Raw genomic sequence first — 60,948 nt, forward strand, 5'->3', positions numbered from 1 at the left:
AGTATAAAGCTTATTTAGGAAGTATCACTAAGCATATCGAACCTACCTCCTTTTATGAAGCTAACACCAACCCCTATTGGTGTAAGGCTATGGAGGAAGAACTTCAGGCCCTAGAACGAAATGACACCTGGGATCTTACTGTCTTGCCACCCAATAAAAAACCCGTAGGATGTAAGTGGTCGTATAAAATAAAATATAAGCATGATGGAACCATAGAGAGATTTAAGGCTAGGTTAGTAGCAAAAGGATTCACCCAAACCTATGGGGTCGACTACCAGGAAACCTTTGCTCCTGTAGCAAAAATGAGTACAGTCCGTATTTTGTTATCTGTTGCCACTAATTCAGGATGGAGCCTATTTCAAATGGACGTAAAAAATGCCTTCCTTCAAGGCTCTCTAGAAGAAGAAGTCTACATGACTCCTCCTCCCGGTTACAAGACTACTGTCGATCACTCTCTGGTATGTAAGCTAAAAAAGGCAATCTACAGATTGAAACAATCTCCAAGAGCATGGTACACCAAGCTAAGCCATTTTCTTCTAAAAATTAATTTTCATAAATGCTTTTCTGATTCCTCTATGTTTGTAAAGCACACCCACACGAGCACCATTATTATTCTAGTATATATTGATGACATCATCATAACAGGCAACAACAACCAAGAGATTGAAGAAGTAAAACTGAAGTTAAAAAGGGAATTTGACATTAAAGATCTCGGTCAACTGACTTACTTCCTTGGAATAGAAATAGCCAAATCACATAAAGGCATATTTATGTCCCAAAGAAAGTACGTCCTTGACTTACTAAGGGAAACTGGAAAAATAGGAGCCAAACCTATAAATACCCCCATGGAAACAAAAACTAAGCTCAATCTAGAAGATGGTAACCCGCTAAGCAACATAGGTCACTATCAACGCCTAGTAGGAAAATTGATTTACTTAACTGTCATAAGGCCAGATATCACTTATGTTGTAAGTACAGTCAGCCAGTTTATGCATGCTCCTCGTACCTCTCACTTAGATGCTATTGATAGAATCCTCAGATACCTTAAAGGCACTCCTGGCCAAGGAATTTGGATAAAAAATAATAATAATACTAATACTATTGTTGGTTTCTCTGATGCAGATTGGGCAAGAAGTTGTGATAGAAAATCAACTTCAGGATTCTGCACCTTTGTAGGAGGAAACCTAGTAACTTGGAAAAGTAAAAAACAGTCTGTGACCGCAAGATCCAGCGCAAAAGCAGAATATCGAGCCATGGCTTCAACCGCTAGTGAGCTCATTTGGATCAAACAAGTTCTAACCGACATGAAAATAGAATGCACAGGACCTATGAAGATGTCTTTGTGATAATCGAGCGGCCTAGACACATCGCATCAAATCTAGTCTTCCATGAACGAACTAAACACATAGAGGTTGACTGTCACTTCATAAGAGAAAAGGTTCAATCCGGAGAAATTGAAACCCCATTCGTCAGAAGCAACGAACAACTAGCAGACATACTTACAAAAGCGCTTGACAAAGTACAGCATCAAAATCTTCTTAACAAGATGGGTTCTATCAATCTTTTTGAACCCAACTTGAGGGGGAGTGTTAAAGACCAACAAAAGAAAGAGTTACCCAGTCAAATAAACAAGAACCAAAGGGTAAAGGGACTAGCAGCATAGCCTCAGGTCTGTACAGCTCTCATCTGTACAGACAACTCATCACAGGCCTGACAAAAAGGAAAAAGGGAGCAACCTTTCTTCCCTAAGGAAGAAAGGTCGCTTCAACCTATCCAAGATCAAAAAAATGAACGTTAACATAGACATAGGAGCTAAACTGGTAGCTTAAGGACCGTTACAAAGCTCAACCATGTATATAATAAAGCATACTCATTTGTAATACTTAGAATTCATTTGTAATAAAGCATACTCATTTGTAATACTTAGAATTCATACTGTAAAGAAATCATCATTGTACAAATATATTTCACAAATAGTGAGAGTATGTTGTCCGTCATTAAAGATTGATTATGGTTATGAAATTTACCTCTTACTATATGATAATTTCACATGATTAATATTATTTATCAATGAAATATCCCCTTTATATATGAGCATTTTTCCCTCAATAAATATCACTTTATCATCTCATCATTATTTAAATATCTTTCTTTTACTGATGAAATTTAATTATATATATATATATATATATATATATATATATATATATATATATATGTATTATACCAACAATATACTCATATTTCCATTCGTAACAAAACTAAAATTATATGTGATTATAATATACTTAGTTTAATTAAGATTTTAAAAATATATAAGAATGACAAAATTTTATCACTATAATTTTCTAATTTTATATATATATATAACTTTTTGGTCACTGGATCTCTACTAAATATCTTTATTAATCCCATAATTCCATGTTTTTTCAATCCTTCTAAATTTTACAATCATCTCTTTCAATACTAGAATTTTTTTGGTGATATAAATAAAAAGAACTATACAATAATATTTTAATTTTTGCTAATTTTTTGATAAATTAATATATGATGGTGATTGAGATTAAAATTATACTTTATATATATATAAATATTAATTATAATTTAATAAGTAGTTAAATACATTTATATATTTATTACACAAATTGTAACAAGATGTAGAAGAACTATTAACGTTTCTAGAATTAAGGAACAATGAAGGAGAATCATTATAATGATAATAGGAGATTAAAGACACTAAAATAGTTTTGAATGACAAAGATGAAGAATTTTATTAAATAGTAAATTGTGTAATTAAAATTAAAGGTATTATTTAAGATCATGTTTTACAAGAAGGTATGTTAAAATTTTTTAAGAAGTTTATAGCGTTAACGTATATATTATCCAATTCTAACTTGTTAGAGTACACCCTAAAGATAAGGAGTTGTTTGAATAGAAACAAGAAGTTGTTTAGATATCTATGTTAATAATTTATTTTAACTAAAGGCAACATTCAACTCTAATAGTTGATGCTACTAGTATTATCAAGTACTATTGGAGATGAATTCCATAGTATGTGAATATAAAATAAGAGAAGTTATAAAATGAGTTTATAATGGTGAAATTTTTATTATTATCATTCATAAATTTAATAGTCAATGTTTGATCAATAGTAAGATAATGATCGTTGAATTTTGATCAAATGCTCGAGATTACCATAATATTGTTATCATTTTACTTATGAAATAAACAATCTGCCTCATGAAATTAAAGTATTGGAATACTAAGATAAACATAGAAATACAATTTATAATGACAAATTTTTACCGAGAGTACAAAATATCTTTCCACTAAAGTACAATTTTAGTACTCATAATGAAGGTTTAAAAATTCCATCACTAAAGACATAGTTATTAATGATGAAATTTTAATTTGGTAAAAATTGGTATATATGTCCCTCGTTATTAGACCCAAAAAAATTTGGCATCAAATTTTTCTTCCAAAATATAACTTTTCCACTAAAACATATATATAAAGAAATTATAATAAAATTTTTTCTAAGTAAAGTTTGATATGAGAGTGGTTGAACCCTAACTCCTTCCTTTTCTTTTTTCTGGCTTCTCCTCCCTTTCTTTTTTAATTATGGAACCCTAACTCCTCATTCTTTTCCTAATATTAACTATGTTTTCTTTCTCTTTTCGTCCATATTTTCTTCCTTTCTCTTATTGAAGCTTAGCAAACTTTGTCCCTATCTCTGCAACTGGTAATTCTTTCAATCAATCATCAAATTTTGATAATTGCTGTTATCCCTTGGAACCAGGAAGAGGGGGTTAAATTGGTGATCTCAAATTGTGGAACTAAATAGTTTTAGATAATAGACAAGGATTTAAGAAAGATTAAGGGAGATTTAAAGAGAGTTAGGGTGTTGGCACAAAGATTTATAGTGGTTTAGGAACAATCCTCGTTACATCTACTCCTCAAGATCAAACTTGAGTATTCTACTATAATCTTTAAGATTACAACCTGGATTTTACAAGTTCACCCAACAACTTGGTGTTTTCTAAGACTAACACTAAACCTCTTTCCTTAGTAAATCAATCTCTCACTAAGTCCCTTAACCCTTGAGTATTAATGGTTACTTAATAAGCAATTTCTTGTGTTTTTAATATCTAGACTTCACACAACAACCCTTTATACTTTTAAATGATCAACGAGTTTCAACTCAATAAACTATACAATGAAAGAAATTAGATATAGAGAGTTGAAAAATAAATTTGCAAGAGTTTTGGTACAGCTAAATCACACACTTGCTTATTAAGTCTTTACGAGGGGTATTTATACTCATACCAATCTCTTAGAGACATTACAATGGGTCCAAAAGTCATTAAATGCAAGATTGATGACTTGGCAAAAAATTGCCTGAAGTCCTAAAAAGCGCCTCGCGCTCATGCTTTTCAAAAAGAGAGGTTGGGGTTCCAACGGCTCTAGACATATGGCTTTGATTTGGTGATTGATATCTCAACGGTTACTGACATCATATTAATTGTAAAAACTGCCCTCGCACCACAATAACGCCCTCGCGCATGACTTGTCCGCGCTTAGAAGTGCCCTCGCACTTCCCATCGTGATATGGTCTGCCATTATTAGGACTTTAGTTTCCAATTGAAGTGCCCTCGGCTTTTTGAGTGATTTTTCCATTGACTACCAAGTGTCTCTTCTTTACTTGGGACTTCGTCAATGACATTCCTAATGGTTATCTTATTGTTGCCAATCCGAAAAGCGCCATCGCACTTTTCAGGAGTTTTTATAGTCCTTTCTTGAAAACTTAAGGATGCTTTTACTTTAATAGGTTCCTTTAATGCTCTGTATATAGACACTCAGACACAAGGTTAGCAATATTCAATTTAGGTGTTAAGATCAAAATATAGATCAATTGCACCTTAGGTTAATTATCTCTCCATTTTTGGTTTTGACAACCAAATTGATTAGAAATCCAAAATTGATAATGTATAAGTGCAATTGAATAGTTAATAGCTAACATTCAAGAATCAAAGGAACAATTCACTTGATAAATTTACTCCCCCTTAATATTTGCATTTTCTCCTCCTTAGTTTTTGCAGCTAAACTAAGTCAATGTTGAAATTGTGTATTCTCTCTTTTTATTCTTAATAATAAATTTATGCATACTTCTCCCCCTTTTGTCAAAATTAAAAAGCAAGAGAAAGTAAAATAAAATGATAAAAAAATAGAACACAAAAAAGAAGTACTTGCATTAATGGAAACACTTTACATGTGTGATCAATAAAAATGAATGCATGCATGAGAGAAAGAATGAAAATGAAAAGATTTAAAGAAATTAAGAAATTAATCTTCTTCTTCATCATCATCTTCTTCATCTTCTTCTTCTTCCTTCTGTTCTTGAACCATAGGCTCCTTGCCTTTCCCTAAGCCACTTGTGCTTGCTTGAGGATGGGGTCTTCTTCTTCTTCTTTCCAATCCTCCACATGGTAATGAGAAATTTTATGGACTTTTTTAATTTCTACCAAATCTGCATGCAAGTGATGGAGGTAGTTTCAAGTCCTCTCCATTTGCTTTAGGACCTTTTCTTCATAAAAGAAAGAGGGTTGCCTTTGAAAAGTGGAGGGAGTAGGCTCACTTGGCAACCCATAGTCCTTTTTTCTCCTATTTCTATCATCCATGTATTCTCTTATTAGAAGGAAGAATTCTCCATCAATTTTCTATTTAGGTCCAAGTCTTATGACTTTGGTCTGCTAAAGAAAGGCTAAACCTAACAAGAGAGGTGAAATAGGAGGAGTAAGAAAGGTTTTGTTGAGAGGAGAAAGGACCTAAAGATGTTTGGCAATCTTAGTGATGTGGGAAGAGACAAGAATGTCACCTTTTTGTGTGTTGTCAAGATGAAAAAGATGGTTGAGGAAGAATTTAAAAGTGAGAATATGCTTACCATTAATCATTGGATAGATGAAGAGAAGGTCTTTTTGAGGTACTTTTTCCACCCCATTATCCCTTGCATGGATGTTAGTTGCAATCATCCTATGCACTATCCAATGAGCCAAGGATTTGAGGTCTTTTGAGAGAAAGTCTTTGGAATGGGTTTCTTTGGTGGAGATTTCCCTCTAAAATTGAGAAAATGAAAAAGGCATTTCAACAAAGTTTTCAATAATGGAAAGGTGGTTTCTTTCTTAAAAACCAAAGATTGATGAAAATTGGGTTCTTGAAAGGTTCTTTTTCTCCCCAAAGAGTCTAAACTTTGTTTCGTAGTAGTCATCCTATCTCCCTTTTTATTGATCACTAAGGTGGAAAAGAACTCCTTAGTGAGATTCTTAGATCTTAAGTCTATGGATTCGGGTAGAAAGAAATCTCCAAGGCTAACATTGTCTAGAAGAGTATTTACCTCTTGAGAAATGCTAAGTTTGATGAGGGCCTCTTTATCGAAAAATCTACTTGGTTGGGTCTCTTTCCTCTTTATTGCCATAAAATTGATTCGAGCTTCATCATTGACACCTTTCATTCTTTCCATGATAGATTCAAAGGAAGAAGAGCCTCTCCTAATAGTTTTTCTTTGCCCCATACTAATTCTTGAAGAATTTGAAGAAAGTTTAGGAAGAATTGAAGTAGAGAAGAAGAGTATTTTAAAGCTTGAATGAGAAAGTATATAAAAAGTGATGCATTTCTATGAAATGAGGCTTTTATAGCCTTAGGTGCTTGGGGGGCGGGGATGAAAAAAAGCTAAAAAAATACTAGTTTTTCATTAAATCATATTTTGAATAAAACTGTAACGACTAATTTCTACAGATATCGAGGAGAAGCGCGATCACGCTTTTGAAAAATTAGTCACAACAGCTATAATATTAAGAAACCGCGATCGCGCTAGGGAGTCGCAAGTGTGGTTTTAAGGTCATTTTCAAGCTTTCACATAGACCTATAAAGCGCGAGCGTGCTTTTTGCAATATTTGAGTAAAAATGGAAAAGTTTTTTGATGAACATGTAATATTTAATTTGATCACATGATTTAGTGTGTGAGTATTGGAATGCACACAGATTGAAAGTGATCTTGTGCTAAGGTGATTTCAATACTCAATTACACTTAAAATAAGGATGCGCATGTATAAACATCACAATGAAAGGCATATAGGTTTAGCATAACATAAAATTTTTATCTATGCTAAGGTACTTCCATCTATCATTCTAGTTCTCTTTTTATGAAATTTAATCTATCATCATTTAGGGGCTTGGTGAAAATATTAGTTGTTGCTTATTTGTGTTAATATACTCTAGCACTGCACTACCATTTTGAACATGATCTCTTAATTGGTGTCTAATATCTATGTGCTTACTCCTAGAATGTTAAATAGAATTTTTAGAAAGATTTATAGCACTAGTCTTGTCACACTTAATAGGAATGTAATCAACCTCTCTCCCATAATCTTTTAATTGTTGCTTCATCTATAGGATTTAAGCACAACAACATCCTGCCGCCACATATTCATCTTTCACGGTGGAGAGAGCAACTAAAACTTATTTCTTACTAAACTAAGACACTAAGCATTCTCCTAAAAGATGACAAGTTCCGAAAGTGCTCTATCTATCTAATAGACTACCAGGATAATCGGTATCTGAATAACCTATTATATTTAGGATACCAAAGCCCTGAGTGCAAAGTCCTACACAAATATTTCAAGATTCTTTTTATGGTAGTCAAATGAGATTCTTTGGGACAACATTGAAATCTAGCACAAAGACAAACACTATACATAATATCGGGTCTAAAGGCGGTTAAATATAAAAGTGAACTAATCATACCGTTATAGAGCTTTTCATTCACGCTCTTACCTTTCTCATCCTTGTCCAATTTTTTTATGACAGTCATGAGGGTCTTAGCTACTTTGCAACCATCTATCTCAAATTTCTTTAGAAGTCCTTTTGTGTACTTGGATTGGTTGACGAATATGTCATCCTTGCTTTGCTTGATTTGAAGACCAAGGGAAAATTTGAGCTCTCCCATTATGTTCATTTCAAATTTTCTAGTGATACACTTAGCAAAATTCTCATAAAGTAACTCATTAGTAGTTCCAAACACAATGTCATCAACATAAATTTAAGCAATTAGAGTATCATGCTTGTGTTTCTTCACAAACAGTATAGTGTCAACCTTGCCTTTTTGAAATCCGTTTTCAATTAAAAAGGAACTAAGCCTCTCATACCAAGCTATAAGAGCTTGTTTCAATCTATACAAGGCTTTAGATAATTTGAAGACATGGATAGAAAATTTATGATTTTTAAAATCGCGAGGTTGCTCATCATAGACTTCATCCTCAATAAAAACCATTTAAAAATGCACTTTTCACATCCATTTGAAACAATTTGAAATTCATGTGACATGCATAAGCTAAAAGTATCCTAATAGCTTCTAATTTAACAACCGGAGCAAAGGTCTCATCATAATAGATGCCTTCGTCTTGGTTGTAACCTTTTGCAACTAATTTAGCTTTATTCTTAGTGATAGAGCCTTACTCATCTAACTTATTCCTAAACACCCATTTACATCCTATAATTTAGTGATCCTTGGTTCTAGGAACAAGTTCCTACACTTTATTTCTCTCGAATTGGTTGAGTTCATCTTGCATAGTCATAACCCAACTCTCATTATTTAAAGCTTCATCAATGGTCCTTGGCTCAATTTGAGAGATAAAGGCTAGATTATTTAAAGCTACTAGTTTAGAATGAGTATTTACACCTTTTGATAAGTCTCCAATGACTTGAGTAGGAGGATGATCCTTTTTAAAGTTCCACTCCTTGGGAAGATTTTGTGAGGTCTCCAACTCTTGAAATTCTTGAGTTGCATCTTGATTTTGTTGGTCATCTTGAATTCCTCTATAGATTTGTCCGCTCCTTTTGAGGGATCATCAACATTTACTTTAGGTTCCTCAAATGCACCTACAAGATCATTTACACAAACACCTTTCCCAAGATCAAGTTTGTTTGATTCATTAAAAACTACATTCATAGACTCTTCAACTATTAAAGTGCGTTTGTTAAAACTCTATAGGCTTTGCTTGATATGGAATAGCCTAGGAAGATTCCTATGTCGATTTTAGCATTGAATTTTTCAAAGTTGTCCTTGGTGTTTAAAACATAAAATTTGCATCCAAAAACTCTACAATATGAGACCTTAGATTTTCTTTTCCTTTTCATAGCTCATAAGAAGTTTTGTTTAGTAAAGATCTTCTAAAAACTCCATTTGCAACATAACAACTAGTGTTAACGGCCTCGGTCCAAAAGTAAGAAGAAAGTTTATACTCATTTAGCATTGTCCTAGCTTTTTTCACTAGTGTTCTATTTTTTCTTTCCACAACTCCATTTTGTCGTGGTGTTCTAGGAGATGAAAAATTGTGAGAAATTCTAAATTCTTTACAAAGATTTTCAAAAATATCATTTTCAAATTCTTTTCCATGATCACTCCTTATAGAGGAAATCAAGCGCCTTTTTCATTTTGAACACATTTTGTCAAAAGATTTGAAAATATTAAATGCTTCATTCTTAGGAGCAAGGAAACTAACCCAAGTAAATTTAAAGTAATCATCAATAATCACAAATGCATATGACTTTCCACCCAAACTAGCTACTCTAGTAGGTCTAAATAAATCTATATATAATAGTTGAAATGGTCTAGAAGTACTTACAATAGTTTTAGATTTAAGGGATAATATATGTTGTTTTTCCATTTGACATGGTTCACAAGGCTTGTCTTTGATGAACTTCAGCTTGGAAAGTCCATTTACTAGCTCTTCTTTGGCTAGTTTGCGTAAAAGCTTCATACTTTCATGTCTAAGTCTTCTATGCCATAGCTAAGATTCATCACTAATAGACACAAGGCACTTGAAAGATTGATTAGCAACTTTGTGTAGGTCAATTGTGTAGGTCTTGCCATTTCTTTCTCCTTTGAATTTAACTTTGTCATCCATTAAGGTGTTGACAAGACATTCATTGGAGTCAAAAGTGACTTTGTTCCCTTTGTCGCATAATTAATTTACACTTAACAAATTATGTTTCAATCCGTCAACTAGGAAAACATCATCAATGAAAGACTTACCATCCTTACCAATGGAGTCGATGCCAATTACCTTACCCTTGGCATCGTTTCCAAAGGTTACTTTGCCTTCATTATAGTTCTTGACATCCACAAAGAGGCTCTTGTCACCCGTCATGTGCCTTGAACATCCACCATCTACATGCTAAAGATTGGTGCTTGTGGATTTAAGACACACTTACAAAAATAAGTTAATTCGCTTGATAGGTACCCAAACAAGGTTGGATCCTTTGGAGTTAGCATTGGAGAATCCATCAATGAGAAGATGCATCTTTCTTATTTGGCATTTGATATTAATATGTCCAACTCTCATGCAATGGTGGAAAGTAACCTTGGAATTTTAATGAAATTTGAGTTGGTCTTCTTAGCCATTTTTGCTTGAGGTTTGGACCTCATATGATTGTTTTAACACATGCATGATCAAGATTTATTGATTTTTTAGTTTTTATACATGAATGCATACTTTGTTCCTTTTTCTTAGTGTTTGGAATATGTGCACCTTTTCATTTCTTTTGAATGGAAGGTTTAGTATGTGTTTTGTTCTTTAAAATTCCATTTGATTTTCTTTCAATTGTTTATGGTTGAGTGGCCTTGATCAAGATTGTGTTGTAAGATGTTGATGATGAAGCTCCATTGAACCCAAGTCCATGTCTCACGAGGGGAGGTCTTTGAGATACAACTAGTGTGTCAAGAGACTCTTTTCATTTATGAAATCTTGAAATTGAGTTTCTAAGCTCCTCAACTTTATTTTTTAAAAGAATTGTTATCTTTAAAGAGTTTTTAATTTGAAATTTCATCTAATGATTTCTTTAGATTCTCATTGGAAGTTTTTAAAGAAGTAATTTTCTTCTTTTGAAACCTAAAGTTCTTCCTTCAAACTAGAACATTTGTTTTTGTAAAAACTTAGTTTTGAAAGCATATTTCATAAAATCTCATTCTCATCATCCAACATATCATCACCAAAAGAATGAGAAGATAAACAAGAAAAAGAATTGCATGAATGAGAAGTAACGCATACCTCGTGGGAGTCTTCCATGTCAGCCATGAAATAAAGATTGACCTCTTCTTCTCTTTCACTTTCATTATGGGAGGATGAGGATATATCACTCCAAAGTAGCTTTCAGACCCTTTTTCTTCTCTTTATCTTCCTTCTTCCTCTTCAAGTATTTGGGACAATCCGGCTTGATATGTTCTTGCTTTCCACATTCGTAGTAAGTGACTTCTTCTTTCTTGTCCTTACTTATTCTTAATTTGGAGAAGGATTTCTTGCTAGTGAAAGGCTTGTTCATCCTCCTGTTGGCTTCAAGTATTCTTTTTACATGTTTAGTGATTAGAGCCACATCATCACTCTCACTTAGTGCTTTCCTTTGATCTTCAGTATCACTTGGGACATCATTTGCTTCTTGAGCTCTTGTGCTAGCCTTGAGTGTTAGGGCTTTCTTCTTACCATTATCTCTATCAAATTCATCCTTCATAAAAGATATCTCATGAGTTAAAAGCTTATTTATAAGAACATCCGTAGGAATCTTCCCTAAGTCTTCATTTGCTTCTTCAATACTAGCCATTCTAGTACCATATTTATCCAAAGGAAGACTTCTAAGGATTTTATTGTTGATATCTACTAGCTCATAATACTTCCCAAGCTTCCTCATAATGTTGGTGATGATGAGAAGTCTATTTATCATATCAATGACGGACTCATTTGGCTTCACCTGAAACATTTCATACTCGATGACGTACATTTAGATCTTTCTTGTTTTAACTTGCTTTGTGCCTTCATGATAGTTCTCCAAGGTATTCCAAACTTGATGAGCCATAATGCAATGTTGCACTCTTCGACATTCTTCCCTAAAAAGGCAACTTACAAGTATAGCCATTGCTTGCTTATTCTTGTGGTTGTGCTTATTGTGGGCATCCACCCACTCTTCTCTAGGAAAAATCCTTTCTTCACCATTTTTGACTTTGGTGGGAGCTTTCCATTCCTTTAGCATATAATCCCACACTTCAATATTATAGGAATCCAAGTAGATTTCCATGCAAGATTTCCAAAAGGCATAGTCAAATCTGTCAAAGAATGGCTTGAGGTGTTGGGCTCCTTCATTGATTGCCATGAGCTATACACTCGCAATAAAGCTTGATAAGAGTAAGCAAGCTTTGATAGCACTTGTTTTCCCTTTGAACCAAGAAAAGGGGTTGAATTGGTAACCTCAAGTAGTTTTAGGTAACACACAAGAATTTAAGAAAGATTAAGGGATATTTGAAGAGAGTTACAGTTAAAGAAGTTGGCACAAAGGTTTATAGTGGTTCAGGAACAATCTTTCCTATATCCACTCCTCAAGATCACACTTGAGTATTCTATTATAATCTTTAAGATTACAACCTTTAGGTTTTACAAGTTCATCCAACAACTTTGTATTTTTCCAGGCTAACACTAAACCTTTTTCCTTAGTAAACAATCTCTCACTAAGTCCCTTAACCCTTGAGTATTTATGGTTACTCAACAACCAATTCCTTATATTTTTAATACCTAGGCTCACGTAATAACCCTTTACATTTTTAAATGATCAATGAGTTTCAATTCAATACACTATTTAATGAAAGAAATTAGATATAGAGAGTTGAGAAATAAATTTTCAAGAGTTTTGATACACCTAAATCACACACTTGCTTATTGAGTCTTTATGTAGAGTATTTATACTCATACCAACCTTTTAGAGATGTTACAATGGGTCCAAAACTCATTAAATGAAAGATTGATGACTTGGCAAAAAATTACCTGAAGTCCTGAAAAGCGCTCCCTACTTTCTGAAAAGAGAGGTTTGGGTTCCAATGGCTCTAGACACGTGGCTCTGACTTAGTGGCTTATATCTCAAAGGTTACTAACATCGCATTAATTGTGAAAACCGCACTCGCACCACAATAGCACCCTCGTGGCTGCCTTGTTTGTGCACATAAGCGCCCTTGCGCTTCCCATCGCGATATCGTCTACTATTATTGGGACTTTAGTTTCCAAGTGAAGTGCCCTCGTGCTTTTTGAGCGATTTGTCTATTGACTGCCAAGTGTCTCTTTTTTATTTGGGACTTCGTCAACTACATTCCTAATGCCTATCTTACTTTTGCCAATATGAAAGGCATCGTCGTGCTTTTCAGGAGTTTTTATAGTCATTCCTTGAAAACTTGAGGATGCTTTTACTTTAATAGGTTCCTTTGATACTTTGTCATATAGACACTCAAACACAAGGTTAGCAATATTTACTTTAGGTGTTAAGATCAAAATAGAAATCAATTGCACCTTAGGGCAACGACTGCTAACTCTTGAAGATGGTAGCTCTTGCATGGTTATTCATTATGATTTACTGGTAATGGTGATAGGTCCAAGTTATATGTTTTCTATATATAATACGGTGAAAATATGTGTTTATACCTCACTAAAATTTAATTGTCTAATTTCAGGTGCTATTAGTTAAAGAGCAAAATATAAAGCAAAATACTTAAAAAGGAACTTAATTGGACATGTTTGTGTTAAGACCCAAAACTGAGACATGTGGACCTGCTATTTGTTATGCTAGCTCAATGCTACTATTTATCTAAGGGATGATTTAGTCATTTTATTTTATTATTAGGATTTATATTAAGATTTATTATGGTATAATATTTGGTGGAGATAAGTATATCTATAGTCTTATTTATTAGACTTATATTTGGTATACTTATCTTTAGGAGGCTTGTCTTGGTGGAGGACTCTTCTCTCTATATATATCTCTATAAATTTAGTTCTATAGGAGGAGGAGATGTCTCTCCTATCTGCTTCCTACTACATATTCCATTTGCATCTGTCCTCCATTCTTGTCTCTGTAATTCTCAATAGTTCTTCATAAATACTTTAGTCTTTTTTTTTAGTTATTCCTTTAAGACCAAAAAAAGCTTTTTAGGATTGAAGAGTGAGGACCAATCATCTTCTTGCCTTGAAGAAATCTGAATCTTAGGGGAGTCTTTACTTCCTTGTTAATTTCTATGTTTAACTATTTAAGCACCATGTTCGTGGGATTAAATATGTTAGGCTAGTTTTCTTTAAGTATTTAGTTTAGCCTATTTGCTTTATTTGAATCTTGTAATCTTTTTATTTAATGAATGATTTCTTTATCAATATATCTCTAATTTACGAATGTCAAGTTTTTAGCGCCATTTCTAAAGAACTATGTCCAAATGTTATTATATTGATTGATTGTCAAAATTGTTTTATATTTATTTGTTTGTTTTGTGATTTTATTTTAATTATATATTTATATTTTATTCTTAAATATTATTTTTAAGTTTTTAGATATGATTTTTTGTTTTGTTTTGTATACCTAGTAGAAAAATAAAATCTTTTCATCAATTCAAAATCCATACATGGTTCTTGATAACTGACTAAAATATAGGCCGAACATGAAGAGTAGACCGAGCGTGAAGAATATGCTGACCATGAAAGAATAGGTCGAGCATGAAGAGTAGACAGACCATGAAATAATAGGTCGAGCATGAAAAAGTAGGCCAAGCAGACAAGAATAGGTGGAGTATAAAAGAATAGGCCGAGCAAATAAGAGTAGGCTGAGCAAAAAAGAATAGGACGAGCATCTAATGATAACCGTGCATTGCATACCGAGTTGTCACAACTAAAAATACGAAATTGACTAAGTCTAAATCAAGTACAACAAGAAGTCTTGAAGACCAAGTCATAATCGAACTTTAATTAAGGAATCCAACCTGACCTAGGGTTCTGTCATATGACTAAGAAGACTAGTCCTAATAAGATTAGGAGACTTTACATTCACAAAGTTTTACTCCTTGTAAGACTATGAGACCTTCGGTCTCTATATAAAGGACTGTGACACAACATGTTAGGTACATTCATTATTCTATAATTACTACATACTTTATAATTTAAAACCATTACTGACTTAGCCATCGGAGTGTGTGGTCGGACAACCTCGTCCAATATTTTCTAATCATTATTTCAGGTACTCCAGAGCTCGGGTCAGACTTGAAAATCTTGTTGATAGCTTACCTTTTTTGACCAAGTTATCAGTTTTGATATGTTTTATTTGCATTAATAGTGAATTTGGTCAAACATAAGTATCAAGATGGATTAGTAAATAGTTAATTATTTAACTGATTGACTTGTTAATTAATGTGACAACATTGTTCTTTAGTTCGATGAACATCTCTTGTTTCTTTTGAATGCACCAACATGATTGTCCAAACATTCTTCTGATTGCTAGGTAATTACCATCTTTTATTATAACAATTACATATTCTCTGAGGCACTTCAATTCTTCCAGCCTCTCTTGTATTTTTTCTGAACTTTGAAACCTCAACCAGATCAAGTTCTTCAATGCTTTAGTTGTTAAGATTAGGCTTAACAAAGTTAAGCTTTCATGTTAATTAGTATTGATTAGTTTTGGAGAAAGATAGATGAGGAATACTAGTTATTCAATATTAGAAGAATCATAATCATAGTCCTTTTAGTTGTCATTAACGTAATCATATTAATTAGTTTTAATATATTTTATATTAAATATATAAAATTAGTTACTATACTGAAATATCATTTTTTAGGAACTAAAGTATTTTACTTTCTATAAATTTTTGCTATATAAAACTAAAAAATGAAAGCTACAAATAGATAAATAGATATAAATGATAATTTAAGTTAGGAAATTTGTCATGATTATAAATTTTTTATATGATGAACTTAGCAGATTTTATTTTCTTTTTCAACAACTTGGCATTTTGCGAACTCCTTTTCTTTTCCTTGTTTGAATTTGATAAATAAGATTTTGAATGGTCAACATGTAATAAGATTGATAGTTATGACTTTGGTCTCTGTAGTTTACATGTTGTTGCTCTTAGGACATTCTTAAAATGAGCAATACTTGCAGCTAGATTGACTTTTTCTATGGTATTATTTTAGTCTATTTGATCTGACCTTAGAAGAACTTACTTCTGATATCTGCGTGTCTTTTTTCTATAAGTAATATCTCAAAATTTTCTCGAGTGAATGTTTGGGATCGTTATAAGCGTCTTGGTATCAATCCCGTTTGACATGCCTTAAATGTTCCTCCACATCATGCATAACAATCCTGAATTTTTCACTACTTCTTGGATAATGAATATGATATTTCTGCTGATTGGCTAGACAAGGGATTGTTTGGATTCTCAAATTTGGAGTAAATTTTACCAATGTCACTCACTTTAGCATTTCATTTCACCATATGACTAACTTTAATTCATCACAAAATATAATGAATTGAATTGATGATGCACATGTTTTGTTGACCTGGGATTTTATGTGTACTTTTAATGATGCAAAACATTATTATTGCTAATAATAGTGTTTAGTATTGTTATTCTTAGTAGATAATTCTTAATAATATTGATGCATATAAATGAAAATAAAGGTATAAGTGTGAAAATGGATTCAAGAGTCAAGGACTTGAATATTGATTCAATATGAACATCAAGATAAAATCATGAAGTAATAAAGATGGGAAGAGTGATAGAGCATATAACGACAAAAGCATGTGGAGTTAAGAAACTTATATGAACAAGCATTAATCTCAATGGAATAAAATCAATTTACTGAAGTTCAAAGAATAAATTGTACTGCTTGGAAGAGCCTATGAAGGCAAACCATATATGGATGGATAGATACATTAGTCTAGTTTCAGGAACAAAAATTAGTATAATTTTTGGAGCTTGAAAAATGGAGTTTCAGATTTTTAAGTGAATTGTGCTCAATTTGTCAGATTGGATTACAACAGATAAGGTCATTTAGAATTAGTGGCATTATTGCTATAAGAGGATTTTTAATATGCCTTTCTTAGATTTATAGCTCTTAGCCAAACCATTATAAATCTTGTGTTTTAATTTCTCTTTTCTCCACTCTTATATTTTTTTTTATATTCATGCTTGCTATATGTTGTGATTTATTCTTGCATTTTATATTGAGAATTGTTCAATTGCTTTGATTAATTGCTTCCACTAATATTAGTTTTAATAATTTTTTTCAAAGCAAAAGTCTTTAGGATTGATTTTTTGTAAACAACCAATTTACCCCCTCTCTTGGTTGCCATAAGGTATTTCATGTCCAGATGGTAATGTTGTGTTCAAATTGTTATTATCTTCACCTACTCTTGCTATTCTCATTTAAATTTTGATATCTGTGCGTGCTGCTTCTTTATTCATTGCGATAAACTACATTGTTGATTTGCATGTGGTAGTGTCTTTAACAGCTTGTATACATTTTCTCAATGAGAAGACAAAGAGCTTAGGCAGAGCTTTCAATCATTGGGTAAGTCCATGGAAGAAGATAATGGAAGTTGCACTTATCTAAACACAACTCAGGTGTTTCTTCCCCAACTTTTAGGTTTCTTTTTGCTTTTTTTACTATGTATATGTCTCTTATCTACATTACAGTTTCGAAAACTGGAAATACAATCTGTATTCAGAAACTTTCTAGAGTCTAGTTTAGTGGAAATTGGATATGTGTTTGTTTCCTTGTTATGCAGTTGGATATTTAGCAAGAAAATGAGATAGAAGAGTCTTTGTGTTTAAATTTCAAGCTAGGCGTCGAAGTAAAGAAATCAAATTGGAGGATGATAACACGAGGTTGTCATGGCAGTGGACAGTCCAAATAGGGATTTCGTGGGCAATTAATTGAAGTTTAGACATGAAATTCTACAAAAGTACTATCAGCTAAATAAGAACGCTTTTTTATTCATTTCCAAATGCCAAAGAAAGGTAGAACTCAAATGTCCATAATAAAGGTGACAACAAAATATTTTGCTTTAGCTATTAATACCTCCCTGCTCACATTCATATAATTCACAGTATTAAAACTATTATAAGAGGACTGGGATGATAGTATAATGAGTAGTAATATATGAAGAATGAGGATTTTGAGCATACTGGAAGTTACAAACAGGCTCGAGAGGGCACTAGCATATGCTTTTGCACAACAGGTTTCCAGAATAACTCTATTGGATCGAGAGTAGAAATTGTCTTCTCATCTTTTGCTTAACGAAAAAAATACTTTATTATTGTTTATAGCTAAGAATATGTTCAAAGATGGCTTGAAAGGTGGATGGAAATTAAGTGTTAATTCCTTATTTTAGTCATTTTTAGTATTCAAAATCTTGTATATTTATACAAGATTGCTATATTTATTCTGATTTATAATGATGTTGCCTCTAATTATACATTTTCTTTATACTTTGAGCTTAGAGTTAATATAGATTTTGTTTTATGTTTTATAGGTTGCTTGTGACAAGAAGCTCACACAAAGATTACTCATGCAATTAACAATTTTTTTTTATAAATATCAGATAATTGATGCATGTTATTCGCAGCCGGCAAAGTGCATCGATCATATCAAGTAATAAAGTGATAAGTAAGAGTATCGTTCTACTAGTGACTAATTATGAATACTATTTTCAATCATATAGTAATGTCTAGTAAACAAAATATTGTTTGGATATAGTGAAATCCGAAAGTAAACTAATATTAAAAATAAGAATTAAAACAATTGGAATATTTATCGAAGAGCATGTAGGCTTCCCATGTGAACCTTATAGATCTTTGACCAATGTTGGCTAGGTGACACAGGAAGGCACACAGGCGTGCCATCTTCTCGTATGAGCTTCTTCATAATCTGCGAGTTTTATCAACCTACATGGGTGTATGCTCCCTATGTCAAGATGAGAACTAACTGCCACTTTGATCTTTTTGCTCCAACATGTGACGGGCAAGTGTCTTCCTGTATTATGCCTGTGTGGAACTTCAAACCTGGATAAAGATGTATTTTCTTTGCCCGATTCTCCTGCTTTTCAATTCCAAGCACCTCCTTGACATGTAATATCTTCAACATGTCTAAAAAATTGAAAACCATGCTCTAAACAAACAAATTAAACTCAATTAAAGGTAAAATTAATATAGAATAGAGCTCAATAATAAGTGCTTTTAGCATTTTTCAAATTCCCCCACTTGAGCAATTGCTTACCCTTAAGTAAATTGAATAGCATCAAGAAATTGAAATGATAAACTTATTAATGGCAATAATCTGTGACACTAAGTTAGGAATTACTTGCAAGATTTGTGGCTCCAATTAAGTTATTCTTCTTACCATGTATTTGTATATATTACTTATAATAGTTAGCTAATAGTCAATGACATTAGCTGTATATATTTGTTGCCTAATTTAGGTTGTACATTATTTTCTTATTTAAGGGGAAAGATCTCCAGAGAAAAGTATTCAACCATTTTGCTCAAAGATTGTTATGGTGTCAAAGTTTGCAATTTTTTGTGATTTTTCGGTTTATGATGTCTACCGAAACTCTTTCCGAAAAATCCTCAGAGACATTTGCGATTAGACTTAAAGGCAAGAATTATGTTGCCTGGGAGTTTCAGTTCAGAATGTTCTTGAAAGGGAAGACACTCTAGAATCACATTGACGACAATTCTTCGGCACCTACAGATGCTAAGGAACTTACTCAATGGGAAACCAAAGATGGTTGCATCATTTCTTGGATCTTAGCATCTATTGAACCACGTATGGTTAACGGTCTGCATTCTTTTAGTATAGCGAAACAAATGTAGGATTACTTGAGACACATATACCACCAAGAAAATACTGCGTGACGGTTTCAACTTGAACTTGAGATCAGTCAATTCAATCAAGGTAATCTTTCCATTGAGCAATACTATTCTGAATTTATTAACCTATGGAGCGAATATTCTGATATTATTTATTCTAAGGTCTCTCAAGAGACTTTAGAAGGTCTTCAAGCGGTTCATGAAGAAAGTAAGCAAGATCAATTATTGATGAAATTAATACCGAAATTTGAGACTGCACGGGCTGGATTATTGAATAGAAATTCGGTTCCCTCATTAGACATATGCGTTGGTGAATTATTGCGTGAAGAACAGAGGATGGCTACCCAAGCTATTATAAGTAGGCCTAAAGAAGCTGCTGATTTGGTCACTCTTGTTTATGTTGCTCAAAGGAGGAATCGAGGGAAAGGACAATCACAATGCTATAGTTGCAAGGAGTTTGGGCATATCGCACGAAATTATAGTAAGAAATTCTGCAACTACTGCAAACAACAAGGGCACATCATCAAGGAGTGCCCTACACATCCAGAAAACCGAAAAGCCCAAGCCTTTCAAGCTGTTATTTCTTCTTCTACAGTTAATGACGGTGCTTTTACGACCACAAACGCCAATCAGCCAACACTTACTGCAGAAATGGTACAACAAATGATTCTCATAGCATTCTCTGCTCTTGGACTTCAAGGTAACAGTAAGTCTATTTCCTTTCCTTGGATTGTTGGTTCTGGAGCATCTAATCATATGATTGGTTCACCTAATTTATTACACAATGTATGGGAGTATACTAGCACACAAAATATTAAAATTGCCAACGGTAGTAATCTTCCAATTATAGCCATTGGTGATATTACGCCTTCTTTTCATCATGTATTTGTTTCTCCCGAATTGTCTGCTAGTCTTATTTTTGTTGGTCAAATGGTGGATAATAATTGTGAAGTGCATTTTTCTCGGAATGGTTGTCTTATGCAGGATCAGATGTCAGGGAAGGTGATCGCGAAGGGGCCTAAAGTGGGCAGAATTTTTCCGTTTCAATTTTCTATTCCTAGAACTTTGTCTTTAGCTTCTATTATTGTTGAAAATAAGGCTGCTATTTGGCATAAACATTTGGGTCATCCGAACAATGTGATTTTGTCTACTCTAATGAATCGTGGTTTTCTTGGTAACAAAGATCAACATTTCAATTTTGATTGCTCTACTTGTAAGTTGGGGAAAAGTAAAATACTACCTTTTCCTACATGTGGAAGTCGTGCTAATACATGTTTTGAGATCAGATTCTGATGTTTGGGGTATTACTCCTATTATTTCGCATGCACAATATAAATTTTTTGTAACATTTATTGATGATTACAACCATTTCACATGGATATATTTTTTGCGCACCAAGGCTGAAGTATTCACTATTTTTTAAAATCTTCTAGCCTATATTGAGATGCAATTTTCTACATGTATTAAGATATGATAATGGAGGGGAATACATGTCACATGAATTTTAGGGATTCTTATAAAAGAAAATAATGTACAGCCTAAATTAGGCAACAAATATATACAGCTAATGTCATTGACTATTAGCTAACTATTCTAAGTAATATATACAAATACATGGTAAGAAGAATAACTTAATTGGAGCCACAAATCTTGCAAGTAATTCCTAAATTAGTGTCACAGATTACTCCCCTTACCATCATCTCTTCGGTACACATCCTTACTATGACATGTTGCACACTTTTGGTTGTATTTGTTTTGTTCACCTGCCTTCTCATGAGCGCCATAAACTTATGGCCCAGTCAGTAAAATATGCTTTTATGGGTTATAGTACTACTCATAAAGAATATTTATGCTATGATATTGTTGCTAATCGCATGCGTATTTCTAGAAATGTGGTTTTCTCTGAAAACGAGTATTTTTTTCAGCAACACGTCTCTCATTTTGATACTATTTTTATTCCTACTTTTAATGAAAGCAATGATCTGTCACCACCCATTCAGCGTTTTAGACGCGACCATGTTTATCAGCGAAGACAACCCCCATCTCTGCAAATCCTTCTCGACTCTGATCCGGTGACTGCTCTAGTGGCTCTTCGAAGGTCATTCTGAACCGTTCATCCTCCAAATTGGTATGGTTTCTCTGCCATTTTAGCTAATACTGAAGTTCATACTTGTTATTCTCAAGCAGCTAAACATGCATGCTGCACAAAAGCCATGTAGGAAGAGCTTCAAGCTCTTAAGGAGAATCATACTTGGGATATTGTGCCATGCCCTATAGGTGTATAACCCATTGGATGTAAATGGGTATATTCCATAAAGCTCTGCTCTGACGGGTCTCTTGACCGATATAAAGCAAGGTTGGTGGCACTTGGCAATCAGCAAGAGTATGGAGTTGACTATGAAGAAACATTTGCACCGGTCGCAAAGATGACTACTGTGCGACTTTTTCTTGCTATTGCAAGGTTGGCCATTGTGACAAATGGATGTTAAGAATGCTTTCTTACATGGGGACCTTAAGGAAGAAATCTATATGACTCCACCATCTGGATTCTCTTCTACACCATCGACGAATGTTTGTAAGCTCAAACGATCACTCTATGGCTTGAAACAGGCACCACGTTTCGATCTACACTTATTAGCTTCTCCTTTGTCCAAAGTCAGTATGATTCTTCTATGTTTCTTTGTAAAACTACGAAAGACATAGTCTTACTCTTGATTTATGTGGATGATATTGTTATTACGGGTATCGACTCTACTTTGATTTTAAAACTTCAAGAGCATCTGCATCAGTCCTTTCATATGAAGAATTTAGGTCCTTTGCAATATTTTTTAGGTCTTGAAGTGCATTCAACTACAATGGGCTCTTCTTACACCAACATAAATGTACTCGGGATCTTATTTCTTTGGCTGGTCTACAAGATGGTTGCTCGGTTGACATTTCATTAGAGGTAAATGTCAAATATCGTCGGGATGATGGTGATTTTCTTTCTGATCCCTCTTTGTATCGACATTTAGTGGGGGGCCTAAATTATTTGACAATTACTCGGCCGGATATTTCATTTTCTGTTCAAAAAGTTAGCCAATTTATGCAAACACCTACACACATCCATCTAGCTATTGTTCGTTGCATTATTCGCTATTTGCAAGGAACTTTTGATCGAAGTATTTTCTTTCCTGTGGGTACTCCCATTCATTTAGTTGCATATAGTGATGCAGATTGAGCTGGTTGTTTTGATACTCGATGTTCTATTACCGGTTGGTGTTTGTTCCTTGGTGACTCTCTTGTATCATGGAAGAGCAAGAAGCAAGATCGAGTATCTAAATCTTCAACTGAGTTTGAATATCATGCTATGTCCTCAGCATGTTCAGAAAATGTTTGGCTTCGGGGCTTATTGGGTGAACTTGGCTTTTCTCAAGCTGAACCTACTCAGCTTCATGCAGATAATACTAGTGCTATCCAAATTGTCGCAAATCCAATATTTTATGAACGTACGAAACACATTGAAGTGGACTGTCATTCTATTCATGATGCCTATGATAGTCACGTTATTGCACTTCCTCATATCAACACTGCTCTTCAAACAGTTGACGTGTTTACGAAGGCTCTTTCCTAAGACCGTCATCAGTTTATGGTTGACAAATTGATGCTTCACAATCATCCAGCATCAATTTGAGGGGGGATATTTATGGCAATAATCTATGACACTAATTTAAGAATTACTGGCAAGATTTGTGGCTCCAATTAAGTTATTCTTCTTACCATGTATTTGTATATATTACTTAGAATAGTTAGCTAATAGTTAATGACATTAGCCGTACATATTTGTTGCCTAATTTAACCTGTACATTATTTTCTTATTTAAGGAGAAAGATCTCTAGAGAAAAGTATTCAGCCATTTTGCTCAAAGATTGTTAAAACTCTCTCTCTAATAAATAGAAATCAAATATTTTAGAGGTTAATCATTTATAATAACACAACCTAGAATCATTAGCCCAAAATCGATCCTTGAACGAAAACCAGAAACTAAGGTAATCTCATAATAGGAAGCAAAGAAAATAAAAACTTGAAAATCTAAAGTTAGGAAAATGAGCATTCTTTCTAAACAACTCAAAAACTTTGAAGAGATATAATTAAGGATTTTTCCCCTAAGTACAAAATACTTATATCTTCCATTATTATTTTTAAGAAGTTTGAGCATATTTGAAATTGTCATTCTAGCCTTTTGACGCGAGCGTAGACATTTGTGATGTCGACCCCTGGTTACTCAACTGGAGTCATAAATCTAAAGTACTATTCATATTCTTGGGTTTCCTCTTGATTTGTCACTTCTTTTTATGTTGGAACCTTTTTAAGAATAGAGGAATAGAGTGCAAACTACTTAATTGATTTTATTTTCTTAGACAACACAAAAGAATAAGAAAGTTCAAAGGGGTAATAAATGTGTCCACTAAACAAAATGAAGAGAAATTTGAAAACTAAAGCTCATAAACATAACTAAAGTTTTAAGATGTAAAATAATCATGCAACAACTACTAATTAAGAAGCCTAGTAAGAGAATTAAGTTCAATTCTAAAATCAAGGCCAAATAAACTAAATTGCAATTCAATGAATGGTTACCCTTAATATTTTTAACGTATGCTTTCTGAGGGAAAATAAATCATAAGAACATATTAATGAAATTCAATAAGCTTGCGAAAGAAAAGAAAAAGTCAGTTACCAAAAGACAAAAATAGATAATAAACATTAGAAACCCTTCTCCCGCACTTATTAGACACATTGCCCTTAATATGTTTGCATATACTATAAAAAGAAACATGCAATTGTTTTGCACTATCTGAATAATGTTGGCCTTGATCCCGAAATTGTTTGCCACATTATTTGGTCAAATAATACTCGATGTGGCCTCATTTAAAGTTGGGCGTGCATACTCTTGCATGATCCTCTCCCTAGGTGGAACTGCCATCCTTAACTGTCCCCCTTCTTGGTTTGGTTCCTCCCGATCCTCTTGATTTTGATTTTGTCAATGTTTTGGCTAAAGTCATTCTCTTTCTTCTTTTTGTTGCTTCCTCAAAGTCCTTTCCAACTTTGGTTCGTAAATAAATAATTCCATCGAACTAGCTCAGATCATGAACAGATCTAAGTACCTAAAGAAAATACAAATACAAGAACAATAAGAATGATTAAATAAAATAAAAATACTAAATCACTAGCTTTTGAATTACTAATAATATCACAATAGAAAAGTTTTTCGAAAACGATGCTAAAAGCTTGATGCGCATTATCTGCCCACGGCAAAGTGCACCGATCGTATCAAGTAATAAAGTGATAGGTAAGAGTATCGTTTCATTGGGGACTAACTGTGAATACTATTTTCAATCATATACTAATGTCTAGTAAACAAGAATATTGTTTAGATATAGTGAAATTCGAAAGTAAACTAATATTAAAAATAAGAATTAAAACAATTAGAATATTTATCAAAGACAAAGCCAATTCAGGTTCTGAATCCCCCTAATAAGTTAAATACTTAATGATCAAATACCAATTAAATCAAACTCAAGAGTTGAATTAATATTCCACAACATTAGGTAAAAACCTTTCTCAAGTGATTAAACGCATAATTCCTAAGATGAGGGAAATGAATCTCTTCTTAAACCCACTAACTTAGGTCATGGATTAAGATTAAGGAACTATTAAACCAAAGAATCTTGTAGATCTATTTCTAGTATCCCAATCAATCCTTAATCCTTGAGATGTGATCAGTTCTAATCAATTTATGAAAACAAATCCTAATCAATACGTTGACTTATCAATTGAAATAAATAATTAAGAAATCAAAAGAATTAAACAACTCATAGAAAAGGCTTAAACTTGAATCAATCATACATATACAAATTAGGATTCATCAAAACCCAAATGGCAAGAAAATTAGTTCCTACATATTGCAATAAATAAATGATGAAAATATATTCATGGATGATTAGTAATGAAAATCTTTAATTTGAATCTTCAATCTTGGAAAAAAAGGTGGAAATGATATTCGTCCTTGAATAATAACCAATAAGAGCCTAAGAAATGAAAGGGAAATAAGTTTTCTAAGTGTTTTTTTTTCTTGAAAGGAAATAATGACAAAACCCCCTTCAAATCACCCTGAAAGTTCCTTAAATAGTAAATTTTAATGATTGACACGAGGACCAAATGGGTACCATACGACCGTGTCATGTCCTTAGCTTTTTTGCAGCTTGAATCCCTCTTCTTGGTAAAAGGGAAACTCATACGGGCATGTAAGCTTCCCGTGTGAACCTCTTGGATCTTCAACCAATGTTGGCTAGGTGACACGGGAAGGCATACGGGTGTGCCATCTTCTCATGTGAGCTTCTTCATAATCTGCCATTTTTGTCAACCTACACGGGCAAGCCACAAGGACGTGTGCTCCCCGTGTCAAAATGAAGACTTTCTGCCACTATGATATTTTTGTTCTAAAATGTGACATGGGAAAGTGTCTTCCCGTGTCATGCCTGCATGGAACTTTAAACTTGGAAAAAGATGTATGATTCTCATGCTTTTTGATTCCAATCGCCTCCTTGACATTTAATATCTTTAAAATGTCTAAAAGAATTAAAAACCAAGCTCTAAAATTATAAATTAAAATCAATTGAAGGTAACATTAATATAAAATAGAGCTCAATAGTAAGTGTTGTTAGCACATATTAATCATTAATGTGTATAGAACTATTATGGATTTTTTAGATATTAAAGAGTTTACAATCTTCTAATTTTAATTGTTCATGTAAAATTAACTCTTTTATCTTTTTCTATTAATGAAATATATTGCAATTATCTTATTTGGGGTTTCTAAATGTTATAAATATATTTTTGTGCAATTACATTGTATATATATCAAATATTTAATGTTGGTAGGATATTATAGGATTTATAATGATGAGAAATGGTCTTTATTGAAGGGCATTAAAAATGACTTTTAATGAGAGGATTCACGATACTATAATGATGGGTCATTTCATAGTTAAAAGTATTATTCATGATGGAGCCATGCCATTATTGTGAAAGGCTTTTACGTAGCTTATAATAATACCGACGAGCTTTTACATAGCTAATAATAATTCTTAACGGGCCCATAATTATATAATGACAAGCTATTACATGGTTAAAAATGATATCTAAGGACAGTAAATATGCTGTCACTATTACATATAATGACAGGAAGCAATTCTCATCACTAATTACCTTAATCGAAGAGGCATTAATAGTGGGCCATGACGAGTATTTTATTGTCATTAAAAGGTTTTAATGACAATTTCTAATCATTTAATGACGGAAATATGTTGTCACTTGTTATAGGAAAAAATGTAATGAAAATGACCATTTAGAGTTGTCCATATGGAATTTACTTAAGTGTCTATGGAATAAATACTCTAGTAACAATCATGTTGTGATCCTTAAACTTGAGATAACAACTATTATGTTATATGAGGACTGTTATACTATAATACTATCTTATGTCTTTATAACTATGAGAGGCTCAAAGGGATACTAATTGGGTAGAGTCATATGAAGATTGTAAGTTATCAATTAAGAAATCGTTGCCCAAGGTAATATACCAATAAGATCTTATACTAATAATTCTTGATATGCTTTCACATAGAAATTCTTAGCCAATACTGTATGGATGAAGATTATGCAAATAATTTTATAGATATTATTCAAAGTATTATTTGCATTTATCAGAAGCAAATATGATTGATTCAAATATAGAGTTGATACTTGAATTCATACTCTATAAATCAATTAGGATAAAAGAATAATGAAAGGATCAAATTATATAGAAAGATTGATTAAAGAGCTTTAATCATTTCCATAAATTTTGGGTGGTCATGATGCATTAAAATCTTAATATATAGACATGCTTTAAAATAATTAGAGAATCAATATTGAATTGAAAAAGTTTATTTCATAATTTATATTCATGGCCAACATGTTAAGAACCTTTGGGGTCATACACAAATAAACTTTAAGTTAAGATTAAAAGGAGGCTTAAGACATGGGCCTAATTAAAGGTTAATCAATTAAATATTGATAGGCCATATGTATATTCGGTTAAGATGGAATTAATTTCCATATATTACCACATATATTCAGTCCAAGTCAATTAAGAAAAATAAAAGCCCGACTTAAAGGCTAAGTTAAGTTTTGTAGTTTTCTTATTTATTTAGGACTTGATTAAAAGATAATGTATATATATATATAATAAGAAGCGAGGGTAATAACTAAGGGATTTATTATATGACAATATACTTTTAATTATGACTAATTAATTAATCTCTTGAGAACTAACCTTCTAATCATCTCCATCTCTTTTCATCTCTATTAAGTTGTAAAAGAAATTATAAGTTAGATGCTTGTATGGATCACCAAAAGAGACTAGTCAATTGAGTAGGTAAGTTCCTAATCAACCTTTTAAGAATCAAGAATGAATAAATAGAAATAAGAGATTTTTCAAGTTGCATGTTTTGTGCAGTTATAGCTAATTTAATCAATGAGATCCTTGATGGAAACTGAAAATTTTTATTTTTGCTTCTGTTGTGCTTTGTATATTTCCTATATCAATTGCTAATAATGTTTCCTATATCTATTTCTAACAATGGTATCAACGTCTCCATTGATTAATCTAATAATAATTGATTGTATAATTATTGATTGATAAAAAGCATGCAAAATTCTGATTTTGGAGTTATTTTAAAGATGTCGATTGTTTCTATAGTTATAGGAAGGATTTGTTTTGGTCATTTTTGTTTCATATGAACTATAATGGACAGAATAAATGATATGAAAATTTATGAATTTTATGAAATTAATTAATCTGAATTGATTATGGTTTGGTTATTGAGAATCTATGTCGTACGCATAAATTGTTTCGGTGGGATCAACAATATATAATCTCTATTGGTTTTGATTAGGCGAAATTAATTGAAGAAACTCTATAGATAATTGTTGAATCAAATTTTCTTCAGTATTTGATATTCATAAAGTGTTCTAATCAAATAGAAATTGGATTTTAATCTCTCTTGTAGGTTTTTGAACTTCGCTTAGATATATGGATTTTGATTTAATTTGATTTTGGACAATAATTAATGTAATTTAGAAGATAATTTATGAATATTTAGATTTATGGAAATTTAAAGTTGAATATTCAAGAATGCCACTTATGCACACAATACATAAATCAAGTATTTATTTTAAGTATTATGTGCATAGTATAGAGTTGCTTAATGGATTTGGCACATGTATGTGTTCTTAATCTATAAGCCTGTTGAGAAAATAAATCAAATCTAGATCATGTATATGATGAATTCTTGAAGTAATCTTAAAAGGTTAATTTGAGTCTCGATTATATTTCTCGCATAAGTCTTATTTTTCTTGCTTTTCTCCATATGAATCTTAATAATCTTGATTTATTTTATGGAAAATATGATTTTCTTATTAATGAATCTTAAAGGACATAATAAGTTCTGAAGTTAATTTGATTAATTAACCTTGCTAGATCTTAAATCTTGCTAAACAAGTTAGTTTTCTTGTATGCATAGATTTGTAGATAATTATAAGGTTTGATAATTGGTAAAGGAACTTAGCTGTCAACAAATATCTTCTTGGTTGACCTGAGGTCTGGAGTATTTGCAAAAGAGGCCAGAAAGCACCAGGCAAGGTTGTCCTGCTACTTACTCCGATGGCTAAGTCAGTACGGAGATTAAGGTTGTGAAGAGTATCTTAGTTGTAGAAGATTGTGTGTGTACCTTTTAGGCTACCCTCCAGTCCTTTACATAGCATAAAGATTTTCAGTCATCCTAGGAGTAAAACTATGTAGGCATGAGATCCTTTAATCCTACTAGGTTAGTCTTGTATATCATATAACAATGTCCTAGATCGAGTCAGATCACTCAGTTAGACTCTGATCTTGACTTGGTCTTCTAAAGTTTTAGTTCTTATATGAACTTGGACTCAGTCAATCCCACCTTTCTTGGCTATTTTTGCTCGGTCTATAATGCTCGGTTGTCATTAGTCCCTCCATCTTGCCTAAGAGTTCTTATGCTCGGTATGTACTGCTTTCTGAGGCTCAGAAACCATTTTTGGCAAACTCAACATTTATTAAGGAGCTTCTACTTAGGGCATTCTTAAGGTTTGATTGGACTACGAGCTAGAGGTCTATTTAGCTTTCATTTTGAATTTGAAATGCTTGGCAACTAAAACGATTGGTATGACTTTTGACGTTTTGTATAATGTGTCTATCATAATGGGCATGTTTTTCCATTTGTGCTGTACAATTTAATATGTTTGAGAATATCCCTTTATTGATTTGAAGGGCATTTTTTTCATTAGAAATGCCTTATAAATTTTTGATTTTCTCTTCTCTCTACTATTTTCCATTTCCATAGTTTTTCATCTTCATCTTCTTCTTTCTACACTCTCGTGCTCTACTTCCTCCATTCTTGTCTTTGTCTGCCGTAGCGTACCACCATTTCTCACTAATAAGTCTCCTTTTTTCCTTACATTCTTTCTTGGTTTTCTTCGTCTTTCATTTTTCTTTTTCCGTCATATGTTGTTAAAGGACTCTGCCCAAACACACTCCCAGGCCCCTATTCGAGGTTACTCTTAAGGAGTGCCCTGAACACTTTTTAGGTAATAATGTCCATAAGTCTCGCCACATTGTGATCTATAAAGGTCACTTCAAGGCTGGCTTTTGTATGCTTTTAGATTCATTTCTTAAAGTTGTAATCTTATATACCAATATGTCCATAGCTCAGCTACATCCCAATTCTATATGCCTTCTCAAAGCTTTTAAACAACTTTGTGAGAACTTTAAGATCGTACCAACCCCATATTTCTAGTTACTCGAGCTTTCGAGTATTCTTTTATCTTCTTTAGGGCTCGATCTCGTCACAACATCTTTGATGGTCTTATTTCTTTTGTTCATAACTATCATGATCGGTACTCCCTAATTGCCCGTCCTACCGATTTTACTAATCTTCCAAGGAGGTGACATGTCCCTCCCCTCCAAAAACTAGTTAAGTTGACCTTGAGGGATGACACCATTAATAAGAAAACTCTAATGAGTGTTAGGAAGAAAGGGGTTCCTCGTCCTATTTCTTCTTTAATTTCTCAATTCTTGGATGAGCTAAACGCTCCCGAATAAAGGGTCGAGCTAGGTGTCAGCTCTTTAGGTATACCTACCCAGCTTTTCTTGTTCGGTAGGCTTTCTTTTTCTGATTTTTTCATTCAATCTAACCTTTGCTTCTTCTCTATGTAATGATTAATTTAAATCAGCTCAAGAGGACCAAATCCAACAAGAACAAGAGGATTATTTAGTCATTCTCTGCTCAGAGTTTGGCTAATGCTGATGATGCCACTTTGAGGGACAGGTCGGTGCCTCCAATGATCTTATCCTCGGGAGTTCCTTAAGCATTTGAGAAAACTTTGGCTTTATCTTCTCTAGCTCCTCCATCATCTAGAAAACGTTCTCGTTTAGTAGACTACATTACTGTGTGGAGGTTGAGATTCCTCAATTGTCTATGAGATGTCTTGATCCTCGCCTTTTTTTTAGAGAAAAGTATAGGACAAAGCCCACTATTCAGACACCTCTCTATTAGCCGAGGATCTCACAGCCTAATTAACTTTAAGCACGATCCTTGGGAGTTTCATGCTCAATAAATTTCTTGGATCTTGCAGGAAGCCTTTCTTTTAGTGTACTTCCTTTCTCTTCTCCTCGCTTATTCGTACTAACTTAATACTTGTGTAGGTTGTAACCATTGGGAATACTTAGAAAGATTATGAGCGAAAATTGGTCGAACAAGCTTCCACAATCAGACTCGGCGGAGACAATTGAGTATATTCTTCAGAAGCAATGCACATCACTTCTCTCCAAAAGAAGTATGCTGTTCTCGTTTCAGTTACGGTTGCTATAACTTTTGCTCCGACCTACTTTTTAAAGTGATCGATGGCTTTAAGGAGAAATTTCTTTTGGCCTGCTGCAACTAGAAAAGGTCTAAGTATGTACATGCCCCAAGCTGCGAAAGGCCATGGACTGATGATCGAGCATTAAAGTGGAGCCAGTAAGTGTATGAAATTTTAGTCCTCTTGGCACTTTGTGCAAGCTTGTACAAGCTTTTTCACATATTTATGCATGGTCAGCTAAAATACCCTTAGAGGATTGCATTTCTTACAATAATGTTTGCTGCTTCATGTGCTCCACAAATGCCTTTGCGGATTTCCCTAAGGACATATTGTCCTTTTTCTTTAGTGATACATCTAAATGAAGGACAATATAGAGACTTTTTGTACAATATACACTCATAGAAAGAGTATATAGTTGGGTCTTTACTGTTTTACTTGCTGCATTATTGTCCTCTAGAAGTCTCCCTTCTTCAAGGTACTGGATGATTTCCTACATTTAGGGATCATACTCTTTGATTATTAGTAGCTCTTCTCTTGCTATACTAGGCTCTTGAAGTATGTAGAATGGTACATTATTACTCTGCTTTCCCTACAAAGCTAGCTTATCTAGGCAATCTGCTTCTTTATTCTCATTCCTCAAGACTTGGATTATGTTCCATTGTCCTTCATTTTCTTCAATTTTCTTTAATAAGGTCTTTGCCCGTCCTAGATACTTGGTGAGGTCTGGATATTTTACTTCAAAAATCCCTATAACTTGGTTGACTGCCAATAACAAATTACTAATGATGCTCAGATGTTCAGCTCGAACAATCACTGCCATTTTTAACCTAGTGAGAAAGGCTTTGTACTTGGCTATGTATTAGAAGCTTTGGATTTGATTTTTACCAAGCATATGACCTAGACATTATTCGGTCATTTCTAGGAGTATCCCTGCTCATGCTCTTTCAACATTTGATGCCCTATCAACGTGCAAAGTCCACCTGATTAAGGCTTCATCAACTTTCTTAGTGCTTTCAAGCATGTTCATCTCTGCTACAAAATCTGCCAAGACTTGCACTCTCATTGCTTTCCTAGGCTCGTACCAAACATCAAAAGCCCCCACTTGGACCGACTAATGGACAAGTCTCTTCAATGTTTCTAGCCTATATAGTGCCTTTCTCAAAAGCTCCCATATTATTTTGGCTATGACCGTGTGTGCTTGAAAAGACCGCCTGAGCTTAGTGATGGTTGTAATGATTGCGAGAGCTACCTTTTCTATCATTGGGTATCTTGTCTCTCATCCTTTCTATACTTTTCTTGTATAATAGATAGGCTTTTGCTATCTATTATCCTCCCTTATGAGGACTGATACTATTGTCTCCTTTGTCGAAGCTAGGAATAAATATAAGCTTTCCATAACCAATGGTTTTTGGAGTAGGGGTGGTGAGCTTAAAAACTTCTTTGGCTTTTCAAAAGCTTATTAGAACTCTTTTGTGCATTCGAAGTTCTTGATATTTTTTAAAGTTTTGAAGCAAGGTAGACACCTCATGGCACGAGCAAGAGATGAACCAACCAAGAGCAATGATTCTGCCATTCAACTTCTTGACTTCACTAACACTGCTGGGTGATCTCATCTCTATTATTGCTTTGATGTTCTTAAAATTGGTTTCTATCCATCTCTAAAAAATCATAAATCCACTTATGATTTGACACTAAAGGTACACTTAGCTAGGTTTAGCTTGGCCTAGTAGTTCTCTAGGATGCTGAATTCCTCTCTCAGATCCCTTGCATGATCTTCGACTCTTGCTGAATTAATAATCATATCATCGACATATGCCTCCACAACTTTGTCGATATAATCTTTGAACATTGCATTGACTAGTCCTTAGTACATTGCTCAGGTGTTCTTTAGACTAAATGGCATTACTGTGTAGCAGAAAGTATTGAAGTCAATGATAAAAGATGTTTTCTCCTTATCAGACTTGTACATCTTAATCTGATGATATCCTTATGCAGCGTTAACAAAGCTACAAGCTTCATAACCACTTTTTGAATCCACCAATTGATCAATATTGCAAAAGTAAATAATGTCGTTTGGGCATATTTTTTTTCAAATCAATAAAAAAATCCACGCATTCCCCTTTCTATTGGCTTTATAACCAAAACCACATTAGCTACCCAATCAGGATACATAACTGGTCAGACGAAACCTGCCTTTAATAGTGTGATCACTTGTTCAGCAATGACGATTTGCCTTTCTAGAGCAGAACTTCTCTTCTTCTGCTTGATTAGCTTGAACCTTGGGTCTACATTTAGCTGGTCTGACATTATTGCAGGGTCTACACATGTTATCTCCTACGGCGTGTTAGTAAATATGTGCTTTTTATTCATCAAGACTTGCTTTATGCTATGAGTAACTTGCTCGACTAACTTCATGCCTACTTGTACTATCTTTTCTAGCTTTCCTCCTAATGGAACTTCCTAAGATCTCTGATAGGTTCTACTTTTGGTGCTCTTTCTAGGCTAGGATGCATCATTGTGTCTACTATGAGTGCCTGACATGTCCCTTTGAGTGTAGTGCGATAGCATTCCCTTGCCATTTTCTTTTATTTCTGTGTATTATGATGAGTTCTTTGGAATTCGGTATCTTCACCTTCAAATAATTGATGCTCGTAGCTACCTTGGTCTCTATTAATATAGGTTGTATGAAGACTACATTGTATGTGAATGGAATGTTTATGACCATATAGGAAGTTCACCACTTCTTGGTCGTCTCCTTGATCCTATCAACTTTTCTTGTCTCTTCTCCAAGCTTTACTGTTAGTTCAGCTATCCCTAGAGGCTGTAATGGCTTACTACCTAAGCCAAGTAGTGGAGTTGTGTAGGGTTTCATGTTCATTACCCCTCCACCAATGGCTTTGTAGTGCTCTAAGGTCATGATGTTAACTGCACTTCCATAGTCAATAAATAGCCTCCTTACTAGTAATTCTCGGTAAATCTTTCTCAGAGAAGACTATATCTAGGAGTTTCTCATGCTCAATCGTCATAACTCGACTTCTTTTTTTCTTGGAGCTTTTTGCCATAAATATGGCTCCTCCAAAAATTAGATATACGTCTCCCTTTTTATAATCTCTCTTTTGGACTGACCCTTAGCGATCTTTTCCTCTTGATCCCTTGAGTCCCTACCTTTGCCTAACTAATCATCCTTATGGTCAATAAACTTCTTTAAATGCCCTTTTCCAATGAGCCGTCAATTTCTCTTTTTAAGTGTATGCAATCCTCCATATCATGCCTATGCCTATTGTGGAACTTGCAAAATTTTCCTTCGTCTCTAACGTCTGCAGTCTATTCTCTCATTGGATTGGGATACCTGATACTTCCTCTTGTCTTCCCTAGACCCTTTCTTGGTTTGGCTGGTTCTGCCTCTTGACAGATCTTCATGGTCAATCCTTCTACCAACTTGATAATCTTCATCTAATCTGATGAGACTTTGATTTCTGTCCATTAGCTCGAAATTTGAGTCTGGTGGATCTATCAAGGAATCTTTGAACTTGTTCATGGATATATTATCGATCATCACATCTATTATGGTATCTTGGTTGAGCTTTTCTATATGGACACTCTCCTTGTTGAATCTTTTTGTAAAATCTTTCAGGTTCTCATTCCTCCTTTGGATGCACTTCTGCAGATTAGTTGACTTCTTTTTAGAGGGAATGCAAGTGATGAATCTAGCTTTAAAAAGATTTGCAAGTGTTAGAAAGTCATATATTGATCCATCTGGTAAACTCTGTATCACTTATGAGCACTTTCGTTTAGAATAGTTGGGAAAATCCTACATCGAATTGGATCTAACACGTTATGCAACCCATCTTGATGATGAAGTTGCACATATGAATATGGGGATATCCTAGACCATCATAGGAATCTAAAGGTGGCAATCTAAGCTTTTTAAGAAAATGCTCGCCTAAGATGGCTGTGCAAAATGGATTTCCCTTGGAGGGAACTTCATATCTCATTATCCTTCCAATTCAATATTTCTTGAGGGCTTTTGTTATTCTTTTATTGATGATATCTTCGATCCAAGCTGGATCTACGGTTGAGAGCTAGAGCTTTCCTCCTTGGTATCTCTAGCTTGGGTGCCCCTCTTGCGAGATCAGTTCTAATCATCTGGCTGAGTATTTATTTGCCTTAGAATTTCTAATACTGGAGCCCGACCAATCTTTAGTGTTTGATTGGTAGTACTAGGCATCTGACTAGTACTTACTTGGAGAAAAGGCATTGCCTACCTTGCCAAACTCTAAGTTAACATGTTCTTATAGTGAGCTCTCATGTCTTCTACTTGCCGATTATATTGGCTCACAATATCTTTAGGATGTGGCTACCATGGACTCTGAGGAAGGCCCAATGGTTGTCCCTAAGGAATGTTAAGAAGACTGATGTTGAGTATAACGGGACCTGAGACAAAGGTGTGAAAGGTCTTGTCCCATCTCTCTTTGCAATAACGCTGCAAAGTCTTTGACTAGAGGTGGTCCTCTCCATGTGTAATTTTCATTAAAAGTCATCTTAAGTGAAATTATTATTATGAAACAGATCTTTTCTTAAGATCTAAGACATTGTTGCTCTATCAGGTGTTGGAGGATTAGCTAGTGGAGGATCCATCTAAGAAGGATCAGCTTGAGGAGGGTCAGTCCGTGGAGGATTAACTTGAGGTGGATCTACTTGCTTAGTTCCTTGAGGAAGAATATATGTATTTTGGTTGGATGCCATTTAGCATGCTTGATTTAGTAGAAAAAGACTTTATGCTAAAGTTTCTCAAAAAACGGTGCCAATTGATAACTCGTCAAAACTTAGCTATCAATAAAGATCTCCTTGGTTGACCCGAGCTCCGGAGTATTTGCAAAAGATGTTAGAAAGCACAAGTCGGGGTTGTCTAACGACTCACTTTAATGTCTAAGTTAATAAGAAAATTAAGGTTGTAAATTGTATTTTAATTGTAGATGATTTTGTGTGTACCTATTTGGCTACCCTTCAGTCCTTTATATAGGGCTCCAAGTGTTCTAGTTCTACTAAGAGAAAAAATATGTAGGCTTGAGATCCCTTAATCCTACAAGGATTAGAGGCTTCTTTATCATATAGCAATGTCCTAAGTCGGGCCAGACTACTTAGTTAAAGTTCGACCATGAGTTAGTCTTCCAAACTTCTAGTTCTTATTTGGACTAGGACTTAGTTAATCCTGTCTTTCTCGACTATTTTTGCTCAATTATTAAGGCTTAGTTAAGACATGTGCTTGTTGTCTTAATAATATAATACTTGTACTTATAATTAAGGATATTTTAATCAAGATAAGGAGTTTTATATCCCATTAGGATAAAGATATATATCTTAGAAATTCTAATTAGACTAAGAAGTTATCTTTTTAAGATAAAAGTTTGACATTTGCCCTAAATCTCACTGTGGCCAACAATTACAAGGATTAATTAGGAATTTTTATTTTATGTGACATAATTAATTAAAAATCCTTATTGAGTTACTTAACCTAGGACTCATGTCTTTAGTATCCTAGTATAACTAGATTGTTTGTTCTACTTAAAACATAAGGTTAACTTTATGTCATATAAGAGGACATATGTGTGAAATTTTGAATATTTTAAAGGCAATTGATTACTTATTAATTTTATTTAATTATTTTAATTCTCTACAATTCACCAAGCCTAGGATTATGTCTTGGTTATATACTACGACTAAGATACTAATATTTGTTTAGTGAGAGGTGACTTTATGTCTTAAAATTTGCCTTGGCCTAAATCTTAAATCTAAAATAAGAAGAGTTTTTATTTTTGAATATGATTGGTTTAATAAATTCTTTACATCCCTTTTAGCTTAATTGCATGTATTTACCTTTATGAACCAAGAAGGGAAGATGGTTGAATTGGTGAATGGAAGAAAAATGCCAAATTAAAATTTTGGAAGACTGAAAAGAATAAAGAAGAAAAAATACAAGCATTATAATGGTTTGGATATTAACAAACTTTGCATCCATTCCCCAATATCCAATCAGGTGTTCCACTAATACATGCACACAGATATAATTGGAGTTTTACCCAAGCTCACTCCCAATTTAGTGTTTAGGGCTCACACCAATCTTATACTTGTGTTTAAGGCTCACACACAATCTTACAAGAGGATTAATAAATTAATAAATTAATATTAATAGATGAGTAAATTAATTAAATATAATAAAATAAATAGAAATATATTAAACAAAATATCTAATATAATGAAAATAAATATAATTAATAAATTAAATAATATAATTATTCTCATATATTTTTATATACATATTTTATTTTATAATTATATATATTATTAAATTTAAATAATCAAAAATTTAAAAATAATATATATATATATGCTTTTTAATAATATAAATAGTATATATAATTTTTTAATACCTTTTAAATACATTTAACAAATTGAGACCACAAAATGTGGTATGTAACTTAGCAACCACTAGTGCGGTCTCTTAATGTTTCCAATTTAGCGATCACTTATGTGATCTTTAATTTAGAGACTACATTTATAGTCTCTAAGTGGTCCCTATTTTAGGCGTAAAAATTTAGTGTCTATTTTAACGACCACTTTGTGTGGTCTCTAAATTAGAGATCACAAATAAGGTCTCTATATGGTTGCTAAATTATGCAGAAAACTTTGGCGCCTAGTTTAGAGATCACCTTTATGGTCTCCAAGTGGTCGCTGTCTAATTTGGTTGCTAAATAGTAAAAAATATAATTTGGTCTCATAGTGGTAGCAAAGTGCTCTCTGAGTGGTAGTTAAATAGCGACCATATTTTTGTGATAGCTAAATATGGTCTCTAAATTTTTTTTCTTTTGTAGTGGGTGTGGTCCCTATGGCACTCCTTATAGTAGTCTAATAACCTTATTAAGCATAGGGCAACTTCTCCACTTAATCTCTCGACCATTTGATTATCTTAGCCAAGATCTTTTTTATATGTTTAGCTCCTTTTAACTAATTTTCTTAAGAAAATAAATTGTACACACTATAATAACATGTCGTTTTATAAAAAAAGAAGCACAAAAAATTAACCAAATTGAACTCGAGTTGTAAATAAAAATTATAAGATTATATATTATTTTAAAAGTTAAATTAAAATTTTAAATTAGACAATTATAAATTTTAATTTTTAAATTATCAGCAATCAATTAAAACTATTAAACCACTATTACCAGTATCTTACCACCATCAACACTATAAAAAAAAATACCTATCAATATTCTCATAGAAAAACAAAGCCTAGAGGTGTGGATTCACAATCCACCATAATTTGAAAAGTAAACTCATCATTATCTCTAGCCCTAGTTGCTTCATTTGCTCAATTAAATAACTGATAATCAAAATACATAATAACATCTTAATACATAAATGGGGTAATTACTTTTTATGACTTAAACTTTACTCTAATATACAAATTGCTCACTTATCGATTTTATTATACTAAATCCTCCTTATGTTTTAAAAAACTAGATATTAACCTCCCTCAAAGTCAATATAGTAAAAAGATTAAATTAAAAATTAAAAATTATAATTAGATCATTGAATTTTTTAACAAATATTCAAATCATCAAAAATTAATTTATTTATCAAATTCGAATAAGATTTTTATTTTTAGCATAGTTTAATTCTAATGTCTATCAAAATAATAATAAAAATAAATATTTCTAACTTTAAATATGTATTTTAATTTAATAATTCAAATTAAATCATATACTAATTTGATAATAGTACTCTGGAGATAATTATTTTTAGAATTAGATTATGCTAAAAATTAGACTAAATAAAAATGATAACTAATTAACATAAAAAAATTTAGTATAATTCAATTAATACAAGGGATAATTTGTATTTTAAAGTAAAAATTAGGAGATAAATATTTATTATTCCTACATAAATTTAAGGGTTAAATACTATTTACCCCCTGTGGTTTGGCCTAATATATGAGTCAGTCCCGACATTTTTTCTATTACATTAAAATTCTCTTGAGTTTTAATAAAAACTAACTAGTACGTCCTTTCGTACTAGTTAAAGGACTAAACTGGTAATTTAAAATTATAATTTGATCCTTAATTTATTATCAAATATCAAACTCATCCATTATCAAATTAGAGTAAAATTTTATCTTTAGCATAAGTTAGTTTTAAAGTCTAATTAAGATAAAAATTTAATATTCTTTTTCTTACTCTAATTTTTTATTTTTAATGCAATTTAATTCAAGTAATTTAAGCATTTTGAAACTACTCATATTTACAATACTATTATTAAATTACTTTATAATTTAGTTTTAGTCATTAATATAAAATAAATATTTCTAGTTAAAAAATATCATTCTATTGTTATTTTTATTATTAGTTAAACTATATAAAAAGTAAAAATTAAATTAAACAATTTTATCTTAATCTAGTAAAATATTCTAGACACCAAGTTGACAAATTCACGATCAATGAGAAGATCATGTTAATCTTGTATGTTAAAAATAAAATTTTTTATCAACTATTCAAATAAGATTAATATGAGTAAAATTTTTATTTTTAATATAGTTTAATTTTAGTGTCTAGTAAAAATAATAATCTGTAACTATTTATTTTATTTAAAAATTTAAAATTAAACTACAAAGTAATTTAATAATATTAAATAAAAAATAAATATTTTTAGAATTAGATTATAGTAAAAGAAATAGAAGATATTAATAAGTAAAGTTTATTATTTTATTTAGACACTAAAATTAACTTGTGCTAAAAATAATATTTTACTCTAATTTGATAATAAAATTAGTTTTAAACAAGTTTGATACTTGAAAGTTCAAGGATCAAATTGTAATATTAAATTACCGGTTTAGTCCTTCAACTAACACGGAAAGAGGTAGTAGTTAGTTTTATTTTTAGCCTAAGTATCTTGTCACGTGGCTTATTCTCCTATCTTTTAATCTTAACAATTAAATTAATGCTTGGACTAATATTTTTCTTAAGTTTCATTAAGTGTAGCACAAGTCAAGTTCCAATCGTGACCACACCATAAGGGCACGCCCACGAAAATCAACACTTTAGTGGCAACAACTTATAGTCTACAATTTATCAAAATCTTGACCACTATATAAGGCGCAATTGCAAAGAGCGAAGGTTTGAAGGCAAAATTCCCTTGCTCTAAATAGCTTCAAATCGCGACCACACCTCAAGAGGGCGCGACCGGCGAAATTGAAGATTGAACTATTCGTTAGAAACCGCCAACGATTATATCAGTAAGCTGCCAATGCCGTGCCGCCAATTTCAGCCCTTATCAGAGAGGGGTTCTCATCTAAGGGATGTGCGCAGTATGACCGTGATTTTTACTCCGACAAGTGCATTAATGCATCTTCTTAAAGCAAAAATTGGCAAATCTTTTGGATTAAGTTAGGAACGACTCCTTGTAGTTTTTAGGCTATAAAAATCACACTAAATGGTCATTTATGGTTGATTAACAACCTCAAAAAGTCATAATTATTGTGCTTTCATTTCTCTTCTTCTTGCAATTAATATTTCTCTTATTTGGTTATTGAAAGAGCTTGAACGCTCTTGTGAGATTTGAGTGTAAGCTAAAAATACTTAGATTAAGATTTAAGGGTTAGTCTAGGAAAATTATTGTAAGGGTTGTATGTGAGTGTAAGAAATACAAGTGTGTAAGGTTTAGTGTGAGCCCTAAACACTAAGTTGGGAGTGAGCTTGAAAAATTCTTTGTTATAGTATTCTAGTATGGTGAATACCCAATTGTATATTGGGAAGTAGACATAGGGTTTATTAACATCCGAACCACTATAATTCTTTGTGTGTTATTCCTCTCACTCTCTACTTACTCTTCCCTAACATAAAATTTTAAATAACCATCCTCTCCAATTAACTAATTCAACCCTCTTTCTTGGTTCATAAGGGCAAATAAGTGGTATCAGAGCTCTGTGCTCTTCATCAAAGCTTAAATGCAAGAGTCAAAGATCGAAATGGCCAATGAAGGAATCCACCATCTAAGACCATACTTCAATGGGTCAAATTATGCTCATTGGAAGTACAAGATAGAAATCTACTTGGATAGTGACACAATGGATGTATGCGATTGTGTAATGAAGGAGTGGAAGCCTCCAACCAAGCAAGAAGATAGAATAGATATTCTTTTTGACAGAGGTGAGTGGGTGGATGCTCATAGGAAAGCAAATGACAAGAATAAAAGAGCTATGATCATCCTCCTAGCTCACTCTCTAGAGAGGAGTATGAAAGAGTTCAACATCTACCAATTGCCTACAAGATTTTGAACCTTGGAGAGCTACCATGAGGGTATAAGGCAAGTCAAGTCCAAGAAGATCTAATTACTTATGATGGAGTATGATCTCTTCAAGATGAAGCCAAATGAGAGCATCATCAACATGAAAAATTAGCTTCTTACCATCATCAAAAATCTTAAAAAGTTGGGCAAGCATTATGAGCCTGTTGACATTAACAATAAAATTCTCAAGGATCTACCACTTATGAACTACGGTTCAAGAGTGGCAAGAATAGAAGAAGCCAATAAGGACTGGGGAAGGTGTAAACGAATGAACTCATTAGGAAGCTCCTTACTCATGAAATGACCCTCAGTAAGGAGGAAGATGAGGATGAGGAGCTTGCTATGCTCTCTAAAAGGGTCAAGGAAATCATGAGAAATAGAAGGAAGGATAAGAGGCCTTTCAAGAAGTCTTTCTCAAGCTCCAACAACTCAAACTTCAAAGAAAGCAAGAAGAAGAATAACAATCTCACTTGCTATGGATGTGGGGAAGCAAGGGCATATCAAAGCCGATTGCTTCAAAAACAAGAGCAAGAAGAAGTTTGAGAAGGAAAAAGAGAAAAGAAAAGCTTTTAAGACAACATGGGATGACTCTTCATCAAGTGGAGAAGAAGATGAGGAGGTAGCCAATCTTTTCTTCATGGTATAAGAGGATGAACCAAATGAGGTATGTTCTACATCTCACTTTTCTAATGATCATGAATGTGAAGAAGATTTGCCTTGCATGGATGATATAACTTGCTTGAAATTATGAAATTCAAATGCAAAAAATATCATTTGAAAATGAAAGTTTACAAAGAAAAATGTTCTAAGTTTGAGCAAGATTTAAATAAGCTTCAAAAGAAAATTTCTTTGCTAAGTCTTTCAAATGATAACCTTAAGAAATCTTTGAATGAACTCTCATCTAAAACCTCCTCCTTAAACTCTCTCTCAAAAGAGAATGATGCCTTAAAGGTAGAGGTTGAGAAATTGAGAAGCTCCATTTCAAAATTTTATAAGAGAAAAGGAAGCTTTAGACACTTTAATTACATCTTAAAGACCTCCTTTGATAAAACATTATCTTGGTTTTAATAATGTATCATCATCTACCTCATCTCCCTCCATCTCTAAGTTTATCAAGGCCTCAATACCATAAACCTCTTCAATTAAGGGTGTTGACACAAAGGCTAAAATACACACAAAAGCTTCACCTCCTAAAAGGAAGGTTAAGGTTTTACAATTTCCAAAGGCTAAGCCTAAGGGAACCAATCATGCTTATATGTATGAGAACAACAATAAAAATCATTCATCTAAAACTTGTCCTTATATGCATAATCATTGTAATAAAGCAAAGGAACCCAAGCCTCAAGTAAAGAGACATTTGAGCAAGATGAAATTTAATCCTACTATGAAATGTCACTATTGCATGAGGAATGGGCACATAAATATATTTTGTTATATTAGAAAGGCACAAAATCAAGTAGGGAAAACCTTCTTAACTAACTCCAAAGGACCCAAAATAATTTAGGTACCTAAAAGAAAGAATATTTTATTTTATTTTTTTAGGTATGCTTCAGGTCAACCTTGAAAGAAGGAGATTGGCATGTAGATAGTGGTTTCTCAAGGCACATGACAAAAAATGCCAACCTCTTCTCTCATTTGAAGAAAATTATTGGAGGAAATATGACTTTTAGAAACAATGCCAAAGGTAAGAGTGTAGGCATTAGGTCCATTAGTAAGAAAGACTCTCCTCCCATTGATAATGTTCTTCTTGTTGATAGTTTAAAGCCTAACTTGGTGAATTTAAGTTAATTATGTAATAAAGGTAACAAAGTGACCTATGACTCTAAGGGTTTCCAAGTCACCTCCTTAGGGAATGACAAGAAAATCTTTAAATGAGAAAGGTTTGACAATACCTACACAATTAACTTACATAAAATTGCTAATGAATCTTTTGAGTGTCTTGTATCAATTAGTTATGATTTTTGGCTATGGCATAGAAGGCTTGGACATGCAAGCATGAAGCTACTTCATAGCCTAAAGAAGGATGAGCTTGTGATTGGGTTGCCTAAAGTGAAGTTCGTAAAGGACAAGACTTGTGGACCTTGTCAAATGAAAAAGCAACACAAAGCCTCTTTCAGAGTAAAGAACATAGTGAGTACATCTAGACCTCTTCAACTTATTCATATGGATTTATTTGACCCTATTAGAGTTGCTAGCTTAAGAGGAAAACAATATGCATATGTCCTTAGAGTTGATTACTCTAGATTTACTTGGTTAGTTTCTTAGCTCATAAGAATGAAATCTTTTAAGCTTTAAAAGTTCTATAAAAAGATTCAAAATAAAAAGAGCTTTTATTTCAAAAATAAGAAGTGACCATAGAAAAGATTTCAAAAATATTTTATTTGAGTCTTGCTATGATGAAAATGGAATTTCATATGATTTTTCTTCCCCTAGAACACCACAACAAAATAGTGTTGTAAAGAAAAAATATAATTCTTGTGGAGATGGCTAGAACAATGCTCAATGAGTATATTCTACCCACTTACTTTTGGGCCGAAGTCGTTAATACATCATGTTATTTGATTAATAGAGTTTTTAAAAAACTAATTTTAAATAAAACATCTTATGAGCTATGGAATGGAAGAAAATCCAAAAAATTTCATATCTAAGAGTATTTGGATGTAAATGTTACATTTTAAACACCAAAGATCATCTTGGAAAGTTTTCCATCCAAAACGGATGAATGTATATTTTTGGGTGTCTCCTCCTCTAGTAAAGCATATAGGGTATTTAACAAAAAGTCTATGGTAATTGAAGAATCTATGCATGTTGTTTTTTATAAGTATAGTACACTTGATCTTGTGAAAAGGTTCCTTTGACAATTTTGTAGGTGACTTTAAGAAGCTCGAATTTAATGATGATGTGAATCAAGAAGGAGAAGCTTCTCAATCTCAACCTCATCAAGATGAACCCTCAACACCTCCTCAAAAGGAAGCTCAACAAGTATTGCCTAGAGAATTGGAGAGAACCAAGGGACATCCAATGGAACTTATCATAGGTGATGTTACAAAAGGTGTAAGAACTAGATCTTATTTCGAAGACTTAGATAATAATTTTGCTTTTGTCTCTCAAATTGAGCCAAGGACTATTAGTGATGCTCTTGATGATGAGTGTTAGGTGATTGCTATGTAAGAGGAACTCAATTAATTTGAGAAGAATCAAGTTTGGGAACTTGTTCCTAGACCTAAGGGCCATCCTATCATAGGTTGTAAATGGGTGTATAGGAATAAGTCAGATAAGCTATGTGTCATCACTAGGAACACATCCTGATTAGTCGCCAAAGGCTATAACTAAGAGGAAGGCATTGACTATGAGGAAACCTTTGCCCCGTAGCAAGATTGAAAGCCATTAAAATATTGCTAGCCTATGTTTGTCATATGAATTTTAAAATTTTTCAAATGGATGTCAAAAGTGCTTTTTCAAATGGTTTCATTGAAGAAGAAGTATATGTTGAACAACCTTCCGGTTTTGAACATTATGAGTTTCCAAACCATGTTTTTAAAACTAGCTAAGGCCTTGTATGGTTTAAAATAAACTCCTAGAGCTTGATATGAAAGACTTAGCTCATTCTTGTTGCAAAATGGTTTTTTCAAAAGGGAAGGTTGACACAACACTTTTTATAAAAATCATAAGCATGATATTCTAGTTCTTCAAATTTTAATTGATGATATAGTATTTGGTGCTACTAATGAATCCTTGTGTGAGGAATTTTCTAAGTGCATGACTAGAGAATTCAAAATTAGCATGGTGGATGAGCTCAAGTTCTTCCTAGTATTGCGAATAAAACAAAACAAGCATGACACTATAATAAACCAATCCAAGTATATAAAGGAACTTCTTAGAAAGTTTGGAATGAAAGGATGTAAGATTGCCAAGACACCAATGAGCACATCAACAAAGTTGGATAAGGATGAGAAAGATAAGCCTATTGATGAGAAGAAATATAGAGGTATGATTAGATCTCTACTATATCTCACAACTTCTAAACCCGATATCATGTCTAGTGTATGTTTGTGTGCTCGTTTTCAATCTAGTCCTAGAGAGTCTCACTTGCATTCAATTAAGAGAATCTTAAAATATCTTTAAGGAACCATGCATCTAGGTCTTTGGTATCCAAAGGATACATCATTTGACATAATTAGATTCTCTGATGCCGATTTTGCGGGTAAATTTTTAGATAAAATAAAAGCACTTCCAGAACTTGTCATTTCTTAGGAGAATGTCTAGTATCTTGGTTTAGTAATAAGCAAGTATCGGTTGCCTTATCTACTACGTTATGACTGGATGTTGTTGTACTCAGATTTTATGGATAAAACAACTTAAGGATTATGGCCAAGTGCTTAGTCATATTCCAATTAAATGTGACAATACTAGTGCAATAAACTTATCTAAGAACCCCATTCAATACTCTAGGAGTAAGCACATAGACATTATACATCATTTCTTAAAGGTTCATGTCTAAAGTAGAGATATGGTACTAGAATTGATTGACACAAACAATCAACTTTCTAAGAACTTCATCAAACCCTTTAGTGAGGATAGATTAAACTTCATTAGGAGAGAATTAGGCATGTTTGATGGAAATTGTCTAAATTTATCACTTCTTGATTGTTTATTTTAATTATGAATAGAATCAAACTTAGATCAATGAGATAATTTTATTGGTTGATTCATCCATTCATACATCAATGTGAATTGCATATATTATGGGACAAAAGAAAACATCACTTGCATTCAATTTTTTTAATCACTTTATGCAAAATTTCAAAATTCGAGGTCGCGAGTTATGGTAACGGTCATGAAAATGGCAAAATTGAAGTATTACTTCTGTGGTAAAATTGCCAATATTAGCAACCACGAGCCTTGTCATCGCAGTTGTGAAAGCTAGTTAAACTAGTTATTCTGACAAGAATTTGAAATTCGCGAATTACACAATTCTTGCAAAATTCTTTACTATTATTTTGGATAAATCACAAGGAGTTACACCTATTAAATGCAATTTTACAATTTTTTGACTCTTTTTTGTGTATGAATACCCGCTAGGCCTCATTACATGCATTTCAACTCTTTTAAATATTCTTCAAGCAATTATTCTCTCTTTCTTAAAGCTTTTTCTCACTTTTTCAATATACATTTTATTTCATCCTCATATCTTCCCTCTTTCTCAAATGGCTCCTAAGAACATCACTTCTAAAAGTATAAGGACAAGGGTAATGCCCAAAATGAAGATCTTCTTGCCTCATTACTAGACATACCCACAAGAATGAAGGGTACCACTCAAGAGGCAAGAACAAAGTACAAAACCCTTGCCAAGGAGAAGTTTGAGGCATCAAGAGCTCCGTTCAATGTAAACTTCAGAAAAGTTGGGATATATGAAAATATTCTCAAGCACCTTAACAATATTCAAATTGAGAAGCTGGTGTACCCAAGTATGGATAGGCACAAGGAACTAACTTTGGAGTTCCTATGTTCTCTCGAAGTAAGCGAGAGGGAAGGAGGAGACCTTGGGTATTGTGGGATCTCCTTCAACCTTTTTGGACAAAGATGGCAATTGACAAGAAGTGAATTTGGAGAGATCTTTAATCTCCAAGACCATGGCATCACAACACTCGGTGATTTATAAGTAAGTTTGGTTTCCTTTTGGAAAGAAATTTCTATTAAGACTAAACTTGATAAAAACTCGAATGCTAAACACTTCAAGTCCCTTCTCCATTGGACTCTTCATAGGATCATCATAAAAACTATTCATGGAAGGTATGATGGTAATGAGAAGATCACCCAAAAGGACCTTTGCATCCTTTATTGCATGGTCCACAACAAGCTCATTCAATTAACTTACTTCCTTATTGATCACCTTCTCCACCTCTCTAAATGTTCTCGTCGGTATGTCATGGTTTCATCCTATGTTTCCATGATTGTAAACTACTTCAAACTCCTAGTCCCATAAACTTTGCCCTTTTAAAAACCATATACCCTTAAGCACCAACTACATAACCATTCAATACTTACTTCGCTCCAAAGTACTAAAGAAAAAGAATGATGAGTCCTTGAAAGTCATTTTGGATGCTAGTGTCGTATCATCTATAGCATACACAAGGAAAAAGAAAAGGTCACAGTTGAAAATTAAGGCGGGAGAAGAGGTAGAAGAAGAGGAAGTTTAGGAAACAAGAAGTGAAGAAGAAAAGGCCGAGCAAGACATAAGTGTATCTCAAGGAAGGATCACCCTAAGGGACAAAATGATGATCTTCATGACAAGACAAGCAAAGAGAATTGAAAAATTCTATAGGCTTCTCAGACATATTCATGAAGACCTCACTGAAATGTAAAAGCATTATGGGATACCTCCTTGCCATCCGGACTCTTAGCGCTTATCAAATGACGAGTCTAGTGATGAGGAGGATGAAGAGGAAGAAGAGATAAATGGTTCCAAGGATATTTAGAAGCCATTTCTTATCTCATCTCATCTTGTATTGCATTACATTTTTATTATTTTTCATTGTTTTTCATCTATTTCATTATTTTTGTGTTTTTTTCTTGTGTTTTATTCTTATTGTCCCCATCTATGTAATTTTCCATTAAAATTAATATGATTTACGTTTTATTTTACTTGATTATGCCTAATGATTCCTTCATGTATGTCTTCTCATTAACTTTTTTTTGATCTTTTTATCCCTCTTTAATGCTTATACAATTGTAATCTTTTAAATTTGATAAAAGGGGGAAAGAGAGACATAAAGAGCAAAAACCATCTTTAAATTACTTGAATATATTGAGGGGAGTCACAATTTTAGAATTTCTTATTTTGTCTTTTTGTTCAATTTATTTGTCAAAATCAAAAAGGGAGAGATTGTTAGCCTAAGTGCCTTGTCACATGGCTTATTCTCCTATCTTTTGATCTTAACAAACAAATTGATGCTTTGACTAATATTTTTCTTGAGTTTCATTAAGTGTAGCATAAGTCAAGCAACCACACCACAAGGGCGCACCCGCGAAAATCAAAAGTTTGAAGGCAGAAGTCCCTAGCCCTGAAGAGCTTAAAATCGTGACTGCACTTCAAGAGGGCGCAATCGAAAATTGAAGACTGAAGTTTTCGTTAGAAACCACCAAAAATCATATCAGAAAGCCACCAATGCTATGCTGCCACGTCAGATAACTATTAGAGGCATTTCAAGAATCGCGACTGCAATTTTCATTCTGACAAGTGCATTTAATTCACTGTCTTAAAGCAAAAATTGGTGGATCTTTTGGATTAGTGAGTAACGGCTTTTTGTGATTTTTTAGGCTATAAAAACTACACCAAATGGTCATTTATGGTTAATCAACTACCTCCAAAACTGTCAATTATTGTGCTTGCATTTCTCTTCTTCTTGCAATTAATATTTCTCTTATTTGATTGTTGAAAGAGTTTGAATGCTCTTATGAGATTTGAGTGTAAGCCAAAAACACTTGGGTTAAGATTTAAGGGTTATTCTATGAAAACTTTTATAAGAGTTGTGTGTGAGCCTAAAAAATACAAGTGTATAGTGAATTTAATTAAATACTAAGTTGGGAATGAGCTTGAAAAACTCTAATTATAAAGATTCTAGTATAGTGAATACCCAATTGTATATTGGGGAGTGGATGTAGGGTTTATTAACACTCGAACCACTATAATTCTTTGTGTGTTATTCATTTCACTCTTTACTTATTCTTCCCTGACACAAAATTTTAAATTATTATTTTCTCCCGATTCACCGATTCAACCCTCTTCTTGGTTCATAAAGGCAAATATAATTTAAAAGGATTTTAATATAATAGAAAAAATGCAGAGACAGAGTCATATATTAGGCTAAATCACATTGATAAATATAGTATTTAACTTTAAATTTAATTAAATAATAATAAATTGTTTTTAAATAGCAAATTGTACTCAAGAGAAAAGTTGAGTAACTAAATTGAGTCCGAAAGATATTAAGTGGCTAAAACTTTATTCATAGAAACAGAGAATATATAATGGGCAGTTTCGAAAAAAAGCCTAAATCAGCCTAAAATGCAACAAAATTGGTAGGAAAAGTAAAACAATGTCCAAATTGAGCTATTTATGAAGTTCAGGGGCAAAGTTAGACTTTACTCTTCTATTTTCTGTTGGTTTAATCAGAGTAACAGAAATGAGTCAGCATCCATCACCTCCTACAATTGAATTGAGAGCAGTAACCTGTTTCTGTCTTTGTTTTCATGGCTCTGTGTATTAGAAATCCAAGAAACATCATTAACCATGTCAAATTAAGGATGTGTCTCAGTGCTTCCCTTTCTTCTCCAATCCATAAACACAAAACTCCATATACAGCTCCATTAGCTCAAGATTTCAAAAACCCAGATGCCAATTGCATTAACAGAGTGTCTCGCCGCTTTGAATCCACCAAAGCCGATAGCTACAGTAGCTTTAGCAACAACAAGGTATAAACTTTAGTATTTCCTTACCTATTGGGTTCTGTAATACAGAATGTTCCTTTATCTTTTTATGAACTAAGAGTGCTTTCACTTTTTCAATTATTTTGGACGATCATTAAGCTAGAAAAGTAGTGGAGCGATATTAAGATTTTTAATTTTATCGGTTAGTTCTTTAATCTGTATGCCTGTTTTATTTTTTGTCTGAACAAAGTATCATATGTAGGAGAACGAATTGAAGAGATGGATTGATGGACGACTTATTAGGTTAGCTGGGTCCGTATTTAGCAGCCAATATGTAAAAATTCATGGCCCTGGGGAAAAATATAAGATGTTCTGCTAGTTATATAAAAATTTCCTGACACCATTATCGCATAATTTGGTCATTTTGTAATATCTTTTAGGCATATTCTTGTTTACTTAACGAGTTTTACGACAAGATAAATTATCCTGCTTTACTTTCATGTATAATCTATAATGTATGCATGTGATTATTTCTTGAAGCAACTTATCAACATCAGTCCCTGCCTCAGCTTGAATTCCAACCAAAGATAAAAGAAAGCGTAAAAACTGGTTTTCTACTGAAGCATACCAGAAGTTGTACTTGCCTAGTGTAGTTGGACCAGAAATTTGTATTGGTTTCTCTGTATTGAGGAACTTTAATGTAGATTTCATATGATGGATAATTAAAGGTTCAAGCATGTTTACATTTTACGTGTAGGTATACAACAGACAGCAACACTTTAGCCTTCCAGATAATTTTACTACTTTGATTTGCTTCAAAAAGTGGACCTTAGAATGTTTGTGTGAGCCAAAAATGTATTCATGCCATCTAATCTCCCTTGCAATGGCAGATTTTGGATTTCCCAGTAGGAAAGATTGCATTCACTCCTGAAATGAGGTTTATATCTGAATCTCCTGAGGAGCGGATTCCCTGCTACCGTGTCCTTGATGACAATGGTCAGTTGATTGAGGATGGAGACAATGTAGGAGTACGTTTACATGTTACCTTTACTCTTCCCTTTCCCTCTCTTCTGTGGAAAATTATTGGTCACATTTTCTTTCCTTTTTCTCTCCCCTTTCTCTATTTATATCCAGCAGAATATGTTTTTAAATGCTATCAATTGAATAGGTCAGCAGACACATTGCAAGAAAAATGTACTGTGATATGGTGACACTTCAAACTATGGACACCATCTTCTATGAAGCACAGAGACAAGGAAGAATTTCGTTCTATGTGACCGCAATTGGAGAAGAGGCCATCAATATTGCGTCAGCGGCCGCCCTAACAATTGATGATCTTGTTGTCCCTCAGGTACAAACACATGGATGGACATGTCTACTCTCCTCTAAGCACCTCTCTCTCTCTCTCTCTCTCTCTCTCTCTCTCTCTCTTTCTCTCAAAGAAGCATGCATGCCCACCTATCTGTGTGGGCTTGTATATAATGTTTCTTACATGTTGGTATGTAAGTCTGAATTAGATTATTTAATTTCTTCTCAACTGTTAATACCCATTTTTGTATCTCCAATGTCTTTAGCTTATTAACTTTATCAAGTATCCTGATGAGTCAGCCTAAAATGATGGAGAAATTGATTCCATGACCCTGCTGGAGCAGTACTCAGGATTGATTATCTTGTTGTACAACAGGTTACAAGTACATTTATAGATAAGTCTTTTTGTCCATGTTTCCAAGCATCAGTCTCTCTCTCCCTCTCTCTCTCTCACTCACTCTCATAATGGCAGCATTACATTTTGATTCTTGATGTACATCAGGTTACTAATACATCTACAGATATTTCTATTTATCCATGTTTCCGAGCATCAGTGTCTCTAGTTCCTGACAGAAAGCTATTTCAAACTTTAGTATCCATTTCATCACCATCTTCGACCTGCAGCTCCATCAAGTATTCTGATGAGCGACATTGAAATAATAATTAGAGATTGGTTTCTTTAATACTTCATGCAGTATAGGGAGCCAGGGGTTCTGTTGTGGCGTGGTTTCTCTCTTCAAGAATTTGCAAACCAATGTTTTAGTAACAAAGGAGATAATTGCAAAGGCAGGCAGATGCCTGCCCATTATGGCTCAAAAAAGCACAATTACTTTACTGTAGCATCGACAATCGCGTAAGATACTTAACCTTCTGTATTTTTTGTTAGAACTTTTTCTGAGTTCTTCATTATGCTGACAAACTATTTCTTATTTCTCTCTAGTTCACAGCTTCCTCATGCAGTTGGTGCTGCATATTCTCTCAAGATGGATGGCCGAGATGCATGTGTGGTCGCTTATTTTGGTGATGGCGGCTCAAGTGAGGTAGCTGTCCTTTAGAAAAGCAAATGATTTCAGTTAATGTTTTCCACCTCTTTGAAACTATTTTAATATATTGTCTTTGGAGCATTTTAAGTTGTTGAAATGGATGCTCTTTAAATTTAGGCAAAATACACTTTCAAGCCCTTAAACTTTCATGTTTTGTTTAATTAAACCGTAAAATTCACTTGTGCTGTATTAAACCCCTACATTTTTTATTATGTTGTATCAAGTCCTTGTACTTTTATTTCTAGATTCAGTAAGGACTTATTTCAATAGTTTAAGAAATTTGATTAACATCAATAAAAGAAAGGCCGACAAAACTCATTTTTAAGGCCCTTGTAAACCCTAAATGATTACTTTTTTGATAAAAATACATTTTTCTCTTTCCTAATTAGCATCTTTTTTCATGCTAACGTACTTTCTTTGGAGTGTTTATTTCACTGTTGTTAGTCCAAAAACGGATTAGCATTAAAAAGATGCTGATTAGAAAAGAACTACATATTTTGGGAAGGGAAAAATACAAAAACATACCATGTAGTTAGGTGGTTTTGCACTTAGAGGACTATGGTTTTTTTCGTGATAAAGAAGTACCATGTGATTTAAATTTTTTACATTTTTACTATCTTAAAAATTAATATCTTTAGGTTTTTATAATTTACTATTAATATAATATTCATTTTCACTAATAAAATTATTTTATAGGTGACTTACCATCAAATCAACTATTAGGATACTCCTATAAATATTTAAAAATAATTTCATTTTTTCCTAATAAAAATAAATAAAATATATATTAATTTTATGTAACATGAATTCAATGTAGTTAGTTGTATGCTAAATCACTTATAAGTGATTTTGTTATTGAAAATAAGTATTATACTAATATTAAATCATAGAAATCTAAAAATATTAATTTGTAAAAGTAGTAAAAATATAAGAAAACTAAATCACATTGTCACAAAAAAAGCTACATTCTTTTTTATGTGCAAAAGCACCAAACCAGAGGGCACCTTTTTTGTACTTTTCCCTTTTAGGAAATAAGTAAATATACGGTTTACAAGGACTTAAAAATAGGTTTTATCAACAACTCTTTTAACAACTTAGCCAATTTCTTAGACTGGTGAAGTACATCCTTACTAAATGCATAATTAAAATTACAAGCGATTGATGCAATACAATTGAAAGTACAAGGGCTTGCAAGGAAATTAAATTTCAAGGGTTTAATAAAAAACGTAAAAGTTCAAGGGCTTAAATATATATTTTTCCTTAAAAATTGGTTAGGTAATTGCAATTTGCCCTATGAGGTTTGCCATATTACATTAGTCAAGATCTCATCTTTTTAATATTATATTATATACCCCTTGTGGTTTAGTAAATAAGCTAATTCTCCCTTTTGTTACTTGTTCCGTTAGTTTTGCTCTTAACTTAAAGTAAGAGGACAAAAATGCCCTCTAATTGATTGAAATAAAAAATAAAGCAGTAATTACTATTTCCTCCCTGAGGTTTGCTATTATTAGACTAGTTAATCTCTCAATTTATTTTATTGTACTAAATCTCTATGTAGTTTGTCATATATTTAAACCACCCCTCTATTAGTTTCTCTTCAAGAAATTATTTTCTTTAATATATTTTATTATTATGTTATTAATTTTTAAAATAAAAGATTTTTAAATGTGATAACTAAGGTTAAGATTTAATTATGAAATAATTAACTAATTATTCTATAATTTACTTAATTTATTTAAATTAATGAAAATAAATAAGACAATATAAATAAATAATAATTACATTATTATGTCTAAAGAATGAATTCTTGAATTAATTACTATTTATATTGACATTTATAATTCTACTAAAAAGTAATAACTAATTACTTTTAGTGACTACTTTAAAACTTTCAGTAATTATGTTAAAATTTTAGATTTTTATATATATTTATACAATAATTACTACTATACATGTACTTTAATTATTTCTATAAATTTAAATAGTTCAACTAAATAATAAGCTTCAGATAATAATATATATAATAAACTAATAATCTCATTAAAAAAAATATTCAGCACAGTTATTTAATTTGAAGAATTTGCATCATAAATTGAAAGTATGAATATTAAAATATAAAAAATATTTTAATTGAGTTGTTTTAATAAAAATAAGCCGAAACTAATGGAAAAATTAATGGAAGGGGGATAGTATGTCATTACAAACATAGAAGAAATTTGATATAATATTAAAAAATGCAGGACTAATTAATGTAATATGGCAAACTATATGGGAAAATAGTAACTAGTCATTTATATTTAGTTAACTGGAGGACATTTTGTCCTTTTATTTTAACTTAATAACACAACTAATGGAAAAGTTAATAGAAGGAAGAATTAGTATATTTTTAGAAACTAAAAAGGGAATTTAATATAATATTTAAAAGCGAGGTCCTGACTAGTGTAATATGAGAAAGCTTAGGGAGCAAATTGTAATTACCCCAAATTTTTTTTTTTAATTTTGAAGTTCTTTTGTTAGGGACTCCTTACTGTTTGTCATGGTAAAGAAAACCAAGTAATTTTATTTTCATTTGGTACTTAGTAAACCCATTGACCCCAACGGCTCTAGGTCTTTGTTGCTCATTTTCTAATAGATCAAATGTTGTTAGGGAGACTTTCACGCAGCATTGAATTTTGCGGCCGTCATGGAGGCACCAGTTATATTTATCTGTCGCAACAATGGATGGGCTATTAGTACCCCTGTTTCAGATCAGTTTCGAAGTATTCCTTTCCCTTGCATTTCTTGGATTTTGCAAAACCAATTGTTAATCTTTCTAAATAATAGTGCAATTTTCTTTGTGGCATTTTATTTATTGGCAGGTGATGGCATTGTCGTGAGAGGGCAGGCTTATGGAGTCCGAAGTATTCGTGTTGATGGAAATGATGCTCTTGCAATGTATAGTGCAGTTTATGCAGCTCGTGAAATGGCAATCAATGAACACAGACCAATTTTAATTGAGGTAACTCTAGAACGAGTTTCTTTTTCCAAAACGAGAATAAAGAACATGAGTTTTTCATTCCCCTTCTTGTGCCTTGTCATTGGGTTTAAATTAGTTCTGTTTGTTGCATTGATTTTTTTCCAAAATGAACAGGCTCTAACATATCGTGTTGGACATCACTCCACATCAGATGATTCCACAAAGTATCGTTCAGTTGATGAGGTTGAACAGTGGAGATTGGCGCGAGATCCTGTTATGAGATTTCTGAAATGGATAGAAAGCAATGGCTGGTGGAGCAATGAGGCTGAGTCAGAACTTAGAAGCAGCATAAGGAAGCAGGTAAAACTGCTTAATCAAAACTAAAACTTCCTTACAATTAGATGGTTCTGAAAACCTCTACTGAAAGGAATCCTCATTATAAATATTCCATGATTTTGCAGAATTTATAACTGTTAGCAATTTATCTGTACAAGTGTCATCTCAGTGAAGCAGGCAATTCCTGTTTAAGTTCTGAAGGGGATCAGAAAATAATATCACTTTGCATCCTAGAAGAAACTAAGACTATTCCAACTTATTCTTACACAACCCAAATAAAGGAAAAAAGATATAAAAAGTAAAAATGAAATAAGCAAAGAAAAAGGAAAGGATGTTTTTATCTTGAATCATTATATCTCTGATGTCATTTTTTAGAAGGTTCATTCTAATTTCCATTCGAAATGCTGAAACTTTGATTCAATTGTTCGTGTTTATGCATGTGAATACTCTGATCCTTCAATCAGCCATTTCATTTTCTAAAATTCTAAATATAATTAATGTAGAAACAAATGTGATTCAATGCGATCTATCATATGATGCATCAGGATTCAGGATTTCTTTTGAAGGCATTGAATTTGGTTCTACTTGCAGTTATTATCTTGAACTCTCAGAATTTATATTTCGGTATGCAGTTAGTTAAAATATATTCTTACTCATTTTAATTTTTAACAGCTACTAAATGTAATACAAGTGGCGGAGAGAGTGGAAAAGCCTCCGGTTGCTGATATGTTTTCAGATATTTATGATGTTCCCCCACCCCACCTCTGTGATCAAGAGAAGTGGTTAAGGGAGGCCATCAAGAGACACCCACAAGACTACCCACCAGATGTTCCTCTATAAAACTTGTTTTCTTATAAATAAATTGTATATGCTTCTATTACAATAATTTGATTAAAAAGAAAAACAATTAGTTTCCATAATAAAATAGAATAAGGAATTTATTCTCTTTTCTTCCTCTTCTTTTTTCCGGCAGCATTCCAGAGTTGACCTAAGACAGCTAGAGTCTCTAGTCCTATTGAACTTCTAGTAGACCATAGAATCACCCATTCCGAGTTCTTCAAAGCTCCTCTCTCCATGACAAATTTGAAACCATTTTTAACTCTTTAAGTTTGAACTGTATTTCTTTTCCCCTGTAAAATGATCAGAGAATGACTTAAGAAACTTTAGCTTTTGACTTTCCTCTTAGCTCCATGCTAGAAGACATGCTAGAATTCCTCCAAGAGCACAAGAACTCTTCTCATGCCTATGTTTGAGATGTGAAGGCCATGGCAAAAATACCAACAGATGTCGTGGAGTATCCAAACTCTTATGTATTTGTTGTTGATATTCTAGGAATGAAGGTAGCAAGATAAGGTGCAAATAGGGAATAATAATGTGCTTATTGCTAATGGGAAGAAAACTTTTTAGAACCTTAGAATTTGTATCAGAGAAGGAGAAGAAAAACAAGAAGAAAAAGACTAAGGAAAGATGCACTAACAAAAGATGAAGCTACAAATTTATTTTATTTATAAGCATTGATTTTTGGTTCACCGTTTGATATGGTGAGTCATATATTTGCCGACTCTAATCTTTTGGCTTTTTACGATTCTAATCGTCTCCAGTGTCGCATAAGTAAAATCATTGGATTTTTTTGGCAGCTAGTATACTTGAAAAAAAAGACTAGGTATATAACTTTGTAAATATTGAAAAAATTATCTAAAGTATTTTAAAAATTGAAAGGACATGATTTAATTGGTAATTAAGTATTTTCCAATCGATGTCTGATTCTGCAATTAATAGATAATATTTTGTACTAATGGAAAAGTGATGTGTGTGAATAGAGAGAGTCTGGATACAAGTCTCTTTATCGACCGTCCACCACCTTTATTGTGAGATATATAAGGAAATAACTACGCCATTTATTATAAGACATATAAGGAGATTTTATGTTTGTTATGCAGCTCACATCCTTTTGTCCTCTAATGAATTGAATAAAAAAACGGCAAAATACATTTTTAGGTCTCTTTAATTTTACAAATTTAGTTCATTCATACTTGTATATTTATTTTATTTTAAAGTGTCCTTAAATATTTATTTTCACTATGAGGTCTTTTTATAACTGACCAGTAAACAAATTTAGTTTACGCCGCTTATTATGAGTAGAGAAGGATAATTAGAACATGTAAGATGTTGACTAAGATAGAGCATGTTTAACAAGGACATTTAAATAATTAATTGACGTAGTTTTATCAGCAAAATAACAATGTTTATGAAACTCGACATTCATTCACTTAAGAAAAAACCTTAACTCTCTCTCATTTAGGAAAAAAGAATGAAGTTTTCTCTTACCTATCAATATTAGTTTGCAAATGAACTTTTCATTATTTATGTTGTCCTTGATGCACTAAGAACGAGGGAGTTAAGTGGGATTTTACTTTTGTGTCTATGCAACAAATACTTTGTTAAACGATTATGTAAGCCGTGATCCTTAAAGTTCAAATAATCTATTAATCTTATATAAGGACTATTACACTTTGATACTATCTCAAGCCTTTCTAGCCACAAGGTGCTCATGGGATAGTCATTGGGTATAGTAAGAGTCATATGGAGATAATGCCATTATGAACAAAGAAGGGATAGTCATTGGGTATGGTAAGAGTCATATGGAGATAATGCAATTATGAATAAAGAATTCATTATCCAAGATATGATTTCATGGGACCATATCATAAAAGTTCTTGATAATGCATTAACTTGATCAAATCCTTGCACAAGGTAGATGAATAAATAAATTATGAATGGTAATTCATAGATCAAATTTAAAGGTTAATGGCATTGTGTGAGCACAACTTTTTAAGGCTAGACCCAATTGGTATGTGATTGCATCACCGTGTCAGAGGTTGTCTCGCTCATACTAGGCCCATTTCAAAATATACGTTTGGAAAGAAGCCTCAAGGGATCACAATAACCGCGATGACCACGAATTATAGGAGAAGACTGGGAGTCACCACCTAGGTAAGACAACTAGGACAAATAAAAAGGGGCGAAACGGCTCGGATTCCTCGCGAATAGCGTAACTTTCCCCCTCTCCGAATCAGGGATTTGGGTTCGAAAAGTTAGGTACGTGCCACGAAGGGATTAGGCACCCCAACATGTCCGAACACAGAGTCTAAATTGCATTAGACCGGAGGCTTTTGGTTTCACTAATTATACTAACGTAGCTTAGCAATCTATCCATTTTATTACGAGGACATTTTATTATGGGGACATTTTATTACGGGGACATTTTATTATCTTTGTTTAAACATACATAAATGAGGAAAAGGATTTGAAACCTGGCATGCATCTACCTAAAGGGAAGGCATATGGATGCCACTAATCCTAGAGAGATACATTGGTACCTTAGATTTTATCTGACATGTGAAGGTGACCAAGTAAGAATCAGTTTTAATTTTGCTTGTAGGTGTCGAGTTCAACTTATCTTAGGTTAATTAGGTGAGTGAAAATAGAAGGTGGAAACTCACATTAGTGACTTGATTTATTTTAGTAAGCATGTAAGGTGATCAATCAACATATTCTAGTTTACCTTTAACATGTAAGGTGAAATCTAAATATAAATCTAATCCAAAGAAAGGGAAATAAGGAATTTAAGGGATACAAAACAGATTAATAATCGAGGGGAGGGAGGAGGGGTGGTTAACTAGCATCTGAAATAGTTTTAATCCCACTTGAGCACATAAAAATTTAGTCATGCAATTAATTGTAAATTAAATCTAAACTAAAGAAATCCTCATTAGATAGGATTAGGCCAAGTCCAAATGACCAAATCTGTACTATGAAGAAATTAGGTTAATTTAGTACTTAAACACTAGAATTAAGACACTAAACAAATAAAATGGTAACTTGAATACTTAAAATACTCAAAACATGGTAAGAATGAAAACTTTATATATAAAACTTAAAACCAAATCATTTTCAAAAATAATAGAAAATAAATATGCTAATTTAACTTGAACATGCCACTAATTAAGGGAATAAAGCATGCAAAATAAGATTTAAGCTAATAAAGGCACATGAACCCATTTATGTTAACATAATCCTAAATCATACTCTAAGCTAAACACATACCAAAGTTAAACATACTTATAAAATCATGTTAGGCAAAAAAAACACATTACTAAAGCCTTAAGTATAAAAAAAAACAAAAAATATAAGTTTTGGAGCTTCTAGGAGCTTACCCTACATGGGGTAAGCCTTAGCTCACATGGGCTCAGCTAAGTTTGCATGGGGAAAGCTTTCAAAAGTTAAAAGTGCCCAAAAATAAATTTTTTTCAAGTTCAAAATACCCACCAAAAGCAACAATAAACTAAAAATAAGATGGAAAACAAATGAAATATAATTAAAAGCAAGCTTAACTTCAGATTTTGGGCCCTAGATGTATACCTCTTGAAGATTACAAGGAAAAAGAGAGACTTCAAGTGGTGGAAAGACTCCTCAAGCTCCTAGGATCACCAAATGGACACCAAATTGCTCTAGACACCACTAGAAACCTACAAAAATAGAGACTTTGAGTATTGTAAAAGGGGCCTTGTGTCTTTGGGGTTGGCATTTTAGGTTTGAAGATGCTCAATTGATAAAAATGGCTAGTTCTAGGTGTTTGGGTGAATAAAAGTGAGGATTGGAACTTATTAGGTGTTTAGGGTTGCTGGAAAATACCTAAAGCATGAGGCTTAAAGGTGGCAGAGAAGTGGCTGGAAGTTGTTATATGTTGAATGGTGGGCTTTCAAGTGTGGAGATGTAGGGAAGAGGGATAAAGGAGGGAACTTTTGGAGTTTCTTAGATTGTAGAGCATGAAACTTAAGGTAATA

At 32.9% G+C, this 60,948-nt stretch overlaps 1 protein-coding gene across 1 annotated transcript; it reads left to right on the forward strand.

The window, feature by feature from the left end:
* The first annotated feature begins 50,175 nt into the window (after positions 1 to 50,175).
* LOC8281215 (2-oxoisovalerate dehydrogenase subunit alpha 2, mitochondrial) lies at positions 50,176 to 57,050 on the forward strand. Its single transcript, XM_002516259.4, has 9 exons — positions 50,176 to 50,503; positions 51,349 to 51,486; positions 51,627 to 51,809; positions 52,462 to 52,619; positions 52,707 to 52,806; positions 55,457 to 55,568; positions 55,668 to 55,807; positions 55,940 to 56,125; positions 56,774 to 57,050. The coding sequence occupies exons 1-9, from the start codon at positions 50,282 to 50,284 to the stop codon at positions 56,939 to 56,941; spliced, it is 1,407 nt and encodes a 468-aa protein (XP_002516305.2). The 5' UTR covers positions 50,176 to 50,281; the 3' UTR covers positions 56,942 to 57,050.
* Positions 57,051 to 60,948: the final 3,898 nt, after the last annotated feature.

The sequence above is a fragment of the Ricinus communis genome, chromosome 7 (genome assembly GCF_019578655.1).
Source record: "Ricinus communis isolate WT05 ecotype wild-type chromosome 7, ASM1957865v1, whole genome shotgun sequence".
Classification (NCBI taxonomy): Eukaryota; Viridiplantae; Streptophyta; class Magnoliopsida; order Malpighiales; family Euphorbiaceae; genus Ricinus; species Ricinus communis.

Coding starts and splice junctions, on each gene's coding strand:
- LOC8281215 (XM_002516259.4), top strand. CDS start 50,282: ATGGCTCTGTGTATTAGAAATCCAAGAAACATCATTAACCATGTCAAA. Junction 51,810..52,461: donor ATGATCTTGTTGTCCCTCAG/GTACAAACACAT, acceptor TACTTCATGCAG/TATAGGGAGCCAGGGGTTCT. Junction 52,807..55,456: donor GTGATGGCGGCTCAAGTGAG/GTAGCTGTCCTT, acceptor AAATGTTGTTAG/GGAGACTTTCACGCAGCATT.